The 72089-nt window shown below is 41.7% G+C and overlaps 5 protein-coding genes across 5 annotated transcripts; all 5 read left to right on the forward strand.

Moving 5' to 3' along the window:
* Positions 1–233: 233 nt before the first annotated feature.
* On the forward strand, positions 234–22437 carry LOC120293297 (ras-related protein RHN1-like; the record flags this gene model as incomplete). The annotated part of the gene is made up of 9 exons (XM_039312375.1): positions 234–253; positions 5369–5411; positions 5503–5670; positions 6511–6528; positions 7006–7009; positions 11828–11913; positions 16774–16794; positions 21801–21894; positions 22205–22437. Coding segments are annotated over 9 exons (555 nt in total), but the record flags the coding sequence as incomplete, so codon positions are not given.
* A 6347-nt stretch (positions 22438–28784) lies between these two features.
* LOC108957136 lies at positions 28785–29807 on the forward strand. Its single transcript, XM_039313512.1, has 2 exons — positions 28785–29085; positions 29323–29807. Exons 1-2 carry the CDS (start codon positions 28785–28787, stop codon positions 29805–29807), a joined length of 786 nt encoding a protein of 261 aa, XP_039169446.1.
* Positions 29808–40745: 10938 nt separating this feature from the next.
* Positions 40746–42208, forward strand: LOC104430264 (gibberellin 2-beta-dioxygenase 6-like). The gene is made up of 3 exons (XM_039313513.1): positions 40746–41381; positions 41525–41756; positions 41994–42208. Exons 1-3 carry the CDS (start codon positions 40746–40748, stop codon positions 42206–42208), a joined length of 1083 nt encoding a protein of 360 aa, XP_039169447.1.
* Positions 42209–54346: 12138 nt separating this feature from the next.
* On the forward strand, positions 54347–54847 carry LOC104416729. Its single transcript, XM_010028077.2, has one exon. The coding sequence runs from the start codon at positions 54347–54349 to the stop codon at positions 54845–54847; it is 501 nt and encodes a 166-aa protein (XP_010026379.2).
* Positions 54848–60849: 6002 nt separating this feature from the next.
* Positions 60850–61734, forward strand: LOC120293771 (B3 domain-containing protein At2g33720-like). The gene is made up of 2 exons (XM_039313514.1): positions 60850–61000; positions 61238–61734. The coding sequence occupies exons 1-2, from the start codon at positions 60850–60852 to the stop codon at positions 61732–61734; spliced, it is 648 nt and encodes a 215-aa protein (XP_039169448.1).
* Positions 61735–72089: the final 10355 nt, after the last annotated feature.

Genomic DNA, 72089 nt, shown 5'->3' on the forward strand with positions numbered 1-72089 from the left:
TTTGGTAAATTGTAATTTAAAAGCCCTTTGTGAAGTACCTTTGAGCGAAATGGTGTTTGGGGGACAAAGGGCTTTTGTGAAAAAAAAAAAATATCAAAAGAAAAAAAAAAATAAAAAATGAAAACCAAAGAAGGGCGGGCGGCATCCGGCGGCCGGCGGCGACCCTCGGCGACCTCCGCGACCCCGATCCGGGGCCGGCGAGGTCGCGCGACGCCGTCGCGACCTCCGGCGACCTCGGATCCGGGCCGGCGAGGTCGCGCGACGCCGTCGCGACCTCTGGCGACCCCGGATCCGGGTCGGCGAGGTCGTGCGACGCCGTCGCGACCTCCGACGACCCGGATCTGGGGCCGGCGAGGTCGTGCGCCGCCTCGACCTCCGAGAACCCCGATTGGCCGTCGCGAGGCTACGCAACCCCGCCCGAGGTCGGGGGACCTCGGCGACGGCCGCGCGCGAGTTCGGGGGACCTCGGCGACGGCCGCGCCGGGTCGCGCGACCTCGGCGGCACCGCCCCGGGTCGCGCGACCCCGATCGGCCGTCGCCGAGGCCACGCAACCCCGCCCGAGGTCACGCGACCTCGGCGAGGGTAGCGCCCAGGTCGCGCGACCTCGCCGGCGGTCGCGCGACCTGGGCAACTGCCGCGGGGACACCCTCGACGAAGAAGATGAACAGTACTCCTCACAAGGGCAAAAACGGAGAAACAAAAAGTTCGTAAGGATAATTTCGGAAAAAATAAAATGAACAGTACCCAGAACTTACCGAGAAATTTGAAATGCCCAAGGCGAGGGTAGCCCCGCTGGGGCTTTCGGCTCTTCACAAGGCGGCCTTCTCCAAAGGGGGCTTCAAATGTTTTTGCCAAACACCCCCACTTTAGCCTAAACATCTTTAGGGGCTCAAAGGTACTTGGCAAAGTGGTTGCCAAACGGAGCCTAAATTGCACTTAGTTCAATTCTAGATAATATTTTTTTCTTAATTTGTTATAAGTTTAGGTATTTTTTTTAGATATATTGCATTTTAGGATTATTTAGGTTAAGATAATGTTTTAGTTTAAATTAGGATTTGGCTCAACCTAATTCCTAATATAAATTAAATAGGATCTTAATCTAATTAGGTAATTTTCACATTTCACCTGAAAAATACAAAAAAATGTCATAGGTTAAATTAGTTTTATTATTTATGATAAAATGCATTCTTTTAGGAAATAGAAAAAATGTCATATGCACGTCATTAGGGCTAGACTCTTGGGATGCATGTCATTTAGTATTTTTGCTAGGCCTATTTAATTAGAAATTGCATGTCATTAGAATTATGTCATTTAGTTAATATTGCATTACATATTGCATGATTTTCATTAATTAAGTGAAAACAAAAAAAGAAATTGCGTGGTAATTAGAAACCATATCTAGGGTTGTTGATACGGTTTTTAACTTAACATTGCAGATGCTTTCGTTGCTTTGAGGTAAGTTTTTGCAATTTATTTATTGTTTATTTGGGTGTTAAATTGGTGGATTGCGCACCCGCATGTTCACCTCACATGTTGAGAAAATAGATTTAAAATCAATTTAAGCTGCCTGCAAAAACATTTTTTGAAAATAAAAGAATGGTACCGAAAGGGCATTAGAGAAATCTAGTGTAACCAAGTCCCCGTACCCATAGTCTCTGGTTCGTAAGAGTAAAGTGAAACTCCCGTTACTTTACTTGGGTTTCTAATCGACCCACCAAAAAAATAGATTAGTGGCGACTCCTGATTAAAAATCATTTGCATGTTAAGAATTCAAACCTAAGTCGCGAATTGGTATGGGCTTGGGAGAGCCCGAGCTAAGCTTTTAAAGACTTAGTAATCCATTAACCGAGTTTTAGGTGGTGAACCCGAAAAAAAATCTGGTCGCGACAAAGTATTTGATTTTTTTTTTTGCATTATTGTCAAAAACTTATATTTAAAAAGTTGCATACAATAATTTTTTTTCAACTTTAAGCAAATAAAAATTAAAAAATTCCGATGAACGGTTTAGCCTTTTAAAAAAATTTATATATGTATTTAACTTTTTAGTATTATTGTCAAAATTTATATTTAAAAAGTTGCATACATTATTTTTTTTTCAATTTTAAACAGATGAAATTAAAAAAATTAATATTAATCACATAAAGGGCTTTTCATATATGTTTTCTACTCCGACCAAAAATATATATATATATGTTTTCTACCAAACGGCATTTCTCTCAAAGTTGCTTCTCAAAACATAGTTTATCAAACGGTTTTTGCATTTGCCTCAAGTCGTTTAGGCTAAATTAATTTGCATTTTTCTAATGAGCTTTCAAAATACTAAACCAAACGCACTCTTAATTAATGGTTGGCGTCACCTTTTTGTGATTCACAGTTAACATGACTAACCAATTCTTTCCATTTTTAAACATGCGAAAACGTGTAACGACAACTCAATACACACAAATTTCAAGCAACGCATGCAAAAATAAAAACCAGGCACTTTCATTTCTTATTTATATATGTTTTAGGTACAAGGTCAAGGTGCACTAGGGGACAAGCAAAAGGTACTTTACTCCGTACTATACCCAAAAACTCAAGTCTGTATAATCCCAATTTGGATACTACGTATGTACTATGTCATCTATATGTCCAATATCTTGGCTTGTCTTCCCAAAATGCTACTAATCTGAAAAATAATGATGTACCACGAGTGAGCACAAAGCTTAGCAAGTAAACTACTGGCCTATCTATACAACATAAGTTAATAAACTACTGGCCATCGTTAGGCATGCAGCGGTGAAGGAAGGAGGAGGAAGAAGGAGGATGAAGGAAAAAGAAAAGGAAAAAGAAAGTAAAAATGAAAAATAAAAAAATCATTTTTTAAAACATACAAATAATTAAAAAAATCATTTAAAATATATATATAAATAAAACTAATTTTCTAGTAAATTAAAAATATTAAAATTCAACTTTTGATCATTTTTCCCAAACAATTAAATTAGCTAATGAACGGTGGAAAATATTTTCCACTCAAAATTCGGATTTTGAACACCAGAAAATATAGTCATTTTTCAAGAAAATAACTTAGAAAATATTTTCTGAAACATGATATTTTCCGCGAAACAAACAAACCCTTAGAGCTAGAACAGTAGTGATGGAATCTTGCTACTATTCAATTCTTGTTGAGTGTTTCTTTAAAGCCCGATTCCAATGTTTTCAATATTCTAGAGTCGTTTCTTCTCTATTATAGTAATATACAAAATTTTCCATTCCGTTCTTATATATTATATACACGCATTAAGGTATGCTTTAGAGATAAATATTTTGTGTTGGATTCTTTAAATGATATTTGATTAATCTAGGACATGAATGAAGTTCAAGGTTTCCTACTTTATGGCGAAAGCTTATGCGAATCAGAATAGGAAACTGAACCGCGGATGAGCTTTGGTTGTATGGTTTTATACCTTAATACAATCATATCATCGTGTCAGTGACCAATCTTTTAAGCTTTTGAGAAAAAACAAGAGGTGATTGCTGTAAACGAGAGATTTTCGACCATCAAAACATGAAAAAGAGAGTTGCAAACTTTGCTGAGAAACCACAACGGCCAACCCACCACAATCTTACCAAAAGGATCCTAAGAATATCATTAAGAGCATCGAAACTGATTCGCAATCCTCACGGGTAGAGACCAACATGGGAGCCAAACCAGAGTCATTACATTTATATATGAAAGATTATATATCACACACCCTTGGTAACACTGTGCATTAGAGGGGCCTAAATTGACATCGCATGTACATTTCTGCCCGATAATTCGGCACAGATAACTTCTGAGAGAGGAAAATTCCTCATGCATTTTGGGAGGAGTCAAGGGCTATTACAGAAAGCACGAACGAGGGCTACTTTAAGAACAACACGATGCAGTCGCCGTCCTTTCGGTGGGTCAGTCCATGAGAACCATTCCCGACGGGTTCGGTGCAGGCTGAACTCTGGGTAGGCTCTGAGCTGTATCCATGAGAAATAAAACAGCAAATTATATGGCATCAACGAAGTAAGAAAATGTGCACCACAAAAATTCATGGGAACATTTATAAGGTATTGTATATAATTCGCTGTAATCACCATCCTCGGTTGAGAGCAGAGACAAATTATACACAATATCCAAATTCGTGAAATCTAATTACAGAGTTCACATTATGCAGTATCTACAGCAAAGACAGGTACATGTAAATGAAAAACAGTCAATGCAATGGCATGCATGATATGAATTATGCATTCACGAGACGACTACATTGACAAGACAGTAATACCTATTTCATAGAAAATGTCATTGACATTTGCAACAGTTTTTGCAGACATTTCCATAAAGAAGAGACCGTGTTCTTGGGCATATGTTTGCGCTTCCTGCAGTAAAATGGAATCAGACATGAGCAATTTATAGAGGACAACAATTGAAAATGAGTCTCATTAACGTCCCGGTCCTTATCCAACGATGTGGACCAAACCTACAGATTCTCCTTTGACTGATATAATTATAAAGATGATCAATAAAACTTTTATTCTGATTAAAAATGAGCTATAAAATCATTGTCAACAGTGCCATTGCGTAATCAATCAACTTCTTCTCATGCCTTGCCTATTGACAGTGAAATCGACATAGCTTGTCTTCCATTTGAGCTTCAAAAAAGCTGGTCATCTCCGTAAATGACAATGGCCACGTTGAATTGGAGTCAACTCACATCGTAAAGAAATCAATGGAGACACTCGTTCTTTGCTTTGTGCCCACTTTATCTAACCAACTCAAATAAAGTCATTTTGATGCCTGAACTTTGCAATAGTTATAAGTTTCCACCTTCGGGAATTAGTAATCATCAAGTTCCACCTTTCATTAGGAGTCCAGAATGCATAATGATAGCCCAAGGTTACGAATAAGGATAAAAAAGCAGCATGAACAATCTCCCAACCGATTATCTATAATGAGGATAAAACTTCAAAAGACTGACTTTCCTAATTTCAAACATTTTTTATTGACTAATTATTTTAAATGATACAAGAATCATTTTTAGGATAATGTTTTTCAAATCATTCGTCTTCTGATAAACAAAATGAGGCCTAAGTTCACAATGGTTACTCTTAGCGGTTTCAATTTCTTGACACTTGCTATTTCCAGCTAAAGATGGTTGCGCACAGAGCCAAAATGTATAAAGAGTAAAAGGGATGTCATGGATTTGGGGTTAGATGTGACATTATAATATATGATTTTTTTAAGGGAATTATACACAATTTGAAACATATATATGATTTTTCCACGTTATGAAATGATCTGCAAACTGACAATTTAAGATGGAGAATTGATTTAACAATATATCCCCAAATTTCTAGCTTAGTACTGCGGTTTGTCAAAGGCCAGTTTGTTGAATTTGTGGTTCACAAAACTAGAGTGTTGATTTATAATATTCAGCTGATTTCATTTCTTATCATAGCAGCTTGACTATGAAGTACTTCTGATGTTGTAGGAATCCACCATCGGCGCTGCCTTCTTTTCTCATACTTTGGCCGTAAATGATGCTACTGTGAAGTTTGAGATCTGGGATACAGCTGGCCAAGAGCGATACCACAGCTTGGCTCCCATGTACTATGGAGGAGCTGCCGCGGCAATCATTGTGTATGAGATGACAAACCTAGTAAGTGAAGCTAACAACAAACCTATTATTGCCTCCAATGCTGTATGATGTTGCTAAGTCGACTAATCTTTGACTGTTGCAAGAGATTGTCATGCAAAGTAATAGTTTTCACTACAAGGAATTCATGTGATATGTGAATCGGCTTCTTTTGGCTTCCAATTTTAGCATTTCAAAAGACGTTCATTTTCTGATAATGGAGTTGCATGTGCTGGTCCTTTACTTTCGATTATTGGGAACCATCAGCAACTTTCCACGTACAAGTTTGTGTGCACAAGAGGTCATTACATATTATTTAATTGACATTTTGCTCCCATGGTATGAGTTCTCCGTGGAATTATCAAAGAGCAAACCAATTTATCCTTCTCTAGAGGCCTGGCTAACCTTTGTTGGGTTGGAGTTATGATTAATTGTTTGGTCTTGGTTGTGAAGGTGCTTCTTGTTCTTGCCATGTATCAAGGCAGGCGGCGGCTTATAATAAATTCAATGAGTAGAATTCTTGTTTCTCAAGACATTGCATATTGGCAGTCTCACATCAATGATGATATTGTTAGCAGTCTCACAATTGTTCTGTTCTTTGATATCAGCATTGCATTCTAATGATCTTGTGGTGTCACAAGTGAGTTTGTTTTGAGTGTATCTCTATTAGAAGCATACCATAGTGTTGTCCTTTATGTTGATGTAAGCTTCAACTGTCTTCAATTCTCTTTCTTCCACAGGATATACCTGAAACTGGTTGTTGATGTATATCATGGTGCATTATCCAATTTTCCTTCTTATATTTTATCCCATTTTTTTATGGTCGATCTTGTTGCTGTGCACTCCCTAGCAAAATATTTACAGGATAGTTTTACTTGGAATGTCCACTCTTTAAGCGTACGGTTGGGGAAAGGAGGGAAGTCCCCTATCTCAAAAAGGGATTACTTGACCTTTGCCTTCGCATGAAATTACTGGTTCCTCTCGCTAATTATTCGTATTACCCTTATAACCCCGCTTTTATTTTTCTCTCTGTTCATATTTACCTAAGTGTAGGCTTGTATATAGAGGTGAGGCATTGATCTGACTGTTTGTATGACAATGACATATACTGTGTTCAAGCTTAAAAGATTGGTCACTGAGATGATGATGTGATTGTGTTAAGATATAAAACCAACAATCGATGCACATCCGTGGTCAAGCTTCCTATTCCAATTCGCACAAGCTTTTACCATGAAGTAGGAAACCCTGAGCTTCATTCATGTTCCAGGTTAATCAAATATCATTTAAAGAAGCCAACACGATATGTTTCTCTCTGAAGTATACCTTTATGCGTGTATATAATATATAAGAACGGAACAGAAAAGTAAGTATATTACCATAATTACCATAATAGAAAGGAAACGCCTCAACAATATAGAAGACATTAGAACCGAGCTTTAAAGGAAACACTCAACAAGAATTGAATAACAGCAAAATTCCATCACTTTCTCCGAAGGTTATTATTAGTTTTTTTCCCTTGGTCACCTACCAAACAACAAAAGACATACTAATTCAAGTTCAAATTTAATTGAATGATATGGTGGTCACTTAATTGATCAGTAGTCGGTTTCACGAGACGCTAATTCGCCTTGTGAAGAAGGCTGAAATCGAACTTACTAGCAATAGGATCCCAATGTATCCCGATCTCATCGCCTTCAGCCAACCCCCTCCGCTGCACGAACTCCTTCATCCAGCACCCCTTCAGGACGTAGGACCCTGACGATGCCCAGTAAGCAAACACCAGTTGGTGCTCGGAGCGCGTGTCCGCGTCCCACACCACGACCTCGGCACCCTCGCTGCTCTTGACTCACCTCGCTCTCTCTTCATCCATGCACGGGAGCACGTAGGTCGCCACGCCTGCCCGAGGGATCAAGAGCCTCGACAGGTGGCCAAGATCGCTCTTCTTAAGCGTCTTCTCGATCTTATAAGGGTCATAGCGCAGCACCAGCTCCGTGGAAACGTCCCCGCATCTCTCTTCCTCGACTCCACATTCTGAGGTCCCTCTCTTTTCCTTCTGTCTTCTACAGCGCTTCGCTTTCTTCTCCACGATCAAAGTTCCATCGCCAGTGAGTGAGGCCGTGGACTTTCGCTCCGGTCGGGCTCGAGGGGCACTGAGTTCCTTCGTGTCCAAGAAACCCCTCGTCGGATCCGACGTGAGGGGAAAGAACATGCGAGCCGGCACCACCACTGCAGCTGACGAAGTTTCTCCACCCTCTTCTTCGTGGTTCCTCTCGTGGTCGTGCAGATATGAAACGCAGGGCGAAGAGCCGATTGACGGCAGCAGCGTGTGTAACTCGCCTCTCGGGACGTCGCCAGTCGGAGGCAATTCCAGGGTGAAGGGATCGACAAGCTTCATGGTTTTCGGGTCGAAGAAGCAGGAAAAATTTCTCCGCAAGAACAACAGAGGGCAACACGGTGCAGAGAAATTTAGAGAGAGAGAGAGAGAAGACAACGTTGGAGAGAGAATAGAAACCAAGACGACGAGGACTAGGAGGTTGGAGAGAATTTATAGTTTACCGTTGTTTGCCGTTGGAAATGGGATTAGGAGTCCGTTTCGGATTAGTGTACGTCGGGGATTACTAAAGAAAAAAAAAAGAAGGAAATAAATCCAAGATTCCAGATTGATTTCCTAACGAAGATCGGCTTTTTTCTTCTTCTTTTTTCCTTCCCTTTTCCGTAAGGGATTGAAGGACAAATTCATTAATCTCCACTTAAATTTTCCCACTAATGGTTTTTTCTTTTTTCAATAATAGAGAACCGCATGGATTTGTGATTGTTTTACTTATTCCGGTCAAATTCTCACATTTTCGGAAATATGTAGTCTTACATTACATGTCCACACGCACTTGTTACCACGTGCTTTAAATCCAACCTGATTTAGGAAATACTTTGTAGTTCAACTTGATTCTTTCTAATGTAATTCGATCACTTTGAGCAATTCGTACTGGTCGCATACACACACCGGTTTTGGGTTTGTTTTAATAAAAAAATCTCTAAAAGAGAAACAATAGCTATTTTATTAGGCACAATAAAATGAATAAATACCTTATTTTAGGTAGGAAAAAATCACTAAAAGTCTTAAATTATACTCACCATGATACAGTTATCCCAATTTTTTTTGTGATACAAAAACTCTAAATTTATACCGGTGTGATATATTAATTCCAAACTTTTTTTGTGACAAAAAATCTCAAATTTGCATCCGTGCGACACATTTACTTCAAATTAAGTTTGAGTAAATATGTCACATGTGTATAAGTTTATGATTTTTTGTGTTACAAAAAAGAATACGGGGTAACCACCGCCCGCAGCGGTGCAGCTGGCTTGGGCTCTCTCCCCCTCACGAAGGGGAGAAGTTCGAATTCCAGAGGTGTCGTTAGGGAATCTTACCTGGAGTACGTGTTATAGTTGACATAGTTTGTTTTTGGCGTTTTTGTTTTTCTCCTTTAAGGTATGGGTTCTTGCCTACTAATCTAGAGAGACTTGAATTTGCAGGGTAATTTTGTCATCTAAAATTAATAATTCTTTTGAATTACATATATCTTACTAGTACCCTTACTAGAATAAGTGAATTAAGGATTTTAAATCCCATGTTTTAATGTTAAAAATTTGAAGGGATGAAAATAAGATGTACAATATATACAAGAAGTACCCGAAACTCGATTTTCGTTCAAACCTCAACCAGGTTCAAATATCAAGTTGGATTGGAGTTACTAAGTACTAAAATTGTACGATTCCCTAAAAGAGGCTAACGCTAGCAATATTAAAATATTCGAATACATTTAGTGGTGCAAATCAAAGAGAAATGCTAGATCTTAAGATAAAATTGATACAATACTAATATGAAGCAGCAAATATTATTTGGGCATCAAATAAATGCCCAGTTAGAGTACGACACATCAGCAGTAGATTGGTTTTAGTATTTTTAGCACTACGCTAGGGGTTCGTTTATTTTGCTAGAAAATGAATTATTTGAGAAATACATTTCTAAAAATAATTGATTATATCACTTGGAGTAATTAGGCAACAAAAAAGTTGTCATTATCAACAACAATCCATGTTTAAACTTCTTCATAAACGGTGAAAATATTTTTAGTTTATACATTTTTTTAGCAATGAAAGTTATCATTTTTAGGAAAATATTTTTCAAAATGTGAATTTTCCGTGAAACAAATGGACTCTTAAGTTGATCACAATCTTTCTGGCTTCCTAACTCAAAAATGGTATTAGGAAAAACTAATGCGTTGAGTGCTTCAAGTAGGACAATTATCAAATGTTAATTATCCACATTGTCACTCAAGATTCAATAATTCCGGGTCCGGAGGTACGTGTCTTTATACTTAACCCAAATTTATTTAGATTTTTCTAGAAAAAGGAATTCATCTTGCCTCGTGCTCCATGCAAGATAATTTTTTTCACTCAAAAGCTTAACCGGTCCAAAAATGTATACCTAGCATATTTCTTAACCATTGCCTCATTATCAAGTGTGTATTTCACTACTAATTGGCTGGATAATATTTTTGTTTTAAAATGGTTAATTAAAATATTTGTTCCTACATGCACCATAGGAGTTAGCATCATGTTGCTCAACAAACGAGCATGCCCAAAAACAAGTATTTATTCTGATTACCAAAAAATCCTCCGGCAGTTTTAACGCATCATTTCATGTCTACTCTTAATAATAACAAAATAAGAAATTTGGGGATATATTGTTAAATCAATTCTCCATCTTAAATTGTCAGTTTGCAGATCATTTCATAACGTGGAAAAATCATATATTTGTTTCAAATTGTGTATAATTCCCTTTAAAAAAACCATATATTATAATGGGCACATCTAACCCCAAATCCATGACATCCCTTTTACTTTTATACATTTTGGCTCTGTGCGCAACTATTTTTATTCTGAGAATAGCAAGTGTCAAGTAATTGAAACTATTAAGAGTAACCATTGTGAACTTAGGCCTCATTTTGTTTTTCAAAAGACAAATGATTTGAAAAATATTCTCCTAAAAATGATTCTTGTATCGTTTAAAATAATGAGTCAATAAAAAATGTTTGAAATTAGGAAAGTTAGTTTTTTGAAGTTTTATCCTCGTTATAGATAATCAGATGGGAGATTGTTCATATGCATTCTGGACTCCTAATGAAAGGGGAACTTGATGATTACTAATTCCTGAAGGTGGAAACTTATAACTATTGCAAAGTGCGGGCACCAAAATGACTTTATTTGAGTTGGTTAGATAAAGTGGGCACAAAGCAAAGAACGAGTGTCTCCCTTGATTTTTTATGATGTGAATTGACTCCAATTCAAAGTGGCCATTGTCATTTACGGAGATGACCGGCTTTTTTGGAGCTCAATTGGAAGACAAGCTATGTATTAATTAGCCAAGCCTAACCTTGTCGATTTCACTGTCAATAGGCAAGGCATGAGAAGAAGTTGATTAATTACGTGATGGCACTGTTGACAATGATTTTATCGCTCAGTTTTTAATCAGAATAAAAGTTTTATTGTGACATCCCGATTTTCCAATTCTATTTTCAATAAATTAATACGGGCATTTCGTTGGCACGCATATAGTTCTTTTCCTTGAGTTGGCCACTCATGTGAAAACTAGTCTATCGAGGAAAAGCGTTAAGAGTTTCTAATGCATCGGACTCGAGAATTTGACCGGAAGCGACATTTCGGCCGAGCTAGTCCGCAAGGGTCATTACGGCACAATTAAAATCGATTAGAGATCGGAAATAGGTCGACTCGATAGAGGCATGTGATCGAGTGTGGGTGATTCCACCAGATCGCACAATTCTTGTCGATTGATACTGAACCGACTTTTCTATCGATTGGGTACCCTGTGTTCGTATTTGAAACCTTGAGATTACCTCGACAACCGAAAGTCGCCAATGTTTCAAAGATGTACATCGTGGCTTGAGATGATCAACCACGGGTCAAATGCATGAAAATTTCTAAAGGCTACCCGATAGGTTGGCCGCGCTAGTATCGTGCCAAAGTGAAATTAACCGTGGAATTGAGATCGAATTCAGAAATTAGAAGTTTGGGTGTGTCACAAATCATTTTAGGAACATTGATTAATCTTCGAAAGATTTTTTCGTGCAAACCAAGTTTTTCAGCAAAATAATCAGAGAATGGCTAATTTGGCTCGAGAAATTAGTAGGCCCATCTTTGGTCGCGCTTTTGGGACTTAAGTTAGTTGTACGGACAAGTGAAGATGTGAATTGAAGTGTGGTGACATTGGATTAATTTTATGGGCTTCAATTTAATTCAATTGGAAGAGAATCAAGTGAAATTGAAGAAGTTGTTGTTCAAAGAATTGGACCCCGGCGGAAAGTGCAAGTGAACCCATTGGAAGAGGTTGTGGGAGATAGTGGAGTGTGATGTCATCCTAGGTCATGGTGGGCCATTTTTGTTGAATAAAAGAAAGAGAAAAAGAAAAGAAAAAAAGGGCCCCCTCCTCCCTCTCTTCTTCCTCTCCACCGTGCGACTCCTCCATCTCCATCTTCTTCATCTCCTTCTTCTTTGAAAACCCAGCAACCAGCGAAGCCGGAGAAGCCGCCGGACCTCACGCCTTTGCCCGTCAGCTCGTCGTCGCCGCCGCCCTGTGCCGCCCGCGCTCGTTTACCGGTCAGCTCCCCTCCCCGTTCCGCCTCAGCCCGCGTCCCCAGCAGATCTGAGAACCCCGAACCAGCGAGCCGAAGACCAGTTGAAGCTAGCAGCTCCACTCGTCGCCGGAGCTCACCGCCGCCGCCGTCGTCCGTGCGCGAAGCTCGCGCGCCCGCGTGTCGCCTCGCTGGACAGTCGTCGTGCGCTGCTCCGCCCTGCTCGCCCGGTCCCGAGCTCCTTCCCCTCCGTCTAGCCGTCGTCGCCGTCGCTAGGGTTGCCGTCAGCCTCGCCGGAGCTCCGCCCGAGCTGCCGCCCCTCTTCTCCGCCGTTCCTCCGCCCATCCCGGCGCCGGATCTGCTCCCTCTCGGCCCCAAGCAGAATCTGGAAAAATGGGTATGGCAGCGGGTGTTTGGCCCGTTTTGGCCGCCTTCCCGAGCCCGAATGCTCGGCCCGCTTTGAGGAAAGTCGATCCTCGTGTCGTCCCCGTCGTTTTGGTCCGCTCGGCTCGCTAATCCGGTGAGTTTAGTTCACTAAACCTCGCTTAGGGTTAATTATGCTTAGGGAGGTTTAGTTTATGTTAAGTATTATTAGGTTGTTAGTTTAGGTTAATTAAGAGTGGATTTGGTTAAGGTTGTGGTTTAATTTAAAGTGTGTTTAATTAAGGGTAAGTAGGTTTATTTAAAATAAGCCTTGATTTGACTTAAATGAATTTACTTTTGAATTATTTAAATGTCTCGAAATTATTATATGATTTAATAATATATTTTATTCGAAATTAATAAAATATTATTATTTAATTATTTTCGGAATAAATTTAATTATTTATTAAATTCCGAAAATTTTGTCGGGACCCTAAATTCTCGGAATTTCGTAGGTCATTTCTTTGTGTAGTCAGATTTTGAAATTGATGATTAGATATTATAAATTGAGTGTGGATTGTGAAAGATAGGGATATTATTATTTAATTAATTTTCGAAATAAATTTAATTATTAAATAAATTCCGAAAATTAAGTTGGGACCCTAAATTCTCAGAATTTTATGCTGATCGCCATTTGTGTATTCGAGATTATGAATTTGATAATTAGATATTTCAAATTGAGTGATGATTTGTGCAATTAATTATCGAATTGTTGTGTCTTGGTTGAAAGACTCAGTCGATGGTAGTGGCTAGGCCGATTGGACCTTTGTTCTTATAGAAATGCCGTCGGAGAGTGACGTGGCTCGGGTCGCTTGAGAGTGGCTAGGCCGTTGGACCTTTGTTCTTATAGAAATGCCGTCAGGAGAGTGACGTGACTCGGGTCGCAGTAGTGGCTAGGCCGACTGGACCTTTGTTCTTATAGAAATGCCGTCAGGAGAGTGATGTGGCTCGGGTCGCGGTAGTGGCTAGGCCGGCGGACCCATGCTCCTTCGGGAATGCCGTCGACGTAATGACGAAGCCGCTCCATGGGGGAGGCGATGCACGGCATTAGTGTCGGTAGATAGCCGAAGCGAGTAGGCTATACCCTTGTGTGGCAAAGTGAATAATAATTGGAATGTGTGTTAAGTGAGACTGTGATTTATATGAAAGTGATGACGTTCCAATTGTTTGAATTATTATTACTACCTCGAGATTGTGTAATACGAATGGTGTGCTAACTGCGGGGAAGAATTGAGGCGAGGTAAGTTCTCGTGTGATGTGGCTAGGCCACCCTTGGGGCGTATTTTCTTTCTAATAGGGGTTTAGGGGTTGAACTTGCCTTTGAGACGTTGTCTCGGTGGTTATTGAATAACCATTTCGGGTCCCCAGTGGGTGGAGTGGCCAAATAGCTTTGGTTGGCCTTGAGGAGTTGCGAGAGGTGAAGTCATAAGATTGGAGAACGTGTCCGACTTGTAGGTCGTAGGACAATTCATTTTTAAGAGTCGGTCTTTTGTAGACTTTTGGCCGTAGACCTCTGTTTGTAATTCCGTTGAATTATGGAAGTGTTATGTTGTGGTTTTGCTTCGCTTTTCTATCCCGTATTTTATTGAACAGGGATTTGTTTCGCTTTCCGCATGCGTAATAAAATAAATGGGTCGCCGACATATCCCGGGATGTCGCATTTTTGATCGACAAGTAGTGGGATGTGCGCGTGCTTGGGGTTCGGGCGTGACATCCCCGTTTAAGTGGTATCGAGCATGGTCCGTGTATGGAGTGATAAGGTGCGATGAGTCATGGGATAGTTAGTAGGAAAGGCTTTTAATATCTTTGATGCATGTGGTTGATATTTGCTTGGTAGCTTGTTTGTGGGGTCACTCAAATTCTAACCCGATGTTGGAATCGGAAAGCAAAGTGTCTATAAAGAGCCTGTAGGATGAGTGACCAGGAGTGGAGAACTCCTTGGAGGAGGTCAATAGGACCTATACCTCAGGGTAGGATGCTGACAAGAGTTGGTACCCGAGGTAGAGCGCAGGCTTAGACCAGCGTGAGTGTGAAATTACCGTTGCAAGTCGGTACTGAGAGTGTTATAGCACCGAATGATCCTAGTTTTGTCGGGATTGGTCAGGCGCTAGTGTTCCTTGGAAGCTCGTTGGGTCAGTAAGCTCAGGATCGAGCCGTTGCTGTTGCCGTTGTTTCTACTGCTGCCAGTGTTGTGACCGATGTTGCTGCTGCGCCTGTTGAGGCCTAATCTGGAGTTGTGATCGAGGATCAAGCCTCCGTATCTAAGTCAGAGTTCAATTTTGACAGAGGCGGAAATCAATTGGGGAGAAAGGCCGATGTCAGAAGAAAGGTGCCCTGTTTCACCCAACTGGAAGAGTAGAATTGAAAAGTCAATGCTCATCTCGATCGATGGGTGTCGTGTTTGTAAGAAAAGACTTGTTACAAGTGTCGCCAGTAAGGTCATTTGATCAGAGATGGTCCGTATAGAAAGATGGAGTCACAGCTGTTTCTATCACCGCCGTTGATAAGACAGAACAGAAGAAGCATGCTTCGGGACATTTAGTGGGATACTTGGAATGGACCTCAGTGCAGTGATGGGTGTATGATGTCACTTGATGGGAGGTAGAGGACTCCCTGATTGTGTGCCGAGTCAGTGGAAAGGAGGCATGAGTCAGCCTGGTGTCAGAATAAAAAGGAGAACGTGCTTTGAATGTGGCCAACACGGCCGTCAAGTTAGGAACCGTAAGGTGTAAGTTCAAGAGAGTGTAAGCACCGTTGTTCTTTGAGATAGGACGCCACTAGGATGGCGAAAGGAATAGGAATGGATTGACTATGCATTAATCAAGGGAAAAATGTTTTGGGGTGTTTTATCAGAGTAGCGCAACAGGATTTTGAGTGAAGGTTGTGGAGTTTCCGTTGTTGTAATAAAGTAATAGGAAGATGAGTCTCTGGCTATCATTGTACCTGATGGGTTTGCTTATATATGACTTAGAAGTCATTTATGAAAAGGTTTGGCTCAAGAAGCCTTCTTTGTTATGAATTGTGGTAGTGATATAATTTAGTTTGTTCGGTTAACGTACGAAAGTTTTGAATTACCGAAAGTTGAAGAGGAAATTCAATCGTTGTTATTCGTCATGAAGATGACTGGTTCGGGTTGTTGGTTATCGAATCTACATGGCAGCTGTAATGGATGTGTCAGTCGAGGAGCCGAATATGGAGATCATAATCGTGGTATAGGAGTTTTCTAAGGCATTTTCTAGGGAATTGTCAAGTTTGCTGTCAGAAAGAGAAATAGAGTTCGTGATTAAATTGGCACCCGGAATAGAGCCAGTCCCTAAGGCTCCTTACCGGATGGTCTTACCGAGTTAAAAGAACTGAAGATGCAGATGCGGGAAGTGTTGAATAGGAGATTCATACATTCCAGTGCATCACCTTGAGAGCACCCGTTCTATACGTGAGGAAGAAAGTTGGTTTATTGTGTTTGTACATCGATATTTCTTAAGATCGACTGGGGGTCATGGTATCATTAGTTGAGGATCAGGAAAAAGGGACATACCGAAGTTAACATCTTGCACTCGATACAACAGTTATGAGTTCATTGTAGTACCGTATGGTCTGATGGACACCTTAGTTGTTTGTTTGGGTCTTATGAGCAGAATGTGTAAGGGTACTTGAATCAGTTGTGATCATGTTCATTGAAGTTATCCTGGTGTGTTCAAAGAGTACTGAGGAGCACGAGAGACATTCGAGGATGGTACTTCAGACCTTGAGTGCTTTTGGATTTTACAATAAACTTAGCAAGTGTGAGTTTTGGATGACTCGTGTTGCGTTCCTAGGTCGCGTGATTTCAGGAGAAGGAATCTCCATAAACCCTATCCAAGATTGAAGCAGTGGTCAGTTGGCCGAGATTGACTACAGTGACAGAGATTAGAAGTTTCTGAGGATTAGCAGGATATTACAAAAGTTTTATGGAAGGGTTTTCAATGTCAGATTTGCAGTTGATTCGACTACTGAGGAAGTAAGAAAAGTCCGTGTGGACGGATGAGTGCGGCGTAGTTTTCAAGGGCCTAAGAAGAGGCCGACTACCGCACATGTGCTTACCATTCCATCCGGTCCCGAAAGTTATGAGATCCGCAATGATGTGTCGTTTAAAGGATTTGGTTGCTTGTTGATGCGTGCAAGATAGGGTTGTTGCATATGCATCCCATCGGTTGAGACCAGGGAGTTGAATATGAGACGGCGTATTTGGATGGAACTCATTAAGGATTATGACTATGACATTTTGTATCACTTTAGAAATGTGAGCAAAGTCACAGGTGCATTGAGTCGAGAGTCCTTAGCGCACGGTTGGTTTTCAAGGAGTGAATATTATTTGAGAAAGTTTGAAATTCGGTTTTCAAATCTAAGGTATGCCACCTTTTGAATCTTATGATTGCCCTCGGGAATTGAACCGAGAGTACATATCGAGAATCAAAGCGCGGTGGATGATTTAGAAATTCAAAAGACTCTATAAGAGAATGCAGATGAGAGAGAGGTTGATTTTCATACTCGATTTCGATTGGTTAAATTGGGCATTTCATCGACGCGATTACGGTGTTTTCTCCGAGTTGGCCACTTGCGAGATAACTAGACTAGTTGGGTGAGTTATTAAGGACTTAAGGAAAATAGACTTGACAATTCGACCAAGAATTGACTTCTCGACCGTGCTCATCTTTAGAGATCAATACGACGTTAACGAATTAAGATCGAGAGATAGGTCGGTTGGCGAGATGAATGACCGATCGTGGGTGACTCCACTAAATTGGAAAACTCTCATCGATCGATACTAATTTGATATTCGTCGTTTTGGTACCCCGTGTCCGTATTTGAATCATCGAGATTTTCACGACCCTCGAGAGTCACCAATGTGTCGAGTGGGTTCATCGTGGCTCGAAGAAAATCGGCCACAGGTCATTTGTCCTAAAAAGCTCCGAAAACTACCTAGTAGCCTATGTCACACTAAAAGCGCTTCGGGGTGAAATTAACCGCCAATCTAAAGTCGATTTCAGAAATTGGAGATTCTGTCTTGTCATAAAGTGGGTACACCGAAGTGTGTGTATATCATATAAATCATCTGCATGGAGTGTCGGGGATGAATTGTATTTCAAATCTAGATCAGATGTTCCAAGTTGGTAGAGCTTTCAGATGGTTCTTTCTTAAGTAGTGCATAGCAGAGAGTGCAGAATTTCAATTGTTGAGATGAAGTCAGGGAAAGAAAGATCGCGAGGCCGGGTCGATACGGTAGTCGGTCATTGCATTGTTGAGATCGTGTTAAAGTTATATCGAGATCTTGACCGAGAGGTCCCCAATTTCAGCAGATTAATCAAATAGTTTCCTTTTAGTCGGGGTAGAGCGAGAGGGTTGAACTTGGTTATTGAGATGAGATATGAGATTAGAGATCAAAAAATTGCAGGTCCAAAGTTGGTTAAGAAATCAGTGACTCAGTCGCAATTATCAGAGATAGTTTAGAGACGGCTCAGAATCGCCAATTAGCTTCGTCGATTTTGTGCTGAAGACCTTGGGAATTTTAAGTGAGCTAGTGTTTAGCATTTTAAACCCGAAGTGGTTTGGGCAAGATAGCAGTGATCTTGCGGTATTGGTGCGAAGGAGTAACCTTTTTGAGAAAGAGAAGATTATATGAGACGATTGTACCCCCACCTTTTTGTTTAAGAATTGGTAAAGGTTTAAATTTCGAGGACGAAATTTTTATAAGGGGAAGAGAGTTTGTGACATCCCGATTTTCCAATTCTATTTTCAATAAATTAATACGGGCATTTCGTTGGCACGCATATAGTTCTTTCCTTGAGTTGGCCACTCATGTGGAAAGTAGTCATCGAGGAAAACTGTTAAGAGTTTCTAATGCATCGAGACTCGAGAATTTGACCAGAAGCGACATTTCGACCGAGCTAGTACGCAAGGGTCATTACGGCACAATTAAAATCGATTAGAGATCGGAAATAGGTCGACTCGACGGAGGCATGTGATCAGTGTGGGTGATTCCACCCGGATCGCACAATTCTTGTCGATCGATACTGGACCGACTTTTCTATCGATTGGGTACCCTGTGTTAGTATTTGAAACATTGAGATTACCTTGACAACCGAAAGTCGCCAATGTTTCAAAGATGTACATCGTGGCTTGAGATGATCAACCACGGGTCAAATGCATGAAAATTTCTAAAGGCTACCCAGGTAGGTTAGCCGCGCTAGTATCGTGCCAAAGTGAAATTAACCGTGGAATTGAGATCGAATTCGAAATTAGAAGTTTGGGTGTGTCACAAATCATTTTAGGAACATTGATTAATCTTCGAAAGATTTTTTCGTGCAAACCAAGTTTTTCAAACAAAATAATCGAGAATGGCTAATTTGGCTCGAGAAATTAGTAGGCCCATCTTTGGTCGCGCTTTTGGGACTTAAGTTAGTTGTACGGACAAGTGAAGATGTGAATTGAAGTGTGGTGACATTGGATTAATTTTATGGGCTTCAATTTAATTCAATTGGAAGAGAATCAAGTGAAATTGAAGAAGTTGTTGTTCAAAGAATTGGACCCCGGCGGAAATTGCAAGTGAACCCATTGGAAGAGGTTGTGGGAGATAGTGGAGTGTGATGTCATCCTAGGTCATGGTGGACCATTTTTGTTGAATAAAAGAAAGAGAAAAAGAAAAGAAAAAAAGGGCCCCCTCCTCCTTCTCTCTCCTCCCTCTCTTCTTCCTCTCCACCGTGCGACTCCTCCATCTCCATCTTCTTCATCTCCTTCTTCTTTGAAAACCCCCGGCAACCGAACGAAGGGGAGAGAATCGCCGGACCTCACGCCTTTGCCCGTCGGCTCGTCGTCGCCGCCGCCTGTGCCGCCGCGCTCGTTCCGGTCGGCTCCCCTCCCCGTTCCGCCTCGGCCCGCGTCCCCCAGATCGAGAACCCCGAACCAGCGAGCCGAAGACCGGTTGAAGCCCGCGGCTCCACTGCGTCGCCGGAGCTCACCGCCGCGCCGCCGCCGTCGTCCGTGCGCGAAGCTCCGCGCGCGCCGCGTGTCGCCTCGCTGGACGGTCGTCGTCTTGTTGCTCCGCCCTGCTCGCCCGGCCCCGAGCTCCTTCCCCTTCGTCCAGCCGCTGTCGCCGTCGCTAGGGTCGCCATCGGCCTCGCCGGAGCTCCGCCCGAGCCGCCGCCCCTCTTCTCCGCCGTTCCTCCGCCCATCCGGCGCCGGATCGCTCCCTCTCGGCCCCAAGCGAAACGGAAAAATGGGTATGGCAGCGGGTGTTTGGCCCGTTTGGCCGCCTTCCCGAGCCCGAATGCTTGGCCCGCTTTGAGGAAAGTCGATCCTCGTGTCGTCCCCGTCGTTTTGGTCCGCTCGGCTCGCTAATCCGATGAGTTTAGTTCACTAAACCTCGCTTAGAGGGTTAATTATGCTTAGGGAGGTTTAGTTTATGTTAAGTATTATTAGGTTGTTAGTTTATGTTAATTAAGAGTGGATTTGGTTAAGGTTGTGGTTTAATTTAAAGTGTGTTTAATTAAGGGTAAGTAGGTTTATTTAAAATAAGCCTTGATTTGACTTAAATGAATTTACTTTTGAATTATTTAAATGTCTCGAAATTATTATATGATTTAATAATATATTTTATTCGAAATTAATAAAATATTATTATTTAATTATTTTCGGAATAAATTTAATTATTTATTAAATTCGAAAATTTTGTCGGGACCCTAAATTCTCAGAATTTCGTACCGGTCATTTCTTTGTGTAGTCAGATTTTGAAATTGATGATTAGATATTATAAATCGAGTGTGGATTGTGAAAGATAGGGATATTATTATTTAATTAATTTTCGAAATAAATTTAATTATTAAATAAATTCCGAAAATTAAGTTGGGATCCTAAATTCTCATAATTTTATGCTGATCGCTCTTCGTGTATTCAGATTATGAATTTGATAATTAGATATTTCAAATTGAGTGATGATTTGTGCAATTAATTATCGAATTGTTGTGTCTTTGGTTGAAAGACTCGGGTCGCAGTAGTGGCTAGGCCGATTGGACCTTTGTTCTTATAGAAATGCCGTCAGGAGAGTGACGTGGCTCGGGTCGCAGTAGTGGCTAGGCCGACCGGACCTTTGTTCTTATAGAAATGCCGTCGGGAGAGTGACGTGGCTCGGGTCATTTGATAGAGTGGCTAGGCCGACCGGACCCATGCTCCTTCGGGAATGCCGTCGACGTAATGACGAAGCCGTGCTCCATGGGGGGGAGGCGATGCCTGGCATTAGTGTCAGTAGATAGCCGAACTGCGAGTAGGCTATGCCCTTGTGTGACAGTGAATAATAATTGGAATGTGTGTTAAGTGAGACTGTGATTTATATGAAAGTGATGACGTTCCAATTGTTTGAATTATTATTACTACCTGAGATTGTGTAATACGAATTGTGCTAACTGCGGGGAAGAATTGAGGCGAGGTAAGTTCTACGTGTGATGTGGCTAGGCCACCCTTGGGCGTATTTTCTTTCTAATAGGGGTTTAGGGGTTGAACTTGCCGAGACGTTGTCTCGGTGGTTATTGAATAACCATTTCGGGTTTTGGTGGACGGAGCGACCGAGATAGCTTTGGTTGGCCTTGAGGAGTTGCGAGAGGTGAAGTCATAAGATTGGAGAACGTATCCGACTTATAGGTCGTAGGACAATTCATTTTAAGAGCCGGTCTTTTGTAGACTTTTGGCCGTAGACCTCTCGTTTGTAATTCCGTTGAATTATGGAAGTGTTATGTTGTGGTTTTGCTTCCTGCTTTTCTATCCCGTATTTTATTGAACAGGAGATTTGTTTCGCTTCCGCATGCGTAATAAAATAAATGGGTCAGCGACATATCCTGGGATGTCGCATTTTTGATCGACCGTAGTGGGATGTGTGCGCGCTCGGGGTTCGGGACGTGACATTTATTGATCATCTTTATAATTATATCAGTCAAAGGAGAATCTGTAGGTTTGGTCTAGATCGTTGGATAAGGACCGGGACGTTAATGAGACTCATTTTCAATTGTTGTCCTCTATAAATTGCTCGTGTCTGATTCCAATTTACTGCAGGAAGTGCAAACATATGCCCAAGAACACGGTCTCTTCTTTATGGAAACGTCTGCAAAAACTGCTGCAAATGTCAATGACATTTTCTATGAAATAGGTATTACTGTCTTGTCAATGTAGTCGTCTCGTAAATGCATAATTCATATCATGCATGCCATTGCATTGACTGTTTTTCATTTACATGTACTCGTCTTTGCTGTAGATACTGCATAATGTGAACTCTGTAATTAGGTTTACGAATTTGGATATTGCGTATAATCTGTCTCTGCTCTCAACCGAGGATAGTGATTACAGTGAATTATATACAATACCTTATACAATGAAATGTTCCCATCAATTTTTGTGGTGCACATTTTCTTACTTCGTTGATGCCATATAATTTGCTGTTTTATTTCACATGGATACAGCTAAGAGACTACCCAGAGTTCAGCCTGCACCGAACCCGTCGGGAATGGTTCTCATGGACAGACCCGCCGAAAGGACGGCGGCCGCATCGTGTTGTTCTTAAAGTAGCCCTCGTCTGTGCTTTCTGTAAAAGCCCTTGACTCCTCCCAAAATGCATGATGAATTTTCGTCACTCTGAAGTTATCTCTGCCGAATTATCGGGCGGAAATGTACATGCGATGTCAATTTAGGCCCCTCTAATGCACAGTGTTACCATGGGCGTGAGATATATAATCTTTCATATATAAATGTAATGACTATGGTTTGGCTCCCATCTTGGTCTCTACCCGTGAGGATTGCGAATCAGTTTCGATGCTCTCAATGATATTCTTAGTATCCTTTTGGTAAGATTGTGGTGGGTTGGTGTCAGAAGTCGAAGCAAGGGACGAAGCAAGATTCAGAAGAGGAGGAAGAAGACAAAGGAACAGATTTGGGGAGAATTTCTTTTCTGTGTATTTTTCTATATCTTGACAATGTACATCAATGAACAATTATAATACAAGGTGTATACTAAAAAAAAGGCAATGTAATATCATACATATCAATCTAAATCAATCTAGCTTTTAGATTGATTCTATAAAATCAAGATCGGATCAATTAGTATCCGAAGATTTTCTGTATATCTTCCAACAGTTGGCCATTAAAGTTTGCAACAGTCTTTTTCATGTTTTGATGGTCGAGAATCTCTCGTTTACAGCAATCACCTTTTGTTTTTTTCTCAAAAGCTTAAAAGATTGGTCACTGAAACGATGATGTGATTTTATTAAGATATAAAACCATACAACCAAAGCTCATCCGCGGTTTAGTTTCCTATTCTGATTCGCATAAGCTTTCGCCATAAAGTAGGAACCTTGAAATTCATTCATGCCCTAGATTAATAAAATATCATTAAAAGAACCCAGCACTACATTTATTATATACCTTAATGCGTGTATATAATATATAAGAACGGAATGGAAAATTTCGTAGATTACTATAATAGAGAAGAAACGACTTTAGAATATTGAAGACATTGGAATCGGGCTTTAAAGAAACACTCAACAGGAATTGAATAGCAGCAAGATTACATCACTACTGTTCTAGCTCTGAAGATCAAATTTTTTTCCCTTGGTCACCTAACAACAAAAGAAATACTAATTCAAGTTCAAATTTAATTAAATGATATGGTGGTCACTTAATTGATAAGTAGTCCGTTTCACAAAATGCTAATTCCCCTTGTGAAGAAGGCTGAAATGGAACTCGCTATCAATAGGATCCCAATGCTGCAATAACTCTCGTTACTTTATTCATCAGATCATAAGCCTATTAAATAGGCGGAACATCCAAACCACTTAGCGACAATAGCTACAGAATAGCGACAACAAAGACCTACTGATAGACTTCCACTATCCAAAAGAGATGCAAAAGCACTTCTAAAAACAACCATTATCCAGAACGCGTGCGGAAGCAAACTCTTTAACACAAGCTACTTTCTATCGACTAGGACACTGCTATTATATTATTGAAGACATGTAACAAACTAAGACTTGACAACTTCAACAATATTTAGGTAAAAGTAATCCCTTGTTATGGGCGAGGAAAAGGATGGTAGCTGTGGTATTCAGTGTAATTATTTTATTAGTGTATATTATTTGTGTCCATTATCGGGGCACGTGTTGGTCCAGCCGGTCGTCCGTGCTTCCGATAAACCCCAAAACTCTCTCTCGCTCGCGTATCCTCCACTTTACCCTCTATGACTCGGTTCGATTTTTGCCTCCTCTCTCTCATGATTCCCAGTGGGGGCCTCTAGCTAGATTGATCAGAAGCGTGTGCATGTATGTTACCGTACGTTCTCTTAACATTTCGTTGCCATGGCCCATGACGCCTGACAAGAACACTCGGTTTGATGGATTTCTACCGCACGCGGTGGAAAAGAGAAAGAAAGCGCAAAGTTACAAACCCAAATACGCTTTACCGGACCTCCCAATCCACACTCTCTTCGCGCAGACACTGGCAATGACAGCAACAAGCACTAACTTTACGATCCTTTGCAAGGTTGGCAGTGGCACGACCAACTTGGCGGTTTCTTTTTCTTTTTCATGTTGGTTTGTCATCGAAGAAAGTAAAAACAGATTACAATAATATGATTAGAGCTTGTTCTTCCCACGAAGTAGATAAGGTTTTCTCTTTTTGATTCGAAAGGTATATAATCTAATGCTAATTGAGGAGATGCAATTTGTTCACTTTATCGGATTTGCCGATTAGCTAACTATGGACACCAAAATATGACTTATCTAGCACAAACCCATAAATAACTCGAGATGAGATTAGTATAGATGGTCATGTACATACCAAGTGGGTATAAATACGAGCGTGCTAACTTACCCACAAGTATGGGGATTGAGATATATCGATTAACATTGGTACCCATGGATACCACGTATGGGGACGAACCACAGTTAGTTGCTAATATGAATATTAACAATATTTATTAAAAGAATGTCCATAGGTTGTTTTGAAATTTAAGATCGATAAGCCTAAAGGCCCATGGTTTTGGAGGGAACATTTACCATTCCAGAACCAACTCATCCGATAGATCAATTAAGACTAGAGGCACAATTTTGGAAGGAACATTTGTCGTTTAAAGATCAAGTTGTCCAATGGGTTGGTTGAAGTCAGAGACACCTTTTTGAAAAAGAGTAGTTACCGCCTCGAAAAAGATCGTGGAGTATACATTGATCACATGGCACCAAGTCATGGAGCAGTTTGTACATGTGAAATTTAGAGACATGGAGAAAACTAGTAGGAGCTACTTGGAAGATTGTAATTGTCGAGAACTGTAGAAAACCAGTTATTGGTAACCATTATATATAGCACCAATCGCCCAAAAGGAAGCCCCCGCACAGATCAACAAAAATCTTTCAATTATCTTTCTTGTATTGTACCTTAAGTTTCCTTAGCTATAACTTCTCGATTGGTGTCATCAATTAAATTCCGATGCATATCTTCATCTTGGCACTGAGTCATTGATTATCAACGTCATACTTTTATGCTCTCAGGCCATGTCATCGAAAAGTTCCGGCATAGTACTGGATCTTGCGGTCGATTAAGTTCTAGTTCAGTTCGGAATTGTACATCGCTATTTGAATCAAAGAAATCAATCTTCTTTTGCATGAGACATCCTTTGTTTGGAGTTAGCACATATGCTTGGTTTCCTTTAATAAAAACGGAAGAACTACTTTAGGTGAAAAGATATTTCTTTGTGTAAATAATTCCAGCGGAACCATAATAATGAAATATTTCGTCCTCAGACGGCGGATCTATTCAAGTTCTAATATGCTGCAGTGATTAATTCTCGGACGCCGGTGGAACCTTTCCCCTTGAAGCACGATTGACGAAAGGGATGGTGAAAGTCCAAGCGCTACTAACATCCTCCGCACCCAACAAGGCGTGAACTGTCAGCTCATAAAGAGACAATGACCCTTCCCAATTTGTATGGCAGGTGTTTGCTTTTTTCCACTAACAAGGTTTTTTCGGTTTTGAACAAAGAAAATTGTACGATTTCATAACGGGTTTTTTTTTTCCACTGACATCCTTCCAAACCGACCCGTTCCTCTCAGTCAAAAGATTTCATACAAACCGTGTCGTGAGAACATAAGGACGGGCGAATCGTACAGCCCCCTGGGACAGTCAAGCAGCTTCTGAAGAGCGATCATGATCTGGAAGGAGACTTTTGCGTCTCCTCCCCTAGGCTCAAATTCTCGATCACCCATTGAGTTATTGCGGTTCAAGACCGATATATAGAAAGCTTCATTGTTATATGAGAAGGGTGGAATGCATTTAGTGCTTCAACAAGGTTTAATCCCGATGTTTGTGGCATCTCCTACCTTCAGCGGAATTAGGGAAAGATTAATATATAAAGGCTATTATCCCAAAGTTTGGCCAAATTATTATTACCTTTTGTCCAACAATCGATATAGTGATGAATATGGATTGTGTAATAGAAAGATCATAAGGACTGTATACTTCAAATTAATCCAAAAAAAAGGGAGTTAATCCTTGGATTCCACACTTTTCATTCAAACTGAATATGTTTTATCAAGAGACAGTAGCGAAACACATGGATTGATAATTTTTTGTTACTTACTTATATTATATTATCTCATTTAAGGAAACATGTAGTGTTGCACTCACTGTACTGCCCTAAAAGAGACTAATGCTAGAAATATCAAAAGATCCGAATACATTTAGTGTTGCAAATTAAAGAGAAATGCTAGATCTTAAGATAAAATAGATACACTATTCTGACGTAACATATATTAATGGGTATTGAAAAATGCCCACTTAGTGTACGACACATTATGAGTAGATTGGTCTTAGTATATTTAGCACTATTCTTAAGTTAATCCCATCTTTCTTGCTTCCTAACTCGAATGGTATTAGGAAAAACTAATGCGTCGAGTGCTTCAATGAGGACAATCATCTAATGTTAATTATTCACATCGTCTTTCAAAATTAAAATTTTTTGGAGTCCTGAGGTACGTATCTTTATGCTTAACCCGAGTTTGTTTAGGTTTTTTAAACATAAGGTCTACTCTTAATAATAACAAAAATATATTGGGAGATATTTTTCAATGAAACATCTTAACTTGTTACCTTTCAAATTATTACATAACATGAAAAAAAAAAAACATATATTTGTTATAGGGAACATTTAATACCAACTACGCAACATCCCAATTTCTCTTTATACATATTGGCTATGTGCACAACCAATTTTATTCTGGAAATAGCAAGTTTCAAGAAATTGAAACTTAAGAGTAACTGTTGTGAACCCAAAGAGATTATCTTTTTACTTTTGTTCTTTAAGAAATCTATTGGGTCATCGTATTAGGAAATAAAATTGTACAACACATACACATGTACAATTCAGTTTTCTATTTGATTTCGTGTATGCATTCACCATCTTGAACTTTATGTCCAATCGAGAAATGAGAAAATAATGATTAGGAGAGCACGATGATTATATCGATTAAGAATATTAGTTTAGAGAATAAATTAATGGAAAAGGATTATAAATATATATATATATATATACAGACACAAGAGCAAGACCTTAGTAGCAGCCCCCACCTACATTCTCTTTGCGCCACCAAAAAAAGAAAAAATGGTTAATACCCTAAAAAACCTCAAACTGGTACATCGGTGACAAATTTACTCAAAATTAATTTTTGACCACAAAAAATCCCAAACTTATATATCTTTGACAAATTTATCCCAAACGATACACTTGTGACAATTTTATCCTCTCGGTAGTTTTCGTTAAATTTTACTATCAAATTATTAAGTTAAATGATACGTGACAGTTGACTGATATATCGATTTGGGATTTTACGCTCCGTTTGTCACAGTTTACAATTTTTGTGATTTGTTTGTGATATTAATCCAATTTAAGGGAGGGTATATTTATCACAAATTTATCGGTTTGACGTTTTTTTTTTTTTTTTCGGTCGAATAAATTAGTTTGGAGTACAAGTTTAGGATTTTTATGTTCAGTTAAATTTGTTACAAGTGTACTAATTTAGGATTTTTCAAGGTCAAAAAATAATTTGGGATAAAGTTGTAATAAATATATAAATTTGAGATTTTTGAGGATATTAATTCAAAGGAAAATTCCAAAATCGCCGGAAAGGGAAAGAGGCACCACCTATCCTCCGTCGTACCATCATTGGTGGGACACCCGCGTCATCATTGTCGCACGTGTCGCACGTCTCTCTCCGTACCACCCCAAACGTACCAATCTCCGACAATCCCCAAAAAGAACTCTCTCTCCCTCTCTGTCTCTCTCACGGATCTCCTGTCTCCACCAGTTTTCAAGAAAATATTGACGAGACCATCGGCTCCTCCTCTGACTACTAATGTGGCCGCCTTACTACTGATGGGGACAAGGGCCCTGTATTTAAAGCGTCGAAGCTTTCGTTGCCGTGACACCCTACAAGAACAACTCCTCCCCACACAGACTCTGTATTTAAAGGGCCCTGGATTGATATATACGAAAGCCATCCTACCTCGACCTCCATGGTTTTCACTTATACATAACTCTGAGAAATTATTATTATTATTTTGTTAAATTATTAGTTTCTATTAAGAACATAAAAAAAAAAAAAAAAAAGAAGAAGAAGAAGAAGCAAAAGCTGATTTACAGATAGAGTTGGTCGATTCATGAACTTCACCTGATTAGTATCTTGAGTACAAACAAGAACTTTTTGCCACGAAAAGACACGGGAGATTCCTCTCTCTCATGCTCAAGACTGTGGTTATCCGGTCTCGTCCCTTCCTCCCCCTTCCCCCCTTTTGTCCACTTCTCGCCTGGCTTTGGTACCCTTGTATCTTCTGCGCTGTTTCACGGTCTCTTCTGCTCTCCCGCTATAAATACTCCTTACTAGAACTCAATGGCCTCAATTTGCTCCCTCACACCATCACCCTCGATTTGGTCCCTCACGACACCACCCTCCCCAACCCGCACTCTCTTCACACACACGCACGCACGCACGCACTGTGGCAATGACAGGATCAAGCTCAGCCAAACCCCATCCGTCCAACTTCACCAAACTCCAACTCGGTTGCCCCGGCAGCTCCTCCTCCTCCTCTCCAACCCAGAATGCCAAAGCGGTGACACCCCAGGGGCGTGACCTCCTGAGGAAAGACACTGTGGCAATGGAAGGATCGAGCTCAGCCCCACCCTTTCCGTTCAACTTCACCAAACTCCAACTCGGTTGCCCCGGCAGCTCCTCCTCCTCCTCTCCAACCCAGAATGCCAACGTGGTGACATCTCAGGAGCCTGAGCTCCCAGGGAAAGACCTGAGTAAGTTAACACAGTTCCATTCAATTGAACTATACAAAAGCCATCGTATGACGACCATCATGGCTTATATGCTGATACATAACTCTGAGAAATTATTCGTTTATTAAATAAAAAAGACAAGGAGAAGAAAGAAGAGAAGGAAAGAGACAAACGGAGACTTTTCTTTAGGTATCTTATGATGTAACTGAAAAACTCCCGAATCGTCGACCACTGACGTAACCCGGTTTTTTTGGGCAGAGAGGAAAAGATCATCACATGGGGTCGTCCCATACAACAACAAGAGGCCCGTTCCGAGGCACAAGGAAGAGAAGAAGGACGATGCTGGCATCTCCACTAAGTTGACGCTCCGACATGACCCGTGCAACTACAAGAAGGTGCTAACGACAAGTGACGTCGGTGGCTTGTCGCGGCTCCTGCTTTCGGGGGGCTTTGTGGAGGACCGCGTGGTCGGGACGCCGGGCATGGAGATGGTCAAGAGCCCGACCGGGATGGAGGTCCCCGTGTGGGACGCGGACGACGGAAGCAAGCACTGGCTCGTGCTAGGCCACTGGCCATCCTCGAATGCCTACGTTCTGAAAGGTCACTGGAACGAGCAGTTCGTCAAGAGGCTAGGCTTGGTAGCCGGGGACGAGATCGGGTTGCTCTGGGACCCGTACTCTAGGAGATTCTTCTTTAAGGTCCTTCACAAGGTTGCTTGTGACGCGAGCAACGCGGCGGCTTGAGCTTTCACTGGAAAGTCATAGCGAAAGGAGCTTCTTCTCTATATTTTCATTTTTCTGTTTTCCTAATGTCGGGTTCTTTTATGTTTTTTTTTTTGGTAACCGAGAACTCCACCACGGGCCCCCTGTGCTCGGACGGTACCAAAGTTTTTTTGATAACCGAGAACTTCACCACGGGCCCCCTGTGCTCGGATGGTACCGAAGGGCCGGGTCCCTATACCTCGGGAGACTAGCACATAACCCCACCACCTTGGCCCCCACTTAAGACGTGTTAGTAGTGGAGTTTCGACTGGGACCTCAAAGATAAAGTGCCCAAAACCGAACCAACTCAACTGCCCACGGTGGGTGTGCTTTTATGTTGTCAAGTCCTGTTTTCCATTAAGTCCTAATATAGTTTGTTTGCATCCTGATCAAGTCTATAATTTTTGGATGTTGTTGTCAGTTAAATTTCGATTCAGTTTGGAATTGTGTAGTGTTATTTGAATCGAATTAATTTATCTCATTTCGCATAAGATATCCTCCGTCCAGAGTAAGCAAAGAATCTTGGTTTCCTTGAATTCCTTTCGATAAAAATATTTCGTTATGATAATAATTTCGGAGAAACCCTAATCATGAATTATTTCGTCATTGAACGGTGGATCTTTTCAAGGTCTAATTTTGCTGCGACGACAGATTCTGGGATGATAATGGAACCTCTTACCCTTAAAGCACAATCGACGAAAGCACTGGCGAAAGCCCCCTCGTAACTAAATCGTACGAAGCCGACCCGTTCCACTTTTTGCATACCCTACAATGTGTCAGCTATCAATGCAGTGCACACGAGGCGAGGATCCTGCCAATTGGCTTCTATAATGTTCTTCTCTTCAATCAAACAATGATTTCATGAAGGTTCGACTTTTGAGAGACAAGAAGAAGAGGAAGATAGCGGACCCTACGGTCCATGGAAACCACTCGATTTGGGAAAGACTAATATATTCAATTAAATTATCCTTTTTCCCTTATCCAACCTGAATTAGTGGATACTTTGTATTAGAGCGCACATTTGACAATTTAATTTTGCGCAACTATAGTTTGATCACTCTCGATGATCTAAAGTGCGAAATTCCCATGAAGACGTTCGATTTCTTCTAACCCCAAATCTCCTCCGATCATCATCAATCACTCACCGCCGGCACCATCCGTGGTCTCTTCGTCCCGCCTTTGCGATGTTGCCAACATCAACGATGACAATGAGAATAGTAATAGGTGCCAAGAAGAAGTGTTATCTCCACGTTTTCGTCTTCGAGAAAGCTTGTCTTTTCTCCATCAGGTGAGCAATGACGAAAGCTCCCTGGTGTCACTAAAATCGCAAGGACCCAAGCTCATGCGGGCCCCCGTCCCGTCCCCACTTGTCGCGTGCACGTGCCCAACGAGGCGTGAACTGCCGACGCACTTCTAATTCGGTGCAATGCTAGATTCTTTGATGTTGTTTTCCTCGGGAAGGCTGTGTCGTGAGAATAAAGGACAGGCGAGTCTTGAGGAAGGAAGAGAGAAGACGCTGGGACCCACCTATGCATATCGTAATGAACGCGGATTGCGTAATAGAAAGATTACACGGGCTGTATACTTCAAATTAATTCAAAAGGAGGCAATCCTAGGGATCCACACTTTTCATTCAAATTGACTATGTCTTCTTCAAAAAAATACTAGAGAACCACGTGGATTAATAACTTTTGGCCCCAGGATTAGTACCTTTAGTCCAAACAAGAATTTGCCTACAAGAAAACATGAAAATTTCTCAGTACCTTTCATAGTGAACTTTTGTCCCCTTCTATAATACGCCCGTCTCATCGGCTTCGAAGAAAAACAACGAAAAGAAAAATAGGAAAAAGGTGCGATGACTGAGTGAGTGTGCGATAGAGAAAATTGCGAATTGCGCGGGGGCCTCTTTCTTGTCCTCTTTTGCTTTTGCGCCACAATTTGGCGTCCCCACCCAACAATTATTTCCTCATACAATCATCAACGGCTTCGAAGCAAAACAAGAAAAAAAAAAAACGTCACATCTTGATTGGCCAATTATAGTAATGATTGATTTTCCTTCATTCCTGGTGGAGCCTCAAGATTTATCCAGAGTGCGTGGACGCATGCACGTGTTGCAGTGTTATGTTCTCCAACCATTGGGACAAGGGCCTTAAAAGGGTTGAAGTTTTTATTGCGATGACACCGCCACAAGAACAAAAGCTATTAAAGCAAAAGTTTGTTGAGAAAAGCTTCTTGCATCCACTGATACATGACGCAAAACTCAATTGCCATTCGCGAAAAGCGAAAGCTGATTTTGATGGATCGGTCGATCAATTCATGAGCTTCACCTGATTAGCACCCTGAGTCCAAACAAGAATTTTGATGCGGAAAAAACAAGATTTCTCAGTACTTTTTATAGTAGACTTGACCCCGCCACTCATGTGTCGCTATCTGGAGCTCAGCTTTGTCCCCTTCTAATCTCTTTGTGCTCTCACTCCCTCTCCTCCTCTCTTCATTATAAATACACTCATCACCCTCGATATAACGGCAGACCACCATCCTACCCAACCCACACTCTCTTCACACACCCACACCGTGGCAATGGAAGGATCAAGCTCAGCTCCAAGCCTTGAGCGGGTGAAGTTCTTATTATATTTGTCTTGTTTCATGGGCTCAATCCATCAAAATCAGCTTTCGCTTTTCGCGAGTAGCAATCCGCTTGTTGCCATCTATTTGTGCTCTTTCACTGTCTCCTCCTCTCTCCACTTATACATAAGTTTGACAACCAGCCAATCCGCATTCTCTTCACACACCGTTGCACTGATAGGCTCAATCTCAGACCTACCCCTTCTGTCCAACTTCACCCAGCTTCTCTAATCCAGAATACCAACATGGTGACACCCCAGGCGTGGAGCAATGACCTGTACAGGAGTGTGGAACACAAGATGAAGACAAACAGCGAGTTGGAGAGATACTCCGTTGCCTACTCCCTCTGCCCTTCGTCCGACTCTCAGATTGGGAGCTGCAGAAAGCCCTCCGTCTACAGAAAGTTCACTTTTGGTGAATACCGGAAGCAAGTTCAAGAGGACATCAAAAGAACCGGCCACAAAGTTGGTCTTCCACGTTTCAGGCTAATGGGTATGTAAACACAGTTCGTTCAGTTGAAATATACGAAAGCCATCTTATGGCGACTTCCATGGTTTATACTAATACATCATTTTGAGAAATGATTAGTCTATTAAATAAGAAAAAGAGAAGAAGAAAGAAGAGAAGAAAAGAGACAAAAGGAGACTTTTTTAGGTGTCGTATGACGTATCTGAAATGAAAACTCCCGAGTCGTCCTCCTCTGACGTAACCCGCTTTGTTTGTGCAGAGAGGAAGATATCATCTATCATCTGACCTCTCCAGAGAGTTGGTGTTCTACGACGACCCGTGGAAGATCAGGAAGGAGCAAACGAAAAGCGACCTCGACCACTTGTCGCGGCTCCTGCCTCCGCTGCAATGCTTGAAGGGCCACGTGCTTCCGTTGATGGGAAAGGAGATGGTGGACCGGGTCAAGAGCAAGGAGGGGACGAAGATCGTCGACGGGGACGTAAACACAGGTGACGAACACCGGCTCATGTTCCGCTCCTGGGGTCCAAGGACCTACTTGCTCAACGGAGGCTGGACCAAGATGTTCGTCAAGGGGCGAGGGTTGAAGGTCGGGGACGAGATTGGGATGTACTGTGACACGGTCCTTCGCAAGTTCCACTTCACGGTCCTTCACAGGGTTGCTTGAGGCACGAGCAACGCGGCGGCTTGAGCTTAAGGATCTTGTTCTCTTTATTTTTATTTTTATTTTTTTATTTATGTTGGTTTGTGACCGGGCAAAGTCAAAACAATAACCGTCGGAAAACACTCCCCGCACAAATCAACAAAAATGTTATCTTTTAATTTTCTTTCTATACTGTATTTTTATGTTCTCAAGCCGTGAAGTCGATTAAGTTCCGGCATGATTTGTTTGTATCTTGTTACGTAATCGAGTCTTTAAATTCTGGATCTTGTTGTCGGAAAAATTCCAGCTCAGTTTGGAATTGCAATGCACTGTTTGAATTGAATAAATCGATTTCTTCTATCATAAGATATTATCCATCCGGAGTTGGCACAAAAATTTGATTTTCTTGAATTACTTTGGATGAAAGATATTTTATTGTGGGAATAATTTTGTCGAAATCCTAACCATGAATTATTTCATCATTGGAAGGTGGATATTTTCAAGTTCTTATCTGCCGTGATGCTAAATTTTCATGGCAGCCCTTAAGCACCAAACCAAATATTTTCCCTTTGAAGCACAATCGACAAAAGCGATGGCGGAAGCCCTCGCGTCACTAACATCGTACGGACCCGAGCTCATGGCGGGCCCTGACCCGTTCCACTTCCTTTCCGCATATACCCCACAAGTTGTCAACTGTCAACGCACTGCACCACGAGGCGATTAAACATGGAAACCGCTCAATTTGGGAAAGACTTATATATTCAATTGAATTATCCTTTTTCCCTATCCAACTCGAATTAGTGAATACTTTGTATTAAAGTAGCACGCACTTCACAATTTGATTTTGCGTAACTGTAGCTCGATCACTCTCAAAGGTGGAAAATCTATGGGATTTCCACACTTCCAATTTTGCGCCATCTAATAATATGGATTAGAAGAAAGCAAAGAAACATATGAAGACGTTGGATTTCTTCCAATCCCCAATCTCCTCCAATCGTCATCAATCGCTCACGGCTGGCAACGTCCATGTTTACAACATCAAGGAAGACAATGAGAATAGTGATCGTAGCCAAGAAGAAGTTTTATCTCCATGTTTTCGGCTAACCCCCCATCTTGTGCCGTACTAGTACCCTGCACTGACCTTCGTGAAAGCTTGCTTCCTCGGTCGGGGACAACAAAGTAGATTTCTTCAAACCAATCTGATTGTGACTTCCACCCAACATAAAGACTACCCCACCGTCAGCAGCACGCATGTCTGGACTCTGATGAGTCTTTGTAGACTGTTCAAATATTAACTTTTTCGACGTTGATTCGGTCAAGTATCTATTTTTTCTGTTTTCTCCTTTTTTGCCACATCTTACTGCGTAGTGCATGTTTTTGCATGCTGATTTTGTGAGGAAAAAACTGGTCCAACGATTTTGTTGGATCTCACCTCAGTCGAAAAAATTAAACTAGACGTCGGCCATCTTTCATAACATGATTAATAACTGGTGCTAAATCAAACAATTTTTTATAAACATTTTAAGTTTTTTGAATTTTTTATTGAATTTTTTTCTTTTCTTTTCTTTCTTCTTTGTTCTTTTAACAAGACTGGAGACCCCGACTAGAGCCATGCACCCTTGCTGACCACAATGATGGCATCATGGCCCTTCCCCGTGGGACAGCGAGGGTTGTTGAGTCTTTGCTAGAGGAAAAAAAACAGAAAGAACAAAAGAAAAGAAATATAAAAATTCATAAAATTTTTAAAAAGGTTATAACATTTTTCCATGTCATCATGCCACGTAGGAGACCAACATCTACATCAATAGTTTTTGGCCAAAATTGATTGGAAGTGCTAAATTGGTCAATCGTCAAAATATTTAGGATTAAATTGGCATAATTGAAATATTTAAGATTGAATTGCCTGTCGTGCAATAGGTCTAAAATTTTTGGACACATTTTTATGATTTTTTAATTAGGAATTGTCAGTTTTGGGGTAGGTCTTTAATCTGAAACCTAAAACCTACAATGTCAAAACTAGTTCTTGATTTTTCAAATGGGAACCGAATGGATCGACCCTAAAATTCATCTAGAATTGAAGCAATCAATTCTGGAATTGATATGAGAATCGGTTTACCTTCTTCTTTTTCCTTTTCGTTTTTTTTTCCCTGCAATTGGGAACCAAGTCAGTTAAGGTCGCTTCTCAAAATTTTCAATGTTCTAATCCTCTTTGATAACATTCAGGATGTGTTGGCCATTGTGGACTCTCAGTAAAATTCATAACGTTCTTTTTCATATCTTGATGATACATAATCTCTCGTTTAAAGCAACCGCCTTTTGTTTTGGGGAATTATGCTCCATGTAAGACAATCTCTTCTCAAAACTTAAACAGGCCAGATGTATACCATGAACTCCTTTCATAACAATTGCCGAATGCTTAATTTATCACTCGAGCACATACCCACCTTCAGTAGGAAACCTTGATTAATCAAATATCACTTAGACAACCCAATTCAAAGTACTTATCTTTTGTGAGTATTTAAATTCCACACTTCTCATTCCATACCGTTTCTCTAGAAAAAGAAATAACATGGCTCAGAAGAAAGTGAAGAAATCCATGAAAAATTTCGATTTCTTCATTGAACTTTCTTGAATTGAAATTAGGCAAAAGTGATCCCTTTGTTATGGACGAGAGGGAGCATGATAGTTGCGGTATATAGTGCAATAACTTTATTTTTGGCGCTATACAGTGCAATTACTTTTTTTGTGTATATCATTTGCGTCCGAATGGGACACGTGTCGATCTCGTCCGTACCATCCTCAATCAAATCAATCTCCGATAAACCCCCATAAAGAAACTCTCTATCTCTCTCTCTCTCACGTATCCTCCGCTTTCACCCACTCATGACTCCTAGTGGGGCCTCAGGATTGATAAAAACCGTGTGGATATAAGCACGTGTTGCAGCATATTCTCTTAGCTTTTGGGAAGGGCTTTGGATTTAAGGGGTTGAAGTTTTGATTGCCATGACGTCCGACAAGAACACTAGCTACTATAGCCGGTTCGGTATATTTCTCCAGCACGCAGTACAAGAGAGAAAGGAAGCACAAACTCAAATATGCTTTACCAGACAACCCAACCCACGCTACTGTTCACACACACGCTCTGGCAATGACAAACTGACAATAAGGCTGCGTATGATAAAATTTATACTTCTCTATTTTCTTGTTTTTCTCGTCTCGAAATAAGTTTGGAACAAACCGTTTAGTAACACAATTTGATTTTTCTATTTTTGAACAGATTTCTATTCCATAAATTAATTTAAAAAAGAAATCAGAAGCTAAAATTTTTAACTTTTCAATTTTTGAAATTGAAATTGAGAAATCAATTTCCGATCAGAAATCAATTTCTATTCCAGGAATTTTGTCATGTGCACCCTAACTTTATAGTCCTTCGCAAGGTTGCTAGTGGCACAAGCAACGTGGCGGTTTCTTTTTCTTTTTTTAATGTTGGTTTGTGATCAATGAAAGTCAAATTAATAACATGATTAGAGCTTGTTCCTCCCACAAAGTGATAAGGTTTTTCTTTTGCGATTCAAACGGTATATGATCCAACGCTAACTAAGGAGATGCGTGCAATTTGTTCACTTTATTGGGTTTGTCAATTAGCTAACTATTGACACCCAGAATATGACTTATCTAGCACAAGCGCGTAAATATCACGTGAGATAAGATTGGTATAGATGGTCATATGTATACCATGTGGATATTTATACAAGCATGTTGACTTATTAATGAGTATGGGGATTGAGATATATCGATCAACATTGGCACACATGGATGCCAAGTATGGGGACGAATCACAGATAATTGCTAGTATGAATATCATCAATATTTATTAAAAGAATGTCCATAGGCTGTTTTGAAATTTAAGATCAATAGGACTAAAGGTGCATAGTTTTGGAGGGGACATTTACCATTGGAGAGTCAAGTCATCTGATAGATCAGTTGGGACTAGAGACACAATTTTGGAGGAAACGGTTATTGTTTGAAGAACAAGTTGTCCAATGGGTTGGTTAAAGTCAGAGACAACTTTTTGAAAAAGCATAATTACCGCCTAGAAGAAAGATCGTGGAGTATTCACTGATCACAAGGGACAAAGTCATGGAGCAGTTTTTTGTTTTGGTCGAAAGTGAAACTTCATTCAAGATAAAGTAATATTACACCCTGCAGCTATTGTACATGTGAAATTTAGAAACATGGAGATAACCAATAGAAGTTACTTGGGAGATTGCAACCACTAGGAACCATCAAAAATCAGTTTCCATTAACCATTATAAATAGCACTAGTCGCCCATAAGGAAGCCCCCACACAAATTACCAAAAAGGCTATCTTTCATTTATCTTTCTTTTATTGTATTTTAAGTTTCCTTAGCTATACCTTCTTGATTTGCGTTGTCGATTAAATTTTGGTGTGTATCTTTATCTTGGTGTTGAGTTGTTGATTAAATTTTGACGTCGTACTTTTATGCTCTCAAGCCGTATCATCAATTAAGTTCCAACATAGTATTGGATATTGCCATCGATTAAGTTTAGTTTGGAATTATATAGCGATGTTTGAATGTAAGAGATCGATCTCCTTTTGCATGAGATATCCTCTATTCGGAGTTAGCACTAAACCTTGGTTTCCTTAAATAAAAGCAAAAGAGTTATTTTTGGTGAAAGATACTTTATTATGGAAATAACTTCGATGAAATTCTAATCATGAATTATTTCGTCATTAAATGGATGTCAAGTTCTAATATGCTGCAATGCTAGTGGAACCTTTTCCCTTAGAGCAGAATTGATGAAAGCGATCACGGAAGCCCTCCGGGTCCACTAACCCGTTCCTCTTGCCGCGTGCCCAACAAGGCGTGAACTGTCAGCGCATAAAGAGGTGATGATTCTTCAGGGACTTAATCAAAGGGACATCAAGGTTGTAAGGACATGCAAATCGGACAGCCCCCTGGACGAGGGCAAGAAAGAAAAGGAAGAGAGGAGACGCTACGTACAAAATATTGTGCACGTGGTGCCGCGTAGCTTCTTAGAAAGTACCGAAAGCCCGAGGGGAAACGAGACATATTCGTGGAGGGCAAACAGGAGGGACCCTACAGCGGTTGAAATTCCAAGCCCAAAGCAAAAGTACATCACATGATGGTGTTAACAGACCCTTTTTTTCTCTCTTTTACGGGAGGAAAATGAATGCCCCAAGCCGATTGCTATCGCCAAAAGCGAAAGCTGGTTTATTGATTGAGTGGATAGAACGTGACAATATAACACGTACTTTACTCGCTAGTTCTTGGGTGCAGTGCGATTGATTCTAGTCCAAACAAGTGCTAACTGTCGCTATTTGGCGATTTGTCATTGATCACTCACCGCAGGCACCATCCACGGTCTCTTTGTCCAGCGTTTCGAATGTCGCCAACATTAACGATAACGACTTTTTGTAATATTAGCTCAAATATATAAAAAAGAAAATGTTCTGCACAACTGATCAAATCACGCACGAAAACAATTCGATTATTAAGTCGGCTTGTGTTGTTGGTTAATTATATTGAGCTCATGTTGCTCCATATTACACACTGCAATTGCCATGAAATTGCTATTCATTGTCTTCTTTCTAAACTTGCAGAATGCCGTATTGAGCTTTGTTAGGTGATCATGTCGAGAAGATCAGCGCTAAAGAAGTTCAGTAAATAAAATAAAAATCAAAGTGGGAAGATAGCATGGTCAAAAAGTGAAATTCTGGTGACGCTCGATTGAAAAGGTCAATGTGTTTTTGATCCGTAGGGCTACTTCTTCTGCGCACGCACGCAATTATAGAGAATAAAAAAATCCGTGGCCAGAGCCGAGGCGCCCCTTTCTAGTCCTTTCTCTGCTCTCGACTACGACGACTAGACAACTGGCCAAAGAAGACTTTCGGTCATTGCTGATGGTGGTCCTGACACCGGAAGGATAAGTGTGATACGCATGTTATATCCAATCCTCGGACTTACCGACAAAACTTGCACGGCAATAGGTATATTTAGACCTACTTTTAATTATTGTCAATGTTTGATTTCCTCCACCGCAAATCTCCTCCCAACGTCATCAACAACTCGCCCGCTGGCACCATCGATGGTTCCTTCGTCCTATGTTCTTGATGTTACCAACATTGACAATGATAAAAAGGAGAATCGGAGCCGGGAAGTGAATTCATCTTCACCTTCCTAGCTAACTCTCAATTTGTTCCTTACTCAGACATGCAATAACATTCAAGACAGCTTCTCTTTCTTGATTGCGAACACCAGCAGTGGCGACCCACATCGAAGTATCGATCCCACTCCGCTTCAGGCCAACGAGGGTTGAATAATTAAGAAAACATTCGGCACCAATGGGGCGATTCCTGTATCACTTAATCCTAAAGAGTAATGATGCATGATCCGAAAGTCCAATTTTGATTGCACCCTACAGTGTCCCAGAGATTGTGATTATGAAACTAAATGAGGAGTATATGTTGTTGCATCCTATCATAGTCGGACCAAATTTGGTCCATCTTAGTCGGCTTTCGTGCCTCATCACATGACTGTTTACTTGTTTAGGTTGATGAGTCCCCCTAAATTTACTGTCGATTTCCGAGCGCCCAAGAAAATATTGTGCATGTGGTGTTGCCTAGGTTTTTAGAAGATACCGACAGCCAAAAGGGGATCAATAACGACTCGTGAAGGACAGAGGATGGACCATACAGAAGAAATCCTAAAGCGATGTAATTCCAAGCCCAAAGCAAAAGTTTATTGAGAAAAGCTTCTGGAAACCCTTATTATAGAACGCGAAAAGCCGATTGCTGTTTGCGAAAAGCTAAAGCTGATGTTGATGGATTGACTCGATGAAACATGACAATATAGTACGAACTTCACCCGCTCACTCTTGGGTGCGTTGCGATCGATTCTATATACTGTACCTGGATTAGTACCTGATTCCAAACTGTCGCTACTTGGAGCAGCTCCCTCCCTCTTACCCGCTTTGTCGCCTTCTGTTTGTGCTCTTTCTTTCTCTCTTCTCTCCCCGCCTATAAATACCCTATCGACTCCCAGCCAACCCACATTCTCTTCGCACACCGTTGCACTGATAGGCTCAATCTCAGACCCACCCCTTCTGACCAACTTCACCCAACTCCAATCCAGAATACCAACATGATGAAACCCCAGGAGTATCAGCTCCCAGTGATAGACCTGAGTCAGCCGTGTGCAAAGGAGAACATATTCCGGGCCGCCAAAAAATATGGACTCCTCCAGGTGGTGAACCATGGGATCAGTAGGGAGCTGCTTGGGAATGTGATGAGGGAGGCGGTTAAGCTGTTCGAGACACCCCTTGAGACCAGGGCCCACTCTGGCCTCCTCAACAACTCCTCCCCCTGGGGCACTTCCCCTGCCCAGTTCTCCCACCATGTCCCCCTCGTGAAGATTTATGACCCCTCTTGCCACGGCCAGTTCAACTCTCTCGGAGGAGTGATGAGGGAGTTGGCCCCCGCCATGTTTGGGCTAGCCAGGACGCTGGCGGGGGTCCTAGAGGAGAGCCTCGGGCATCAGGGCCGCAGCACGTTGAACGAGAAATGCGACGAGAACACATGCTTCCTCCGGCTGAACCACTCCCCAGTGTGCCCACTCTCGCCGGAGAGGTTCTGGCCGTTGCCCCACGCGGACAGTGACTTCCTGACCATTCTCTACCAGGACCAGGTAGGAGGCCTCCGGCTCCTCAAGGACTCCCAATTCGTCGCGGTCAAGCCCAACCGTGACGCTCTCATCGTCAGCATTGGAGACCTTCTTCAGGTAACGAAGAAAAGAAAGCACAGATTCAAAACAATGATTATCCAATCAATGCTCATCCAATTCTTCAATGCTCAGACTTTCCTCGTGTCTCGAACGAGCAATGATTAACGCGGGTATGAATTGCTCGTCTTTTTTTTGGGCAGGCATGGAGCAATGACGTGTGCAGGAGTGTGGAGCAAAAGGTGGAGAAAAACAGGGAGGTGGAAAGATACTCCGTTGCTTTCTCCCTCTGCCCTTCGTCCGGCTCTCAGATCGGGCGCTGCAGAAAGCCCTCCGTCTACAGAAAGTTCACTTGTGGTGAATACCGGAAGCAAGTTCAAGAGGACATCAAAAGAACCTGCCGTAAAGTGGGTCTTCCACGTTTCAGGCAAATAGGTATGTAAAAACGGTTCGTTCAATTGAAATATACGAAAGCCATCCTATGGCGACCTCCCTGGTTTATACTAATACATATTTCTGAGGAATGACTAGTTTGTCAAATAAAAACAAAAGAGAAGAAGAAATAAGAGAAGGAAAGAGACAAAAGGAGACCTTTTTAGGTGTCATATGACGTATCTGAAATGAAAACCATGCAGTGGTCGGCCTCTGAAGTAACCCGCTTTGTCTGTGCAGAGAGGAATATATCATCTGACGTCTCCACGGAGTTGGTGTTCTACGACGACCCGTGGAAGATCAGGAAGGAGCTAACGAAAAGCGACCTCGACCACTTGTCGCGGCTCCTGCTTCGGCGGGACTGCGTGAAGGCCCATGTGCTCCGGTGGATGAAGAAGGAGATGGTGGGCAAGGTCGAGAGCAAGGAGGGGATGGAGGTCGATGTGATAAACTAGGACACAGGTGGCGAGCACCGGCTCGTGTTCCGCTACTGGGCATCGTCGGGGTGCTACGTGCTGAATGGTGGCTGGACCAAGCTGTTCGTCAATGGGGGAGAGTTGAACGTCGGGGACGAGGTCGGGATGTACTGGGACACTAACCATTGCAGGTTCCACTTTGCGGTCCTTCAGAAGGTTGCTTGCGGAACAAGCAACCCGGCGGCTTGAGCTTTCATTGGAAAGTATTTGCGAAAGGATCTTGTTCTCTTTATTTTACTTTTTGTGTGCTTCAATGTTGGCTTGTGATCGGGGAAAGTCAAAACAATTACCATCGAAAAGCAGTCCCGCACAAATCAACAACAATCAATTTTCTTTCCTATATCGTACTTTTATATTCACAAGTGGTGTGACCAATTAAGTTCCGACATAATTTGTTTGCATCATATTATGTAATCGAGTTTGTAATTTCTGGATCTTACTATTGATTTGGAATTGTAAAACATTGTTTGAATATAATAAATTGATCTCCTTTCGCATGAGATATCCTCCGTCCAAAATTAGCACATAACCTTGGTTTCCTTGAATTATTTTTTATTAAAGATATTTCGTTGTGGGAATAATTTCGACAAAATCCTAACAATGAATTATTTCGCCATTAAATGGTGGATCTTTTTTCAAGTTCTAATTTGCTGCAATGCTAAATTTTTACGGAAGCCCTCAAAGCATCAAACCTTTTCCCCTTAAAGCACAATTGACAAAAGCGATGACGGAAGCCCCCCACTAACTAAATCGTACGGAGCCGACCTGTTCCGTGGTTCACATACCCCACAAGGTGTCAACTATCAACGCAGCGTGGAATACGAGACGAGGACTTTTCCAATAGACTTCTTTAATGTTTTTCCCCTTCAGCGAAACAATGATTTCATAGAGGTTCGACTTTTGAGAGACAAGAAGAAGAGGAAGATAGGGGACGCTACGATCCATGGAAACCAAACAATTCCTAATTGAATATGTTTTCTTAAGAGACACTGGACAACCACACGTGGATTAATGACTTTTGTACTTTCTGATGTTAAATTATTATGTTTTAGGAAACATATAGTCTTATGCCCCTCTCTCCACAAGCATGCAGTCATTGCACTACCTTTGATCATTTTTCCCTAATCCAACTCGAACTAGTAAATACCTTGTATTAAAGCAGCGTGCACTTCACAACTTGATTTTGCACAACCGTAATTTGATCACTCTCAACGATATAAGGTGCAAAATCTGTGGGATTTCTACACTTCTAATTTATTGCCAGTCTCACCAGAAAAAGAAATAATATGGATCAGAAGAAAGCGAAGAAATCCATGAAGCCATTTGATTTCTTTGAACCTCAAACGTCCTCCGATCATCATGAATTACTCGCTGCCGACACCATCCACGATGTCTTCGTCTTGCGTTTCCGATGTTTTCCAACAGCAACAATGACGTGAGAATAGTAATCGGTACCAAGAAAAAGATTTATCTCCAGGTTTTTGTCTTCGAGAAAGATTGTCTTTTCTCTATCAGGTGAGCGATGACGAAAGCTCCTTGGTGTCACTAAAATCGTAAGGAGCCAAGCTCATGCGGGCCACGGTCCCGTCCCGACTTGTCGCGTGCGCGTGCCCAACGAGGCGTGGACGGCCGACGCACTTCTAATTCGGTGCAATGCTAGATTCTTTGATGTTCTTTTCCTCAGGAAGGCTGTGTCGTGAGAATAAAGGACAGGCGAGTCTTGACTCTTGAGGAAGGAAGAGAGGAGACGCTGGGACCCACCTATGCATATGGTAATGAACGTGGACTGCGTAATAGAAAGATTACACGGGCCGTAAGAGAGTGTCAATCCCAAGGATCCACACTTTTCATTCAAATTGAATATGTTTTCTTCAAAAAAAAAAAAAATACTAGAGAACCACGTGGATTAATAACTTTTGGCACCAGGATTAGTACCTTAAGTCCAAACAAGAATTTGGCTGCAAGAAAACAAGAAGATTTCTCAGTACTTTTCATAGGAAATTTTTGTCCCCTTCTATAGTACGCCCGTCTCGTCGGCTTCGAAGCAAAACAACGAAAAGAAAAATAGGAAAAAGGTGCGATGACTGAGTGAGCGTACGATAGAGAAAAGTGCCAATTGCGCGAGGGCCTCTTTCTTGTCCTCTTATGCTTTTGTGCCACAATTTAGGCTTCCCACCCAACAATTATTTCCTCGTACAACCCTCAACGGCTTCAAAGCCCAAAAAAAAAAAAAAAAAAAAAAAAAGGAAAAGTTTCCCGCCCGCTTATAAATAAGCCCCGCTCAATGACTTTTCATAATATTAACCCAAATATAAAATAAATGTTCTGCACAATTGATCAAATCACTCACAAAAATCAATTTGATTATCAAGTCGGCTTGTGTTGTTGGTTAATTATATTGAGCTCGTGATGCTCCATATTGCACACTGCAATTGACATGAAATTGCTATGTGATCATTCGTTGCTTTGTCCCTCTAGTTCTTGGAGTTCTATACCTTGTGTCTTCTTTCTAAACTTACACGATGCCCTAGTGAGCTTTGTTAGGTCATCATGTTGAGAAGACCAGCGCTAAAGAAGTTCAGCAAATAAAATAAAATAAAAATCAAAGTGGGAAGATAGCAGGGTCAAAAAGTGAAATTATGGTAACGCTCGATTGAAAAAGTCAATGTTGTTTTTGATCCGTAGGGCCACTTCTTCTGTGCACGCACGCAATGATAGAGAATAAAAGATTAGTGCCCAGAGCGAAGGCGCCCCTGTGCAGTCTTTTTTTCTGCTCTCGAGAACGACGATTAGAAAACTGGCTAAAAAAGATTCTCGGTCATTGCTGATGGTGGTCCTGACATCGGAAGAATAAGTGTGATAAGTATGTTATATCCAATCCTCGCTTACTGACAAAACTTGCACGGCAATAGGTATATTTAGACCTACTTTTAATTATTGTCGATGTTCGATTTCCTCCACCGCAAATCTCCGCCCAACGTCATCGACGACTCGCCTGCCAGCACCATCGATGGTTTCTTCGTCCTATGTTCCTGATGTTACCAACACTGACGATAATAAGAAGGAGAGCCGGGAAGTGAAATCATCTTCACCTTCCTAGCTAACCCTCAACTTGTTCCATACTCCGACATGCAATAACATTCAAGATAGCTTATGTTTCTTCATCATGAACACCAGCAGCAGCAGCCCACGTCGAAATATCAATCCTGCTCTGCTTTAGGCCAACCAGGGATGAAGAATTAAGAAAACATTCGGCATGAATGGATGCTAATTATTGAGCAATTAATGTATTACTTAATCTTAAAGAGTAATGATGCATGATCCGAAAGTCCATTCCTATTGCATCCTACGGCATCACGGAGATTGTGATCACGAAACTGGATAATTGGTAATATGTCATTGCATCCTATCCTAGACAAACCAAATTTGGTCCGTCTTAGTTGGCTTTTGGGCCTTGTCATTTGACTGTTTACTTGTTTAAGTTGACGAGTCCCCCTAAATCTACTGTCAATTTCCAAGCACCCAAGAACATACCGTGCATGTGGTGCTGCGTAGCTTCTTATAAAGTACCGAAAGCCAAAGGGGGGACAAGACATGTTAGTAAAGGGTAAACAGCAGGATGGACCGTACAAAATAAATCAGAAGGCGGTCGAATTCCCAAAGCAAAATAATGTGCATGAGGTGTTGCATAAGATCTTAGAAAAGGTCCAATGCAAAGGGGGATTAAGACATATTCATGGGGGACATAGAGGATGGACTCTACAGAAGAAATGATAAAGCGGTCGAATTTCGAGCCCAAAGCAATGGTTTATTGAGAAAATATTCTTGGCATTGACCATTAACATCAGTAAAAATACACATCACATTGTTCATTGAGAAAAGTCTTCTTGACATCCACTATTGAAACACATCACATTGTTAACAGACCCTTTTTTTTTCCTTTATGGGAGGAAAAATAATGCCCCGGGCTGAGTGCTATCACGAAAAGCGAAAGCTGATTTATGAATCGAGTGGATAGAATGTGACAATATAACACGTACTTCACCCGCTAGTTCTTGGGTGTGGTGGGATTGATTATAGTCCAAACAAGAATTATGCTGCGAAAAAACAATAAGCTCTCTCATCGCCGGCACCATCCAGGGTCTCTTCGTCCAGCGTTTCCAATGTCGCTAATATTAACGATGACAATGAGGATAATAATCGCGGCCAAGAAGAAGTTTTATCTCCACGTTTTCGGTTAACCCTCAACTTCTTCTCTCCCACTACCCTGAACTAACGTTCGAGAAAGCTTGTCTTTCTCGATCGAGGACCACAAATATATTTCTTTGAAACCAATCTGACTACCACGTAACATAAAGAAAAGCAGCTCCCGAAGAGCGATGTTGGCCCTGCTTTCTTTTAATTAAATATGCTATAATGATTACCCCACCGTCAGAAACACGCACGTATGAAATCTGGACTTTGGTGAGTCTTTCTCGACGATTTGAATTTTAACTTTTTCAAAATTGATTCGCTAAAGTATCCAATTTTCTTTTTCTGTTTTTCTATTTTTAGCCACATCTTGCATGGTAATGCATGTTTTTACATGCCAATTTTGTGAGAAAAAAATTTGTCCAACGATTTTGTTAGATCTCACATTGATCAGAAATTGTTGAAGTGGACACAGGCCGACCTACATGGCATGGCCGATGGTCGACGCTAACGCATGCAATTTTTATGAGTTTTGTTATTTATTTTAAAAATTGTCGAATACTCGATTTATCACTCAGAGCACATACAAGGTTCAGTTTCGTACTCTCTCACATACGCTTTCACCGCAGAGTAGGAAACCTTGAACTTTATGTCCAAGATTAATCAAATATCATATAGAAAACCCAACCCAAAATATCTTTCTTTTGCAAGTCTCAAAATTCCTGTTATAAAGTCTATCGGAACGTCACCGTGTAAGCAAAACTGCAATCTAAACGAGACGATTGATGGAACAATCAACTATAATGAACTGCCCGTTCAAAGTGTACCTTCATATTTATAACATGTTTGAACAAAACAGGAAATTTCATATGTCACCACAATAGAAAAGAAACGATTCAAGAAAACTGAAGACATTAGAACTGGGCTTCAAAAGAAATACAAGCTGAGTTCCTTTGTGCCCGAGGAAACATTCCGATCAGGCGTGATGGGAAAGAAGTCACGAGTCACCACCACTGCCGCAGATGAGATCGGGATGTTTTGGGACACGGCCTCTTGCGAGTTCCACTTCACGATCCTTTGCAAGGTTGCACGGGGCACAAGCAACATGGCAGCTTGAGTTTCTATTAGAAAGTTTGGGCAGTAGAATCTCTTGTTTCTTAGTCTTGATGTGTGACTGGTCATAGTCAAAACAAGAGCACATTTAGGATTTAAGTGTTTCTCTTGCTCTTCCCATGAATTGATAAGGTTTTCCTTTTCATTGGAATGTATGTGACCCAACACTAATTGGGGAGATGCAATTTGTTCAATTTATTGGGTTTTTATTTCGTCATTAAACAGTATAGCCTTTCAAGTTTTAATTTGCTGCAATGCTAGATTCCGGTGCTCAAATCCCTCCGAACCGTAAACTTTCATGGAAACCTTCTTAAAGCATCTAAATCTTTTTTTCCCTTAAAGCACAGTCGACAAAAGAAAAGTGATCGACGAAAGCCCCTGTGTTACTAACATCCCACGGACCCGAGCGCATCCGGACCCGACAACGTTCCACTTATCGCATACCCAACAAGGCTGAAGGCAGTGCATGATTGATTACTTAAGTGCATTGACTTGGCCAAAACGTCACATCTTGATTGGCCAATTAGAGTCATGATTGATTTTCCTCGATTCCTTGTGGAGCCTCAAGATTTATCCAAATTGTGTGGACGTATGCACGTGTTGCGGTATTAAGTTCTCCAGCCACCGGTACAAGGACTTTAAGAGGGTCGAAGTTTTTATTGCGATGACACCCCACAAAAACAAAAGCTATTAAAGCAAAAGTTTGTTGAGAAAAGCTTCTTGCATCCACTAGTACATAACGCAAAAACTCAATTGCTATTCGGGAAAAGCAAAAGCTGATTATGATGAATCGAGTCAATCGATTCATGAGCTTCACCTGATTAGTACCTTGTGTCCAAACAAGAATTTTGATGCGAAAAAAAAAAACATTTCTCAGTGCTTTCTATAGTAGACTTGACCCCTCCGCTCATATGTCGCTATCCGGAGCTCCCCCATTTTGTCCCCTTCTAATCTCTTTGAGCTCTTTCACTCTCTCTCTCCTCCTCCCTCTTCATTATAAATACACTCATCGCCCTCGATATAACGGTAGACCACCACCCTCCCCAACCCATACTCTCTTCACACACCCACACCGCGGCAACGGAAGGATTAGGGGTGTGCAAAAGAACCGGGACCCGCTTGGACCGCTCGGAACCGGATCAGAATCGCTTGGAACTGGTGGTTCTTAAGAGAACCGGTTCGATTTCCGATTCCAATTTATGGGAACCGGTGGACACCGGTTCGGTTCCCGGTTCCATGGGCGGATTCGCCCACCTAGACCGGACCGGTTTTATTATAATAATATATTAATTTTTAATATTAAAAAAATCAAAATTAGCAAATCTATATTTAGGCTCCAATCACTATCTTGTCTCAATTCACTACTCTCTTACTCCATCTCATCTCTCTTAATTCAAAATCTCCCCCAGCTCATTCTTCCACTCCAATTCACCTCTGGATCTCATCTCCCTTCGAGTCCCTTCAAGTCCTAGTTCAAACTAAGCGAAATAGTGAGTCGATTCTCTTTTCCCCCTCAAACTTGAACTCTATCCACGTCGTCACCATCCTCGTTGCCACCTCCACATTCACTTTCACTATCATCCTCTTCGTTATTGGGCTCATCTTGCTTCTATCTCCCCTCTTCCTCCTCCGCCTCCTCAGGCTTCTCTCCATCGTCCTTAGCTTTGAGGATAGGGGTGAACTCTAGGTCTAAGAACAGCTTGTCGTCCTTGTTGTCCTCCTCATTGTCAATCTTGAGGGAGGAGCGGGAGATGGCAGAGGTGGTGGCGAAGATGGTGGTGGTGGCCGGGACAGAAGCGGCGTGAGGGTCGCAACCACCACCAACGCGGCGCTAGTACTTGAGGAGAATAAAGCTACCATGGTCGAGAGAGTTAGAATAAGCAGGTGTGGGGAGGGTGAAAATGGGAAGGCGCGAAGGTTGGACTAGTTCTATGGATCCACCCGAGAATTGAATCGGACCGGCGGTCCGGTTCTTGGGTGGATCCATGCAACGAGTGGGCGGTTCCCGGTTCCAATTTTTCGGAATCGGTTCTTAGCGGGCGGTTCCCGGTTCTAGGTGGGGAACTGCCCACCTGGACGATGCACACGAAGGATCAAGCTCAGCCCCACGCCTTGAGCGGGTGAAATTCGCATTATATTGTCATGTTCCAAGGACCCAAAAAAAAAAAAAATACTACGCATGTCGTGTTGCACAGGATCTTAGAGAGTTCCGAAAGCCAAAGGGGAATCAAGACATATTCGTAGTGGGCAAACAGGGGCTCCCCTACAAAGAAATCAGAAAGCGGTTGAATTCCAAGCCCAAGGCAATAGTCTTTTGAGAAAAAATTATAGGCATCCGCCGTCAACATCAATAGAAACGCATCGCATGATGTTAGCAGACCCTTTTTGAATATTATGGCCGGGAAAAGAATGTACCAAGCCTGTCGTTTTTTTGCGAAAAGCGAAAGCTGATTTATGGATCGAATAATTAAGACATGATAGTGTAACTCGTACTTCACCTGCTCTTCTTGAGTGCGGTGCGATTGATTCTAGTCCAAACAATAATTTTGCTGGGAAAAAATAATTTTTGATTACTTTTTATAGTAGGCCTTACTCATCTTTCTCATGCTGCTAAGTGCTAACTGTCGCTATTTGGCAATTTATCATCAATCACTCGCCGTCAGGCCACCGGCACATTTCACGGTCTCTTTGTCGTCGGAGCCAAGAAGAAGTTTCATCTCTACGTTTTCAGCTAACCCTCTACTTGTTCCGTACTAATACCCTGCACTAATCTAGTGAAAGCTTCGTGTTTCTCAATCCGGAACCACAAAATAGATTTCTTTGGAAGCAAACTGACTGCCACGTAACATAAAGAAAAGTAGCTCCCGGAAAGCGATGTGCCTTGTGCCCAATATGTTGTTCCTCAAGTTGTTCCCCAATTTGTTGCCCTGCTTTCTTTTAATTAAATAGTCTTAGTGATTGCCACCCACCATCAGAAGCCCGCATGTATAAAATCTGGCCTAATGAATCTTTATCAACTGTTTAAATATCAAATTTTTCGACGTTGATTCGATCAAAGTATCGATCATTTCCGTTTTTCCTTTTTCTTCCACATCTTACGTGGTAGTGCACGTTTTTGCATGCCGATTTTGTGAGGAAAAAAATATGTCCAGCAATTTTATTAGATCTCACGTTGGTCGGAAATCGTTGAAGTGGACGCCAACTGTTCTACCATCGCATGAGCAGTAGTTGGCACTGACACGAACAATTCTTGTGGGCTTTTATTTTTATTTTTATTGAATATCTTTTCTTTTCTTTATTTTTCTTTATTTTTTCCTTTTTTTTTCTTCGCAAGATCAGCAACCCCAGCTAGACCTCTGCGAGAGCCACGACACCCTCGCCGACCATAGCGATGGCATCATGGCCCTCGCCCATGGCCCAACGAGGGTTGCGGAGTCTCAGCTTGTGAAAGAAAGAAAGAAAGAAAATATACAAAAATTCATAAATAAATAACAAAAATTATTCACGTCAATGTCGACCATGCCACGTAGGAGACCGACATTGACATTAGGAGTTTCCTAGCAAAATTGGCTAGAAGTGCTAAATTGGTAGATCATTAAAATGTTTGGAACTAAATTGGCATAATCGAAAGTTTAAGACAAAATTGACTGTCATACAATAGCTTTAGGACATCTTTTACGATATTTCCTGATTTTCTAATTAGGGAGACTAGTTTCAAGGTGAATAGGTAATTAATCTAGAATTTACAACCTACCCTTTTAGAATCGCTTCTTGAATTTTGGAATGGGAAACAAATCGATCGACCCTAAAATCAATTTGGAACCGAAACAACCAATTGTAGAATCAACACGAGAACCGGCTTACCTCCTCCCCTTCCTTCTCTTTGGTTTTTGTCTTTTTTTTTTTAATATAAAAGAAAAAAAGAAAAAATCAGGAACCGACTCGATTAAGTTGGTTCTCAATTTTTTTTTTCAAAGTTCCTATCCTCTTTGTTAACATTTGGGGTGTGTTGGCTATTGTGGACTCTCAACAGAATTCATAATAGAAAAGAAACGACTCTACTAGAATATTGAAGACATCGGAATCGGACATTAAGAAGCACTCAACAAAAATTGAATAGCAGCAAGATTCCGTCACTGCTATTCTAGCTCTAAAGATCAAAACATTTTTCCCTTGGTCACCTAACAACAAAAGGAATACAAATTCAAGTTCAAATCTAATTGAATGATATGGTGATCACTTAATTGATCAGCAGTTGGTTTCACAAAACGCTACTTCGCCTTGCAAAGAAAGCTGAAATGGAACTTGCTAGCAATAGGATCCCAATGTATCCCGATCTCATATCCTCCTGCCAACCCCCGCCGTTGCACGAACTCCTTCATCCAACACCCCTTCAGGACGTAGGACCCCGACGACGCCCAGTAAGCAAACACTAGTCGGTGCTCGGAGCGTGTGTCCGCGTCCCACACCACGACGTCGGCACCCTCGCCGCTCTTGACTCCCCTCACTCTCTCTTCATACATGCACGGGAGAATGTGGGTCGCTGCTTTCTGTTGATTTGCGTTCGGGCTGTGGTAATGTCCTCGCTAGTCTTCATATTGCAGCTTCTCTGTTCTGTAATATGAGTTGTCGCTTAATTATATTAAACATGGGTTGCCTCATGTTGCATGCTGTGATTGACATGAAATTGCCATGTGATCAAATTCGAGAAGACCAGCGCTAAAGAGGTTCAACATATAAAATGAAAAATTCAAAGTGAGAATATAGCCGGATAGAAAAGTGAAATTCCGGTAAAGCTAGGTTGAAAAAGTCGATGTGTTCTTTATCCATAGTGCTACTGTTTCCTGTGGACGCAATCTTTTTTCTGCTCTCGATTTCATGACGTTGCTCTCTTTGCTCAAGTTTCCACGAAACAGAAACAATAAAGAATTATTGATTTCATCACTTCCCTTGCGACTTTGTGGCCTTCCGCTGATCAACTGTTCGAAGAGGATTCTAGGTCTATGCTAAAGGTGATCCTGTCCTGACAACGAGAGGATTAGTGCGACAAGCATGTTATATCCAATCCTCGGACTTACTGATAAAACTTGAACAACAATAGGTATAATTGGACCTACTTTTAATTATTGTCTGATGTTTGATTTCTTCGACCGCAAATCTCTTCCGAATGTGATTGACGGCTCACTGCCGGCACCATGATGGTTTCTTTGTCCTATGTTTCCGATGTTACCAAATCGGCATAGATTCATCTTCATGTTCCTGGTGAACCCTCAACTTGTTCCCTACTCAGACATGCAATAACATTCAAGACAGCTTCTCTTTCTCGATCGTGAACACCAGCAGCGGGGACCTCCATTGAAATATCGATCCCACTCTACTTCAGACCAACGAGGGATGAACAATTAAGAAAACTTTCCGCACGAATGGATCGCTAATAATTGGGCTGTTCATAATGATGCATGACCCGAAAGTCCATTCCTATTGCACCCTACGGCATCACGGAGCTTCTGATCGGGAAGCTAGATTGATGGGTATATGTCATTTCATCCTATCCTGGTCGGACCGGATTTGGTCCGTCTTAATCGGCTCCTGTGCCTCATCGCACATGACTGTTCACTTGAAATTTCAACCGTGCGGAGGTTCTTAGAAGTACCCAAAGCCATAGTCACGGGGGGCAAACAGGTGGGACCCTACAGCGGTTGAAATTTCAAGCCCAAAGCAGAGCTTAATTGAGAAAAAGCTTGCCTCCATTATTAACATCAACAAATATACATCGCATTGTTTATTAGAAAAGTCTTCTTCACATCCACTATTAATATTAATAAAAGTACATCATGTTTAACATACCTTTTTTTTTTTTTTTTCCATTTTACGGATGAAAACGAATGCTTCAATATAAACAAGAGAGAAAAGGCGAGAGGGGCGCCCGAAGCACTGTAGCTCGTGTTATGGTGTGCAAGCGATTCCGATCGCCTCAGCCATCCGTTGGGCGAGATTTTTGGAGGAAAGGCTTGCCTTTCACCCCCTCAAATCTTCACCGAAGCATTCTGCTTGGCATGGCTTGAATCATAAGATCTCGTCGATCGTAGCTAGGGTTCTGGTGCGGAATCGGCTTCATCTCTGTTCTGGAAGTGAGCGAACCGATCCAGCCTTCCATTGGCCGCGTCCTTTGGAGGTAAGACTCGCATCCCTCCTCCTAGGACTTCTCTTGAAGCTATGCCTGTGCCATGGCCCGTATAGCTTTTCTGGTTGATCGACATTAGATTTCTGGTGCGTTTTTCTGAGTTTGTGCGTGGTATATGGCCTCTACGAGCAAGGACCCTCTTGGTCGAGGGAAAGGTAAGCCTCAGGCTCCTAATGCCCGAAGTTGAAGCCGCGTAAGATATGCATCTCGTGGCCGAGAGGGGAGACCTCCCAACACCCTTAATCGGGACAGCTCCAAAGCTCCTCAGACCCGTTCATGGGTAAATGTGGCTAGCCTGTCTGCCAAAGGATATGAATTAGGCTTTGCCTCGCCTATTTCGATTGGGAGGAAGTCGGTAGTTCGCTTATCTGATAATGCGAAGTATGCTGGTGACCCGAAATGGGATAAGTGTTTGGTTGGATATTATGTGGGCAAGAATGTGCCATTCAAGATCACCAAATTGGCCTTGAAACAGGCCTGGGGCGTGCATCTTGCGGAAGTCTTGGCAAATGATGATGGATTCTATTTCTTCATCATTCCGGATGATGAATTCAGGAGAAAAATTCTGGATGGAGGCCACTTGACAAAGTGGCTAGAGTCCCCTTGTGCTGAAACAATGGCACCGAAATATGGAACTCAAGAAAGAACTCCAATCTTCTGTTCCAGTTTGGATTCGCCTTAAGAACATCCCATTTGCGTATTGGTCGGCTCCGGGAATCAGTGAAATTGCGAGTGCAGTAGGGAGGCCCCTGTATGTAGATCCCTTAACTGAGAAAATGAAGCGCCTATCCTTCGCCAGGGTATGCGTTGAGATCTCTGCAAAATTGGAGAAATGCGAGGAGGTAGAAGTATTGGTGGATGACGAATCTTTCTCGGTGTCTATTCTCTATGAATGGAGACCTAATTCGTGTGCCAAATGTTGTGCGTTTGGACATAACTGCTTAGCAAAGGAGGATCCCAAGCAACCTGTGAGTACTGCTACTGTGAAACCTGCTGCTGCAAAACCTACTGATGTTAAGTATATTGTTGTTAATACAGATCCGACTTTATCATCGGCTGTTGCTGCTGATCCTGTTCAGCTTATATCATCTGCCTCTGAGGATGGCTGGAAACAGGTTATGAACAGGTAGAAAAAACAAAATGCAGGGCAGATGGAGGCTATAACAGCACCCCCAAGTTCGGATTTGAAGGCTAAAGCTATAAAGGGCCAGTCAAATCAGAGTGATTCTGATGATCAGAATAGCCCAAGGGTAGCTAATGAAGAAAGCTCAAGGGCTCTTGTAATCTCTAATCCTAATGATGCCTCCGTAGCTCTATCTCCTAACGAAGACTCGGAGGATGGTGCTAGTGGAGTCAGTAGTAGTAGTAGTGAAGGTGAGGATACGGTTCGTGCTGATCCAAGCCACCTGGATGACCCGCAATCTAGTCCTGAGGCCCCTCCCAATCAAAAATACGTTCCCAAGGCTGCTGTCTCAAAAACTCCTGTTATTGCTCCGAGCAAAGGGCGGAGCAAAAGAAGGCCCAGTCGTCGGTAAGATGCCCTTTCTCCCTGTTTTTTGGTTATGAATTTTGGTGTTTGGAATATTAGGGGCCTCGGTAACCCCGTTAAGCAGGCCAAAATCAGAAATTTTGTTAGGTCCAATAATCTCTGCTGTGTTGGAATTGTTGAGACCAAGATCTCTGCTGCTGCTTTTGCTCCGGTTTCTTCAGCAGTTTTACCTGGCTGGAGTTGGGCCAATAACTATAGTCACTCCCATAAAGGGAGAATTTGGGTGGGGTGGAACCCTCGTGAGGTCGATTTTTTGATCAATGCTTTATCGGCTCAAGCCATTCACGGTAGGCTTATCTGGTTGGCTTCTGGAAAAGCTTTGTTTCTTTCTGTTATCTATGCTGAGCATCGCTTTACTTCAAGACGGCAGTTATGGGAAGATCTTATTCAATCTAGTGGTATTCTTTCTTCCGTGCCTTGGGTTATAGCTGGAGATTTCAACGCCATCCGAGACCCTTCGGATAGAATTGGAGGCTCGAATGCTTGATTCTGCGTTTGATGAATTCCGGGATTGCCTGGTCCAAGCTGGTCTGGACGACTTGTGCTTCACTGGTTATAGGTTCACGTGGGCTACCTCGTCGGGCCCCAACAGAAAGAAAAGGAAGATAGATAGGGTGTTGGTTAATGGCCGCTGGAACTCGGAATTTTCCTTCTCGGAAGCCTCATTCTTAGCCTCGGGTATATCAGACCACACTCCTATGGTTATCAAAGTTATGCCAATTCCCAGGGCTTCTAAACCATTTAAATTCTTCAATTTCTGGATGTCTCATCCGGATTTCGATAGAATGGTGTCAGAAGTTTGGGACTCTCCATTCCATGGTTCGCCTATGTACATCCTATGTGCAAAGCTTCGCCTACTGAAATGCAAGCTAAAGCAGAATAATAAGGAATTGTTTTCTGACCTCTCAAGGAGGACGACAGAGGCTAGGCGTGCCCTTCAAGCTACTCAAGGTGCTATGCAGTTAGACCCGTTTAGCTCCACCCTTGCTAATACAGAAAAACAGCAGATTCAAGTCTTTACTGACCTTCGCCTCCAAGAAGAATCCTTTTACCGGCAAAAATCTAGAGTGCGATGGTTGAAAGAGGGAGATCTTAATACTAAATTCTTTCACCAAATGGTGAACAAGAGACATCTTCAAAATAGAATTACCTCGGTGACTAATGGAGATACCACTATATCTGATCTGTTGGAAATCCAGAAGGTGTTTGTTGATCATTTTCAGGATCTTCTTGCTGCTACTCCTAATTTGGGCTGCCCTGCTAAAGAGGAGATCCAAGCGGTTCTTAATCATTCGTTGGATGAGGATCAGGTTAGTTACCTTTCTTCTCCTGTCTCAGACGTTGAAATTCGGGATACTCTGTTTTCTCTTGCAACCGGTAAAGCCCCTGGGCCCGACGGTTTTAATGTGGATTTCTTTAAACATTCTTGGAATATTGTTGGTGCTTCGGTTATCATGGCTGTTAAGGATTTCTTTGTGACCGGGAAGCTGTTAAAACAAATTAGCACAACCATTATTGCCCTTGTGCCCAAGATTCCCAATGCCTCGACCGTCCATGACTTCAGGCCAATTGCGTGTTGCAATACTATATATAAATGCATCACTAAGCTTATTGCTAACCGTCCGCTCGTGTCTTGCCCTCCATTATCAGTTTACCTCAAAATGCATTCGTAAAGGGAAGACACATCAGCGACAATATCTTGCTTGCTCAGGAATTATTTAGTGGATTTCAGCATGATCCATATCGAGCTAAGTGTGTCATTAAGGTTGATTTTAAAAAGGCTTATAATACGGTAAGTTGGGAATTCATTGAAGTTTGTTTACAAGCTTTCCGATTTCCTCAAATTCTTACGGATCGCATTATGACGTGTATCCGATCCCCCAAATTTTCTATCTGCTTAAATGGGGATCTTCATGGATTCTTTGCTAGTGGAAGGGGCATCCGGCAAGGCGACTCGATATCTCCATACATATTCACACTTGTGATGGAAGCATTTACCGGATTATTGGACATCCAAACCAGTCGCCCTGAATTTGGATTCTTCTAGAGATGCAAATCGACTAAGCTCTCCCATTTGTTCTTCGCTGATGATGTCCTCTTATTCTCGGAAGCTACCTTAGCCTCGGTTGGTCTATTAAAATCTGGAATTGATTCTTTCTCCAGCGGGAGTGGATTGGTGCCGAATCTGAACAAGAGTGAAGTATTTATGTCTGGGGGATCTTCTGGCCTTCGAAATGACATCTTAAATATGCTTGGTTTCCAGGTTGGTTCCTTGCCCTTTCGTTATCTTGGTGTCCCTGTTATTTCTACAAGATTAGGGAAGGCGGATTGCATAACGTTGGTCAATGCAATAACGGCTCGAATTCAATCATGGACCCATAGATTCTTATCATTTGCTGGTAGAGTTCAGCTCGTTAAATCTGTGCTCTATTCCATTCAAGTCTTTTGGGCGAGTGTATTTTTTCTGCCCTGTGCTGTCCTTGATCGAATTGAGAAGATACTTCGGCAATTCTTATGGAAAGGTCCGAATATGGGTCCGGGTGGGGCCAAAGTAGCCTGGAGCGACGTTTGCCTCCCGAGAGAAGAGCGAGGCCTTGGAATTCGGACCTTGAGAGAAAATAATATCGCCCTTATGCTCAAGCATATTTGGAAGCTCTTCTCGGACAAAGAATCTCTCCGGTGTAAATGGATCCACTCCACATTTTTTAAACCGGAAGAATTTCTGGATTACTCCTATCCCCACTTATTGTTCTTGGGCTTGAAAAGACTCCTTCGCCTTCGGTATGTTTACCAGCAGCATTTCAGATGGAGGATAGGGAATGGAAAAGTTGTGTCATTATGGTTCGATCCTTGGCACCCTAATGGCCCTCTCAATATTCTATTTTCCAACCAGGAGATATATCGTTCCGGCATCCCCCGAGATGCCTCTGTTGCTGATGCTTTGTCCACGCCTCTTGGTTGGTATGTTATTAATGTTAGGGCTAATTGGTGGGATCCCCTACCTGAGTTTAATCAACAAGAAGACCGTTTCCAATGGTTACGGCATCCATCGGGAAATTCTCAACGGCGTCGCTTGGGATCTCTTCGGACCCAAAGGAAATGTGGTGTCTTGGTCTTCGTTTGTGTGGAGCTCATCCATACCGTCGAGATACCAAACCCACCTATGGCTTATTACCCGTAACAGGTTGCCAACTCAGGTTCTTCTCCTCTCATTTGCGTTGATTCCAGCATCTTCTTCGTGTCCTTTTTGTTCAAGCAGGCCTGATTCGGTGGATCACCTCTTCTTCGCATGCCGTATACCGGGAATCTCGCCTCCTTCTGGGCTGCGAAATTCAATGTCTTGTGGCGGAACAATTCCTGGCGGGTGAATCTTGATTGGGCATCCAGACGATTCTCGGACAGGGGCTTTTATCACTCTATGGCTCGATTCAGCTTTGGTGCTCTTTGCTACATAATATGGAAAGAGCGCAATAACATCATCTTCCGGAATCAGACTCACTTTATCCCGGCGATGAAGATGCATCTTTGTAAGGCAATTAAAGACAAAGCGATGACGTTCAAGCATGTCTTGGATACCCCAACGAACAGAAGGCTGCAATAGAGCTGGAACTTGAGTCCGTCTATCTTTGATTGATGGAGGGTCTTTCGGTCTAGTTGAGTCTTTGTTGTTTAGGTTTTCTTGTTTGGTTTTCTTTGCTGCTCTTTGGATCCATGGCACCCCTACACTCTCTTTCGACTTTGGTCGCCTTGAGTGTCTGCTCTGTTGGTGCCTGGTTTCCCCCCCTTCCTTGTAAGTTTATGCTAAATCTATATATTTCTTACCTTTACCAAAAAAAAAAAAAAAAAAAAACGAATGCTTCAATCTGATTGCTATTCGCAAAAAGAGAAAGCTCATTTTATGGATCGAGTCGTGGAACCATGATAGTATAATATGAACTTCACCCACTCCCTTACTATCGATTCTATTTGTCGCACCATGATTAGTACCTTGAATCGAAACAAGAATTTGGCTGTGAAAGCACAAGAAGATTTCTCTTTACTTTTTGTAGTATTCTCTCTTTTACTCTTTCTCCCTCTTCTGTGCTTTTGTCCTCTTATCCTTGGGCTCTTTCACGCTCCCTCCTCCTCTTCCCTCTTCTAGACACGCACTACCACGACTTTACGGTCCTTTTCAAGGTTGCTCGTGGCACGAGCAACGCGGCGGATTGAGTTTTCGTTAGAAAGCTTCTGCCATAGGATCTTGTTCTCTTTATCTTTCTTTTTCTTTTTCTTAATGTTGGTTCGTGACCAGTCAAAGTCAAAACAATAAAGTGGTTAGAGCTTAAGTCTTTCTCTTGCTCTTCCATCAAGTGATAAGGTTTTCTTTTTCGATTGGAATGTATGTGACTCAACACTAATTGAGGAGATGCAATTTGTTCACTTGATTGGGATTTTATTTCGTCGTCAGTGTATCCTTTTAAGTTCTAATTTGCTGCAATGCTAGATTCTGGTGCCTCAATCCCTCCGACTTGTAATCTTTCATGGATGCCCTTTTCGCTTCGGAGCGGTTATTGATTCCGAGCCCTTGACATTACGATAAAGGGCTGCTTTCTTACATATTGTGCCTAATGGGCTCTCCTTTTGTTCTACGCCCAATAAGCCAACTTTTGGAGCAAACAATCTTGTTTTTTTATTGAATCCTAACGACAAAAAAAGAATTAGGTTTCTTGAATATTTTCTTTTCAACAAAAATAATTTCTGAGGAAATCAATTCTAATAATAAAAAGGAAAACATAGTGACCACAATATGCAAAAAGAAATCACCTGAAATTCTTAATTATGGCAATTAGATCCTATATAGAAATGAAAAAAACTAAGAAAAGAAGGAAAGTATGGCATCGGTTAAAATTGCAATTAAACGTTTTAGGGCAATTTTGTGTTGTTATAATTTGGGGGAATTTAGCTATATAAGAGGTGAAAATAGCGCAATCCATGCTTTATTATAATTTAATATTTCATTGGACATTGTACATCTCGATATGCCTTGAAAATTATAGGGGGTTTTGGTGAAAGTTATCAATAAAGATTTATGTAAGAAATTACTTTTGGGTTTTTGCTTTTTGCGCAAATTCGATAAGAAAGTATGTCGAAAACTCCCCCATAACAATGACTTCCCGCAAAATAGCTCACGGACGTAACCGCAGAGAGAGGGAGAAGGGAAGCATAGAAGTCAGTGAGACTATATAACGACAGCAAAAGCAATAGTGCACCCTCCCTTCTTCACTCGGATGAGTTGGAAAGGGACCGCCCTGTGTATCCATGGTCAGCACGGAAAGTTCTTGCCAGTCGGGATCTTCCCCTCCCCTCTTCTTGTCTCTTTCTCTTTCTCCTCTGCCTCCCTCCCTGTCCCTCTCTCTATAAAAGAAGCGACTCTTTTCCTCTTTACGTCTGCCTCAACCCCCTCCACAATCTCACGGTACAAAGCGATACAGCTTTTGTCCCCTTCTATTCTCTTTGTGGTCTTTCACTCTCTCGTCGCCCACGATTTGCTCTCTCACACCACCACCCTCCCCAACCCACACCCTCTTCACACACACTCTGGCAATGGAAGGATCGAGCTCAGCCCGAACCCTTGAGCTCGAATTCACCAAACTCCAACTCTGTTGTCCGGGTAGCTCCTCCTCCTCCTCCTCTCCACCCCAGAATGCCCACGTGGTGACATCTCGGGGGCTTGAGCTCCCAGGGAAAGACCTGAGTAAGTAAACACAGTTCCATTCAATTGAAATATACAAAAGCCATCCTATGACGACTTTCATGGTTTATATACTAATATATAATTCTGAGAAATTATTCGTTTATTAAATAAAAAAGAGAAGGAGAAGAAAGAAGAGAAGGAAAGCGACAAAAGGAGACTTTTTTTTAGGTATCTCATGATGTAACTGAAAAATTCTCGAGTCGTCGACCACTGACGTAACACGGTTTTTTTGGGCAGAAAGGAAAGGATCATCAAGTAGCGTCGTCCCAAACAACAACAACAGGCCCGTTCCGAGGCACGAGGAAGAAGAGAACCTCTATGCTGGCATTTCCACTGATTTGGTCCTCTACGAGGACAAGTGTAAAATCAAGAAGAAGCTAAAGAAAAGCGACCTCAGTGCTCACTTGTCGCGGCTCATGTTTCCGCGGGGCAGCGTGGAGGCCCACGTGTTCCCGTTGATGGACAATGAGATGAAGAATCGGGTCAAGAGCAAGGATGGATTGAAGGTAGTCATGATGAATGCGGACACACGTAAGGAGCACAAGCTCGTATTCCGCCGCTGGGGGTCGCCAGGGAGCTACGTTCTGAATGGTGGCTGGACCAAACCGTTCGTCAAGGAGGGAGAGTTGGAGGTTGGGGACGAGATCGGCATGTTCTGGGACAAGTACGAGCGCAAGTTCTTTTTCACGGTCCATCGCAGGGTTGCCCGTGGCCCAAGCAACGCGGCGGCTTGAGCTTTCACTGGAAAGTCATAGCGAAAGGAGCTTGTTGTGTGCTGTGCTTTTATGTTGCCATACCGTATTTTCCATTAAGTCTTGGTATATTTTGTTTGCATCCTATTATGTAATCGAGTCTATAATTTTTGGATCTTGTTGCCGGTTAAATTCCAGCTCGGTCTGGAATTGTATTACGCTGTTTGCATTGAATAAATTAACCTCCTTTCGCACGATATATTTTCCGTCCGAAGTCAAGCACTAAAGCTTGGTTTCCTTAAATAAAAGTAAAAAAGCTACTTTCGGGGAAAAGTATTTCGTTATGGGAAAATTCATTCGAAACCCTAACCATGAATTATTTTGTCATTAAACGGTGGATCTTGTCAAGTTCTTATTTGCTGCAATGATAGATTCTTGGGCGCCAGTGGAACTTTTTCCCCATAAAGCGCAATCCACGAAAGCGATGACCAAAGCCCCCGCGTCAGTAACATCCTACGGACCCAAGCACATGGCGGACCCGACCCGTTCCACATGTCGCATACCCAACAAGGTGTCAACTGTCAACGCAGGGAATAACAAACGATGATATCATAAAGTCTGTGTCGTATAAAATAAAGGACAGGTGAATCGGAAAGCCCCCTGGTCAGGCTTGACTTTTGATAGAAAAAGAGAGGAAGATATGAGAGGCTACGACTTCGAGACCAATCCGATTACCACGTCACATTAAAGACAAGCAGCTTTCGAAGATACCGCAGCTTTCTAGTTAAAATAGATTTCTTTTAATTCCCCTCATTGCACTATCCCTATCGTTTTTTTCCTAATCCAGCCCGAATAAGAATATGCATTGTACTAAAGCAGTGTGTGCACTTCACAACCTGATTTTGCACAGCCGTAGTTCGATCACTCTCAACAATCTGCGACTCAAAATCTGTGGGATTTCTACACTTCTAATTTCATGCCATCTCTTCAGAAAAAAAAATAACATGAATTGGAAGAAAGCAAAGGAATCCATGAAAACATTCGATTTCTTTCAACCCCAAATCTCCTCCTATCATCATATATCACTCGCCGCCGGCACCATCCTGTTGGGGAGAACTCGGGGACAATAATTCACCACGAGCTAAATACAATCCAAGATCAATTACTCCTCCGAAACTAAATTAAATAAATTTTTCTTAACTCTCAGCAACAACCAGTAATATATAACCTCACAATATGCAAACATAATGCCGAAATGATAAGTAGACAAAGTAAATAACGACACCAAGGATTTAACGTGGAAAATCCGATGCTGAAAAAATCACGGACCCGCCAAAGCATTCACTAATCACCAAGAATAGTAGGATATACAAAATATTCTTCTCTAGTCATACACTAGAAGCATCACATCAATATTACAATTTCATTTCATCACTACATAGGTGGATAAACAAATTCGTAGCAAGAAAACCCTAACCAGAATTGGAGAATTCAGAGATTCTTGACAAATGAAAACCATCAACTTGTAGCCCTCCGTCTCACTAACAACATACTCAAATTTGAGTTAATTCCGTCAACGTTTGGCATTCGAATCTGGATCACAAAGATTCGGTCCTCTCTTCTCCATGTGCGCTTTCTCTCAATGGGTCTCTCTTTTTCTGCTTTTTTACTTTTCTCTTTCTTCTAGTCCGCACTAAACAACACCCCTTTCTTTTCTCTTTCTCTCTCCTCACTTTGGGCGTGCGCGCGCTCGCGCGCACACACACACATGAAATCCAATTTTCTTTTCAACTTTTGTTTTTTTTTGTTAATGCTAGCTGGGCCCCACATGAAGGTGGACCCAGCTAACAAATCTCTCCCTCCACCTTATGTGGGAAAGTTTGTCATGCCCGCTTTTCTTTTACAAGCATCAAATTTCATCACGGGCAACGCCTTGGTCATCATGTTGGATCTATTATTGTCGATGTGGATTTTCTCAAGTAGGAAGAACTTCTCTTCTAACTTCTCTCGAATCCAATGATACTTCACATGAACATGCTTCAATCTTGAATGCAACATCGGGTTCTTGCTAAGATAGATAGCACTCATGCTATCGTAATATAAAACAAACTTCTCTTGCTTCAAGTCCAACTTTTGTAGGAATTTTTGCATCCACAAAAGTTCTTTACCTCCTTTAGTAATAGCGATATACTTCGCTTCAAGTGTAGACAAAGCAATACATTTTTGTAATCTTGATTGCCATGAAACAGCTCCTCTTGCAAAGATCATTATATAACCCAATGTGGATTTCCAAGAATCAACATGACCGGTATAGTCCGCATCCGAGTAACCACTCAACTTAGGCCTCATATTTCCATAACACAAACAAAGTGTAGAAGTTAAGATATCTCAAAATTCATTTAAAAGCGGTCTTATGCTCCTTACTAGGATTAGAGAGAAATCTAATCACAATATCAATTGCGTAAGCAATATTAGGTCTTGTACAAACCATCGCATACATCAAACTATCCACGACCGATGCATATGGAATTTTCATCATCTCCACCTTCTCTTTCTCACTTGAAGGACACTCATTACTACTCAACTTAAAATGGCTTGCAAGTGGAGTACTCACTGGTTTACATATACTCATGTTGAATCTTTCAAGTACATTTTCAATGTACCTCTCTTGAGAGAACCACAATTTCTTATTCTTCTTGTCACGAGTAATTTTCATGCCTAAAATTTGCTTGGCCGGGCCTAGATCCTTCATTGCAAAAGCTTTACTAAACTCATTTTTCAAGCTCTTGATTTTCTTAGGATCATATCCAATAATCAACATATCATCCAGTGGCCGGCAAGGGCGTGGGGCCCTCGCCCCGACCAGCCTGTGGCCAGCGATGGTTGGTCGGCTGGTGACCTCGCCGGCCAAGGGCTAAGGAGAAAAGAAAAAAAAAAGAGAAAAAAAGGAAAAAAAGAATTGTTTTTTTTAAATCTGAAAAAAGTTATAAAAAATTATAAAATTTGTCCACGTGGCGCCACATAAGACCGCCGGTGGCCACATCAGCAATTTCTGGCTTAAATTAGCCAGATGGACTGAATTGGTACTAATATGAAAAGGTTTAGGACTAAATTAGTCCAATTGAAAAGTTTAGAACTGAATTGGTACTAATACAAAAGGTTTAGGACTATTTTGATACTTTTCCCGGTTAAATTGGCATAATTGAAAGGTTTAAGATTGAATTGTCTGTCGTACAATAGGTTTAAGACTTTTTAGACAATTTTTTATGATTTTTTTTTAATTAGGAATGGTCGGTTTCAGGGGGTAGGTCATTAATTTGGAACCTAAAATCTACAATGTCAGAACTGATTCTTGATTTTTCGAATGGGAACCGAATGGATTGACCCTAAAATTAGTTTGGAATCGAAACAATCATTTCTGGAATTGATATGAGAATTGGTTTTCCTTCTTCTTCTTTTTCTTTTTCGTTTTTTTTCCCGCAATAGGGAACCGAGTCGGTTAAGGTCGCTTCTCCAATTTTTCAAAGTTCTAATCCTCTTTGATAACATTCAGGATGTGTTGGCCATTGTGGACTCTCAGTAAAACTCATAACGTTCTTTTTCATATCTTGATGATGCAGAATCTCTCGTTTAAAGCAATCACCTTTTGTTTTGGGGAATTATGCTCCATGTAAGACAATCTCTTCTCGAAACTTAAACATGCCAGATGTATACCTTGAGCTCCTTTCTTAACAATTGCCGAATGCTCCATTTATCAATCGAGCACATACCCACTTTAGTAGGAAACCTTGATTAATCAAATATCACTTAGACAACCCAATTCAAAGTACTTCTCTTTTCAGGTATTTAGATTCCACACTTCTCATTCCGTACTGTTTCTCTAGAATAACATGGATAAGAAGAAAGTGAAGAAATCCATGAAAACTTTTGATTTCTTCATTAAATTTTCTTGAATTGAAATCAGGCAAAAGTGATCCCTTTGTTATGGACGAGAGGGAGCATGATAGTTGCGGTATACAGTGCGATTACTTTATTTGTGTCCGTCATGGGACACGTGTCGATCTCGTCCATACCATCCTCAATCAAATCAATCTCCGATAAACCCCAAAAAGAATCTCTCTCTCTCTCTCACGTATCCTCCGCTTTCACCCACTTATGACCAAGGAAGCACTGACACGTTCAAAAGGCCTCCGTGTCATGTCAGACACCCCGACACGTGTTCAACACGCTCGGACATGGTCGGACACGTTTGGACACGCGGTCAACACGTGTTGGAGTTTCCAACACGTGGTCAACTCTTTCCGACACGCGCGTCGGAGTGTGTCCGGAGGTTTGTGGGCGGATTCGCAGGTGCGAAGGGAAGAAACTGATGGAGGGTGAAGGCAAGGGTGAGGGAGCTAAGGCGGCGCCGTGAGCGATGACGAGGGAGGGCTCTGACCGCCGATTGCAATACTGAGAAGCCTTCTCGATCGTCTTGGTTGGCTGCGACCGCCGAGATGGAAAACGGAAAGGTCGCGATGGAGGGCTGGATGCGAGGCTACGATGGCAAAGGGGGGAACGGAGGCAAGGCAGCGGTGAGAGAGGTGGAGATCGAGCGAGGGAGAGGAGAAAGAAGGCGATCACCGATTGCTAGGGTTTTCAATTTTTGGAAGAAGAGCAAGGAGAGAGAGGATGTGTCGACGACTCAACGGCTTCTTGGGGAAAAAAGAAAGCCTCGTGCAGTGTGACTTTGGGAAGAGACGTGTGTAGGCGGTGGGAGGGGTGGGGGAAATAAATGGATGGGACCATTTAACCCTAAAAAGAAATATTAAACATTAAATAACTTCATTTTTTTTGTGGCAAAATCTGTAAAAGTTCCCTGTTTCTTTTCAAGACGATGAGAGAAACGGATCGAGAGCCTTTTGCGTACGTTGAATAACTTTATTAATACATGTTATTAGTATAGATTTATTATAGGATTTTTATTATTTATTTATGAATTTGAATAAATTAATTTAAACATAATAATTAATCATGTCTATATAAAAATATTTATTCAATATTTAACGTGTCGGAACGTGTCAAAATTCTTTTTTTTGAGAAATGACGTGTCGCGTGTTGTGTCGTGTTGTGTCGTGTTGCGTGTCCGTGTCGCCGTGTCCGTACTACCTAGCTTATGACTCCTAGTGGGGCCTCAAGATTGATCAAAACTGTGTGGATATAAGCACGTGTTGCAGCATATTCTCTTAGCTTTTGGGAAGGGCTTTGGATTTAAAGGGTAGAAGCTTTGATTTCCATGACGCCCGACAAGAACACTAGCTATTATAGCCGGTTCGGTATATTTCTCCAGCACGCAGTAGAAGAGAGAAAGGAAGCACAAACTCAAATATGCTTTACCAGACAACCCAACCCACGCTACTGTTCACACACGCTCTGGCAATGACAGGACCAAGCACTAACTTCACGGTCTTTCGCAAGGTTGCTGGTGGCACAAGCAACGCGGCGGTTTCTTTTTCTTTTTTCAATGTTGGTTTGTGATCGACGAAAGTCAAAATAATAACATGATTAGAGCTTGTTCCTCCCACGAAGTGATAAGGTTTTTGTTTTGCGATTCAAACGGTATATGATCCAACGCTAACTAAGGAGACGCATGCAATTTGTTCACTTTATCGGGTTTTGTCAATTAGCTAACTATTGACATCCAAAATCTGAATTATCTAGCACAAGCACGTATATATCATATGAGATAAGATGTATAGATGGTCATGTACATACCATGTGGATATTTATACAAGCGTGCTGACTTATCAGTGAGTATGGGGATGAAGATATATCGATTAACATTGGCACACATGGATGCCAAGTATGGGAATGAATCACATATATTTGCCAGTATGAATATTAGCAATATTTATTAAAAGAATGTCCATAGGCTGTTTTGAAATTTAAGATTGATAGGACTAAATGTGCATAGTTTTGGAGGGAACATTTACCATTGGAGAATCAAGTCATCTGATAGATCAGTTGGGACTAGAGACACAATTTTGGAGGAAACGGTTATTGTTTGAAGAACAAGTTGTCCAATGGGTCGGTTAAAGTCAAAGACAACTTTTTGAGAAAGCATAATTACCACCTAGAAGAAAGATCGGGAGTATACACTGATCACAAGGGACAAAGTCATGGAGCAGTTTGTACATGTGAAATTTAGAAACATGGAGATAACTAATAGAAGTTACTCGGGAGATTGCAACCACTAGGAACCATCAAAAAGCAGTTTCCGTTAACCATTATAAATAGCGCCAATCGCCCATAAGAAAGCCCCAGCACAAATTACCAAAAAGGCTATCTTTCAATTATCTTTCTTGTATTGTATTTTAAGTATCCTTAGCTATACCTTCCTAATTTGCATTGTTGATTAAATTATGGTGTGTATCTTTATCTTGGCATTGAGTTGTCGATTGAATTTCGACGTCGTACTTTTATGCTCTCAAGCCATATCATCGATTAAGTTCCAGCATAGCATTGGATACTGCCGTCGATTAAGTTCAGTTTGGAATTGTATAGCGATGTTTGAATGTAAGAGATCGATCTCCTTTCGCATGAGATATCTTCGATCTCCTTTCGCATGAGATATCACTCACCGCCAGCACCGTCCACGGTATCTTTGTCCAGTGTTTCCGATGTTGCCAACATTAACAATAACAACGACTTTTCATAATATTAGCCCAAATATGAAAAAAAAAAAATGTTCCGCACAACTGAACAAATCACACACGAAAAGCAATTTGATTACCAAGTCGGCTTGTGTTGTTGGTTAATTATATTGAGCTCGTGTTGCTCCATATTGCACACTGCAATTGGCATGAAATTGCTATGTGATCATTCATTGCTTTGTCCCTCTAGTTCTTGGAGCTCTATACCTTGTGTCTTCTTTCTAAACTTCTAGAATGTCCCATTGAGCTTTGTTAGGTCATCATGTCGAGAAGACCAGTGCTCAAGAAGTTCAGCAAATAAAATAAAATAAAAATCAAAGTGGGAAGATAGCAGGGTCAAAAAGTGAAATTCTGGTGACGCTCGATTGAAAAAGTCAATGTGTTTTTGATCCGTAGGGCCACTTCTTCTGCGCGCGCATGCAATTATAGAGAATAAAAGATCCGTGGCCAGAGCCGAGGCGCCCCTATTTAGTATTTTTTCTGCTCTCGACCACGACGACTAGACAACTGACCAAAGAAGACTGTCAGTCATTGCTGATGGTGGTCCTGACACCGGAAGAATAAGTGTGATAAGCATGTTATATCCAATCCTCAGACTTACTGACAAAACTTGCACGGCAATAGGTATATTTAGACCTAATTATTGTCGATGTTCGATTTCCTCCACCGCAAATCTCCTCCCAACTTCATCGACCACTCGCCCGCCAGCACTATCCATGGTTTCTTCGTCCTATGTTCTTGATGTTACCAACATTGACGATCATAAGGAGGAGAATCGGAGCCCGGAAGTGAATTCATCTTCACCTTCCTAGCTAACTCTCAACTTGTTCCCTACTCAGACATGCAATAACATTCAAGACAGCTTCTCTTTCTTGATCGTGAACACCAATGGCGGCGACCCGTGTCAAAATATTGATCCCGCTCCGCTTTAGGCCAATGAGAAATAATCAATTAAGAAAACATTTGGCACCAATGGATCGCTAATTATTGGGTGATTCATGTATCACTTAATCCTAAAGAGTAATGATGCATGATCCGAAAGTCCAATTTTGATTGCACCTTACAACGTCTTAGAGATTGTGGTTACAAAACTAAATGAGGAGTATATGTCGTTGCATCCTATCCTAGTCGGACCAAATTTGGTCCATCTTAGTCGGCTTTCATGCCTCATCACATGACTGTTTACTTGTTTAGGTTGACGAGTCCACCTAAATTTACTGTCGATTTCCGAGCGCCCAAGAAAATATTGTGCATGTGGTGTTGCCTAGGTTTTTAGAAGATACCGATAACCAAAAGGGGATCTATATCGACTCGTGAAGGACAGAGGATGGACCATACAGAAGAAATCCTAAAGCGATGTAATTCCAAGCCCAAAGGAAAAGTTTATAGAGAAAAGCTTCTGGAAACCCCTATTATAGAACGCGAAAAGCCGATTGCTGTTTGTGAAAAGCTAAAGCTGATTTTGATGGATTGAGTCAATGAAACATGACAATATAGTACGAACTTCACCCGCTCCTCTTAGGTGCGCTGCGATCGATTCTATATACTGTACCTGGATTAGTACCTGATTCCAAACTGTTGCTACTTGTAGCAGCTCCCTCCCTCTTACCGCTTTGTCGCCTTCTATTTGTGCTCTTTCATTCTCTCTTCTCTCCCCGCCTATAAATACCCTATCGACTCCCAGACAATCCACATTCTCTTCACACACCGTTGCACTGATAGGTTCAATCTCAGCCAACTTCACCCAACTCCTCCAATCCAGAATACCAACATGATGACACCCCAGGAGTATCAGCTCCCAGTGATAGACCTGAGTCAGCCGTGTGCAAAGGAGAACATATTCCGGGCCGCCAAAAAATATGGACTCCTCCAGGTGGTGAACCATGGGATCAGCAAGGAGCTGCTTGGGAATGTGATGAGGGAGGCGGTTAAGCTGTCCGAGACACCCCTTGAGACCAGGGCCCACTCTAGCCTCCTCAACAACTCCTCCCCTGGGGCACTTCCCCTGCCTAGTTCTCCCACCATGTCCCCCTCGTGAAGATTTATGACCCCTCTTGCCACGGCCAATTCACCTCTCTCGGTGGAGTGATGAGGGCGTTGGCCCCCGCCATGTTTGGACTAGCCAGGACGCTAGCGGGGTCCTAGAGGAGAGCCTCAGGCATCAGGGCCACAGCACGTTGAACAAGAAATGCGACGAGAACATGTGATTCCTCCGGCTGAACCACTCCCCGGTGTGCCCGCTCTCGCTGGAGAGAAGATCCATATAAACCTCTTCCTCTAAGTCTCCTTGGAGGAAAGCATTCTTCACATCCATCTGAAACAATGGCCAGCTACAGTTAACTGCCACAGATAGAATGACATGAACAGTGTTCATTTTCACTACAGGAGCAAATGTGTCCTTGTAGTCTATCCCATATGTTTGAGTATACCCTTTGCGACAAGCCAAGCTTTGTACCTCTCAACCAAACCATCACTATTGTATATGATCTTGTAAATCCACCGACATCTAACTATCTTTTTCCCATTTGGCAATTTAACAAATTCCCAAGTATGGTTACGGTCCAATGCCTGAAGTTCATCTTTCATGGCATTCACCCACACACTACTTTTACATGCTTCTAAGAAGGTATTGGGTTCCTGTTGATTTTCAATGGTATATAAGAAACTTAAATAATTATGAGAAATTCTATCATACCCAATAAAATCTTGAATAGGATGTTGAGCCGTATGATATGTTAAAAAATCATGGAGCCGTGTTGAAGGCCTTGGAATGCGTGATGACTTGCAGGTTGGGGTTGAGATATTAGGTACCATATCTGCTGGATCTACCTCTGTTGCATTTTCAATCTCTACTTCCAAATCAGCCCTATCTGTTGTAATATATCAGGAACGATATCAACATTAGGGGCAAGCTGACTCCCTTGAACAGCCATAGTTGGAATTTCCTCTTGTGCCAACATTGAATCCCCGATAGGTAGGATAGGAAGCAAAAATTTAGAATAGTCATCTTGCTCCCCCTGAATTTGATTCCTAGCAAAAAACATGTGAGCCTCATCGAAGACAACATCACGAGAAATATAAACACGTCTAGTACTTGGTTCATAGCATTTGTATCCCTTCTTGACATTTGAGTATCCCACAAACACACTTTCGAGCCCGTGGATCCAGCTTGTCACCAGATTGAGAATGCACATAACACACACATCCAAAAATTCTTAGGTGAGAGATACCAAATTTTCGGCCATACGGACTTTCAATTGGAACTTTATACCCCAACACTTTACTAGGCAAACGATTGATTAAGTAACAGCTAGTAAGGAACGCATCAACCCAATATGTCTTGGGTAAATTTCTTGAGAATAACAATGCTCGGGTAACCTCAAGCAGATGCCTATTTTTTCTTTCAGCAACTCCATTATGTTGTGAAGTTCTAACGCAGGAGGTTTGATGAATGACTCCCAAGCTACGCAGGAACACTTGAAAAGCCTGATAGGTATATTCAGTTCCATTGTTTGTACGAAAAATCTTCACCATAGTGTTAAATTGATTTTGAAGATTTTTCAGCATATTGCAAAAATCTTGAAACACAGTCATAACTTCACTGTTGGATTTAAGTAGATAAAGCCATGTAGCTCGAGATTTATCATCAATAAATGTAACAAAATACTTGAATCCCTCCTTAGAGTCAATAGGATAAGCTCCCCA

Source organism: Eucalyptus grandis, chromosome 5, assembly GCF_016545825.1.
Source record: "Eucalyptus grandis isolate ANBG69807.140 chromosome 5, ASM1654582v1, whole genome shotgun sequence".
Classification (NCBI taxonomy): domain Eukaryota; kingdom Viridiplantae; phylum Streptophyta; class Magnoliopsida; order Myrtales; family Myrtaceae; genus Eucalyptus; species Eucalyptus grandis.

Coding starts and splice junctions, on each gene's coding strand:
- LOC108957136 (XM_039313512.1), top strand. CDS start 28,785: ATGACAGGATCAAGCTCAGCCAAACCCCATCCGTCCAACTTCACCAAA. Junction 29,086..29,322: donor GCTCCCAGGGAAAGACCTGA/GTAAGTTAACAC, acceptor TTTTTTGGGCAG/AGAGGAAAAGATCATCACAT.
- LOC104416729 (XM_010028077.2), top strand. CDS start 54,347: ATGGAACTCAAGAAAGAACTCCAATCTTCTGTTCCAGTTTGGATTCGC.
- LOC120293771 (XM_039313514.1), top strand. CDS start 60,850: ATGGAAGGATCGAGCTCAGCCCGAACCCTTGAGCTCGAATTCACCAAA. Junction 61,001..61,237: donor GCTCCCAGGGAAAGACCTGA/GTAAGTAAACAC, acceptor TTTTTTGGGCAG/AAAGGAAAGGATCATCAAGT.
- LOC104430264 (XM_039313513.1), top strand. CDS start 40,746: ATGATGAAACCCCAGGAGTATCAGCTCCCAGTGATAGACCTGAGTCAG. Junction 41,382..41,524: donor GCATTGGAGACCTTCTTCAG/GTAACGAAGAAA, acceptor TTTTTTGGGCAG/GCATGGAGCAATGACGTGTG. Junction 41,757..41,993: donor TCCACGTTTCAGGCAAATAG/GTATGTAAAAAC, acceptor TTGTCTGTGCAG/AGAGGAATATATCATCTGAC.